The sequence below is a fragment of the Pseudophryne corroboree genome, chromosome 3 (genome assembly GCF_028390025.1).
Source record: "Pseudophryne corroboree isolate aPseCor3 chromosome 3, aPseCor3.hap2, whole genome shotgun sequence".
Classification (NCBI taxonomy): Eukaryota; Metazoa; Chordata; class Amphibia; order Anura; family Myobatrachidae; genus Pseudophryne; species Pseudophryne corroboree.
The window spans coordinates 733029782-733101870 of record NC_086446.1 but is presented as its reverse complement, the minus strand read 5'-3'; the positions used below and the strand labels follow the sequence as shown (position 1 = coordinate 733101870).

Genomic DNA, 72089 nt, shown 5'->3' with positions numbered 1-72089 from the left:
GTACCACAAATAGTGTGGAATAATACCCCTTTCCCTGTTGTAGGAGGGGTACCTTGACTATCACCTGCTGAGAATACAGCTTGTGAATGGCTTCCAATACCGTCGCCCTTTCTGAGGGAGACGTTGGTAAAGCAGACTTTAGGAAACGGCGAGGGGGAGATCTTTCGAATTCCAACATGTAACCCTGAGATACTATCTGCAGGATCCACGGGTCCACCTGTGAGCGAGCCCACTGATTGCTGAAAATCTTTAGTCGACCCCCCACCGCTCCTGAGTCCGCTTGTAAAGCCCCAGCGTCATGCTGATGGCTTTGTAGAACCCGGGGCGGGCTTCTGGTCCTGGGCAGGGGCTGCTTGCTGCCCTCTCTTACCCTTTCCTCTGCCTCGTGGCAGATAAGACTGTCCTTTTGCCCGCTTGTTTTTATAGGAGCGAAAGGACTGCGGCTGAAAAGACGGTGTCTTTTTCTGTTGGGAGGGGGTCTGAGGTAAAAAAGTGGATTTGCCGGCAGTTGCCGTGGCCACCAGATCCGATAGACCAACCCCAAATAATTCCTCTCCTTTATATGGCAATACTTCCATATGCCTTTTGGAATCCGCATCACCTGACCACTGTCGCGTCCATAAACTTCTTCTGGCAGATATGGACATCGCACTTACTCTCGATGCCAGAGTGCAAACATCCCTCTGAGCATCTCGCATATAAAGAAACGCATCCTTTAATTGCTCTAGAGTCAATAAAATACTGTCCCTATCCAGGGTATCAATATTTTCAGTCAGGGAATCCAACCACACTACCCCAGCACTGCACATCCAGGCTGAGGCTATTGCTGGTCGGAGTATAACACCAGTATGCGTGTATATACTCTTCAGGGTAGTTTCCAGCCTCCTATCTGCTGGATCCTTGAGGGCGGCCGTATCTGGAGACGGCAACGCCACTTGTTTTGATAAACGTGTGAGCGCTTTATCCACCCTAGGGGGTGTTTCCCAGCGCGCCCTAACCTCTGGTGGGAAAGGGTATAATGCCAATAACTTCTTAGAAATTAGCAGTTTTCTATCTGGGTTAACCCACGCTTCATCACACACGTCATTCAATTCCTCTGATTCTGGAAAAGCTACAGGTAGTTTTTTTTTACCCCCCACATAATACCCCTTTTTGAGGTACCCGCAGTATCAGAGATCTGCAAAGCCTCCTTCATTGCCGTGATCATATAACGTGTGGCCCTATTGGAAAATACGTTTGTTTCTTCACCGTCGACACTAGATTCATCTGTGTCGGTACCTGTGTCGACTGACTGAGGTAAGGGACGTTTTACAGCCCCTGACGGTGTCTGAGACGCCTGAGCAGGTACTAACTGGTCTTCCGGCCGTCTCATTTCGTCAACTGACTTTTGTAATGTACTAACATTATCACGTAATTCCATAATTAATGCCATCCATTCCGGTGTCGACTCCCTAGGGGGTGACATCACCATTACCGGCAATTGCTCCGCCTCCACACCAACATCGTCCTCATACATGTCGACACACATGTACCGACACACAGCAGACACACAGGGAATGCTCTTATCGAAGACAGGACCCCACTAGCCCTTTGGGGAGACAGAGGGAGAGTTTGCCAGCACACACCAAAAGCGCTATAAAATGTATATAAACAACCCTAAAAGGTGTTGTTTTTGTTATATGCGCTTTAAATATATAAATATCGCCAAAATATGCCCCCCTTCTCTTTGTTACCCTGTTTCTGTAGTGCAGTGCAGGGGAGAGTCCTGGGAGCCTTCCTCACAGCGGAGCTGAGCAGGAAAATGGCGCTGTGTGCTGAGGAGAATAAGCCCCGCCCCCTATCCGGCGGGCTTTTCTCCCGGGTTTTGAGATATCTGGCCTGGGTTAAATACATACATATAGCCTCAATGGCTATATGTGATGTATTCTTTGCCATCAAAGGTATTAAATATTGCTGCCCAGGGCGCCCCCAGCAGCGCCCTGCACCCTCCGTGACCGTTCAGTGTGAAGTGTGTAGCAACAATGGCGCACAGCTGCAGTGCTGTGCGCTACCTTCATGAAGGCTGAAGAGCCTTCTGCCGCCTGTTTCCGGACCCTCGATCTTCAGCATCTGTAAGGGGGATCGGCGGCGCGGCTCCGGGACGAACCCCAGGGTGACCTGTGTTCCGACTCCCTCTGAAGCTATGTCCAGTAGCCTAAGACTCCAATCCATCCTGCACGCAGGTGAGTTGAAAATCTCTCCCCTAAGTCCCTCGATGCAGTGAGCCTGTTGCCAGCAGGACTCACTGAAAATAATAAACCTAAAAACTTTTTCTAAGCAGCTCTTTAGGAGAGCCACCTAGATTGCACCCTGCTCGGACGGGCACAAAAACCTAACTGAGGCTTGGAGGAGGGTCATAGGGGGAGGAGCCAGTACACACCATGTGATCCTAAAAGCTTGCTTTTGTGCCCTGTCTCCTGCGGAGCCGCTATTCCCCATGGTCCTGACGGAGTCCCCAGCATCCACTAGGACGTTAGAGAAATAATATTTGACAGTTGATCACTTGTATTGTGTTTAATACGATTATGGAGCGGTTTACTTGTTTATAGTATGAGGGAATGCTGCAGAGCGCCGTGCACATTACTGGAGAGAACTTCACCTTCTTATAAACCACAATGAAAGGTTTTGGAAACACGAAACATGTATTTTTCCTATGTAAGACAACATCACTCACCGCCTACAGTACGATCATGAAACACACATAGATTACACTTTCTCAAAAGTTCCTTAAATTGCAGAACTTTTTTATTAATGTAAACATGTTATATGCAGTACAGTATAATAATAACACGTGTAGCTCATTGTAGTGTAACTAAATACTAGTGTATTGGTATAATATATCTATAGAACAGAAGTGCTACATTATTGCAGCAGACAAGGAGACATACAGTGCACTGTAACATACCAGCAGCATTCTCTGCAGCAGCCTCTCTGTAGTAATGCCCACACAGGGGAGGGTTAGAGGAGGTCCGACTCCTGCCTCATTACTGCAAACTGTTGCAGCTCCTGGGGACTAATTGGCAATAGCCTGCAAGCTGTGCATAGGGCAATTACTGCAATGCAAGGCTGAGCTGTGCAGCTTATTAGGCGATGGATGTCCTGTTCCAGCTTCCAAGCTACCAGCACCTAGGAGGAGCAGGCAAGAAGCACTTAGGACTAGGAGGAGCAGGCATGAATGTTTTTGGCCAGCACCCACCTATACCCCAGCCAGGCTTTCCCTATGCCCAGGACATGGCTGTATACTGTGATAACCTTGGTATATATCAGCAGAGCCCCCATCAGCCAGCCACTGACACCTATGGATACAGTATAAGTGACCATGCAGCACCCAGCAGTAGACCCACCTGGTGGCCCCATAGTTGCAGCAATAACTCCTCATCTGAGCACCGTTCAAGTGGCTCCCTCTATGTGCATGGCAGATATGGTGCCAGCCAGACACAGGGAATCACCCACACACCTGGTCAGGTCCCAGCTGAGTTCCCCTGGCTTAATTATCTGAATCCGGAGGAGCTGAACCAAACTGTGCGTCCCCCTTACTCCTACTCTGCATTAATAGCTATGGCCCTGCAGGACAGCCCGGAGCGGAGGCTCACCCTCAGCCAGATCTACAAGTACGTGGCGGACCGCTTCCCCTTCTACAAGACGAGCAAGGCCAGGTGGCAGAACTCCATCAGACACAACCTGTCCATCAATGACTGCTTCAGGAAAGTGGCCAGAGATGACACTGACCCAGGTAATGGGTGAGGGGTGGTAAGGTTATAATGTGTGGTGGTTTTGGGGTGTTTGTTTAGGTTTTTTTTTTTTTTATCGTCTTCTACAAATGACTCCAACAATTGGGAGATGTACTAAGCAGCGAAAAGAGTGGAGAAGTTGCCCATGGCAACCAATCAGCTGCTCTGTAATTTTTTAGTATGCAAATTATAAATGTTACTTCAGTGCTGATTGGTTGCCATGGGCAACTTCTCCACTGGCTCACTTCTCTCTCTTTTCACTGCTTAGTACATCCTCCTTATCACACATAATTTTTTGGTTTGCACAATAAACTTTTTATATGGGGTCTCTTCATCAAGCACTGATATCCAGATGGTGTAATTTTGATAAATGGCAGCGTTATTTAACCCTCTATTGCTATGATGCAGTTAAAATGAGAGAAATAATAAAGTGGCATCCATACTACACACAAGGGAATGTTACTTCTTAGTATTTGGATATATACTAAGTTCTAGTTAAACTTCTGTTTTATACAAGGAATAATTAATAACCTTCATATTGTAAGTTGATTATCTGTTGTACAAGTCTAATGTAAATTAATCTCATGCTATGCCAAGTCTGATATAATTAACTCTGCTTCACAATTACCGTTTTAAGGTACGGAGAGTGAAGCACAACTAATAGGAGGCAATTGCGAGACCGCCTGTCAGGATCCTGGTCAATGCCGGGATCCCGACAGGCCACTGGCGTTTCTATAATGGGTGCGGTGCACACGGGCCCAGGGTCCAGAGGGGGCCCACACCGCACACACTGCACCCATTTCTTCTATACTTACCTTTCCAGCGTCCATCGGGGACTGTGTGTGTGCCCCCTCCTCTCCTGTAGCCGTCACCGCCGCTGTTAGCGCTCTCAGCGCTGAGACTCTGGCACAGTGCCAGAGTCTACAGCGCATGCACAGGACTCCGGAAAAATGGTGCAGCGGACATTTTTCAGAGTCCTGTGCATGCGCTGTAGACTTTGGCACTGTGCCAGAGTCTCGGCGCTGAGAGCGCTAACAGCGGCAGTGACGGCTACGGGAGTGGAGGGGGCCCACACACGGAGTCTGCACACGGGTCACCTCCTCTCTAAATACACCACTGCGACAAGCAGTGAAATGCCGCCGCCGGCATGCTGTCTCCACAGGCTCTTCTCCCTCTGTGGGTGTCCACGACCTCCATAGAGGGAGTATAACCTGTTGTGAGGGCAGTGAGCCACCATTACCGCAGCGTAGCAAGGCGCTGTCTAGCACTCTCCCCACTGCCGGCATACAGCTGGCATCCCGGCCCGCCGGTAAATAGTATGTATTCCAAACTAACAATTACGGCAGCCTGTGGCATGGTCTGTACTATGTGGAGTAATCTGCAGCCCTGACAGACTGTTGTAGGTTGCTGTGTCAGATCACACCCCTCCTAACACACTGGCAGATTTCTGCCCAATCTGTCTGGTGAGAACACAAAATCTGGTAATGTATGGGAGCAAATTACTATTGACCATTTTCTCCCAGACACTGGAAAATGGATTAAAACGATTGATTTAACAAATTTTTCCAAACAAACTGATTTACCTATTTGTATGGACAACCATTGTCTGTTTTCCAGTGGTTGGGAGCAAATGGTCGATATGATAGTCATTTGCTCCCATACATTACCAGATTTGTGTTCTCACCAGACAGATTGGACAGATAAATCTGCCAGTGTACACACAACTGACTTTAATGAGAGGTGTACTGTACAACAAAGTAGTACGAGGCAGGCCTGGACAACCACATTGCTGGCAAAGCATGCTGGGACTTGTAGTTCTGCAGCAAGTGGAAAGCCACAGGTTGTCCAAGCCTGGTCTAAAGTGTGACATGTTATAACTGTCAGAATTTTTTTTTTTTTTTTTTTTTTTCAATCCAGGGTATGTGGATTAAAAAATGGTCAATCCCAGGATTGGCTTTTTTTTTAATGTGTGTCCGCCTGTCCTCCACCTCATCTCTCTCCACCCGCACCTCCCCACCCATATAACTCTCCAAACTGGTGAGGCGGGCGGGTTGAAATTTTCCTCCAGGCGCAGTGGCGGGTGACGCCCGGCTTCCCATCGTGCTCGGCAGCTGGTGACTGCGCAGCATGACCTCAGAGGTCATGCTGTACAGGTGGAGGATGGAGCCTGGCAGCGTTTAACGACCTGAGGACGCTCAACGCTGCCCGGCATTAAGCCTGATCCTGCAATCCCTGGTATTGGAGCTTCCAATCCCGGGATTGAATCCTGGACTATTTTTTATTTTATTTTTTTTCCCTAAATCCCAGTATCCCACCGCTCCCGATCCTGGGATTGGCCACCCTAATTGCAACTAAGCTATTGTGGTATTACTGTAACTGCACAGACCACTAGATTAACCCTAGTCCATTTATGACCTTTCTTAAATGATAGTTGGGATCTATTAAGTGCGGTAATGTAACACCATTTGAGCAACAGCACCCTAAATTGCCGTACATTACCCCTACATCATGCATTTTAGTTCACAGCCCCATAGGGATGCGTCTTTATATGCACAAATTAAGCCTACCGTATGTACGGGCTTTGTGTGCACCATACATCACACTGGAACACGTGATTTTGCATTGCTTGTAATTGAATTGACCCCTTTATAATTGAGAATATAGTGTGTATATTGTATTATTTCCATATGCTTCCCATTTACTTGCTGTCAAAGTTCTTTATGCATATTTGTGGTGTTTCCACAGGGAAAGGCAATTACTGGACACTGGATCCAAACTGCGACAAGATGTTTGACAATGGTAACTTCAGACGGGGAAGAAAAAAGAAGCGTGAAAGTATGTCTGACCGTGAAACTGACCTACTGGAGAAGATTGACAAGAGTAGTCTCAAGTCCAGTCTGGTAGGAACTCCAAAGAGTAAGATTAAGCCTTCTCCCAAGATGAAGCTTTCTCCAGAAGAATCCATCCCAACAGTGGACACCAGCCCAGGTTTCTCTAACTTGACATCACCCTTGGGCACTATGATAACTAGTGGGACCTCTGGGGACATTTCTCCTACCAAACCCTGTTTTGCAGGACAAGCCTCTTACCCCATCTCTAATAACTCCTCGTTACAACTTTGTGAACCCATGTCCCATGCCAGCCTCAGACCTCCGTGTTACCCAACCAACCAGAATTGCTCAAGTCCTTCCCTGCTTAAACTACTTCATGCCAGCCTCCTGCATTATAACCAGGATGCAAGTCTTTTACATTGACATTATGTTTTTATAACTGCTTCAAGGTAGTTTTTTTTTTTTTTTTTTTTTTTTTTTTTTTTTTTTCCCACTTTTGTAACATTATTTTTTATTTTATTTTTTATTTGTATTATATTTGAGCAATGGACCTAAGCTATGGAACATGCACTAACAGATGGCATACTGCATCTTACCTCAACTTTTCCAAGTCGCAATTTTAAATGGTCCAAAGTTCCAAACAAATGACTTGTGTAACTGCTGCATTTTGGACAGTGCCATGAAAATGGGCCCACACAAACTATACAACAATTTTTAAAGTTGTTGAGGGTTTTTTTTTTTTTTTTTTTATATATTGGTTATCCAGAAATTGTCAGGGCCCAGCAATGGTATGTCAGTGTGTGTTTGCATCATGTTGTTCCTCAACTTGTGTTGTGTTCTGTTAATGTCCATTACACAGGAGAAAAAGCTGCACAGCAGGACTTTAAAAAGTGGATTGGGAATTCCCCTTTTTAAAGGTGTCCTCTTGAGGTGCATGTGGTCCTGCTGTATGGAAGCTGAACAGAACACTGCACATCTGTAGATACCAGGTGGACCATCTGTGACTAAAACACAATACACATGCAGTAGAAGCAGGGCTGAGTGGAGTATTGAGCTCCTTAAAATGTGGGGAGCTTTTTTTAGACTATGCAATATGTTCTGCAATCCGTATGAGATTCTATGTACTGTAGTTTTCTTTTGTACAAAGTTGATTTAATTTTTAAGCTGAGTTTTGCTCTCCATGTATTTTTGGAGTCATTTTACATTTTTTTTATAAAGTAGCTATTTTCCACTACTGGCTTTTTGCATTGTGTTGGTGCTTTTATTTATTTTCATTTGAGAGAGAGAGGGTCAGCGGGTGGTAAAATATTATTAAATAATTTTATTTGTATAGCGCTCTTTTTCCAACATGACTCAATGCACTTTAAAGACATCAAAAAACAATGCACATATAGGACCTTATTCAGGCTTGTTAGCAAACCAAATAAAGTTACCAATTGGGCAAAACCATGTTGCGCTGAATGTGGGGGAGATGTAACATGTGCAGAGTTAGATTTGGGTGGGGTGTGTTTAAACTGAAAACTGAATTGCAGTGTAAAAAATAAAGCAGCCAGTATTTACCATGCAGAGAAACAATATAACCCACCCAAACCTAAATCTCTCTGCACGTGTTACATCTGCCCCACCTGCAGTGCAACATAGTTTTGCCCAATTGCTAACTTTTGTTGGTTTGCTAGCAGAAGATTTAAATAATACATCAATAGACAAGCCACACAGACAAAAGATAACCTAGAGCACACAGTAAGCATAATGCTGGATTGGTGTAGGCATTTTAGCTAACAGCTTCCAAGGGTTGTGTATTCCACCCTCACAGGGTACCAGGTGCTGCAGCCATCTTGGGTGCACTTTGTAGGATTACCCTGGGTGGAATAGTCTACCCCTAGAAGAGGTGACACAAAATGCAGTGATTGCAACATGCTAACGCTCAGAGTAGGGTTCCAACAAAACCATTGGGTACATGTAGTAGTAGTATTAATAATAATTATTGTTATTAATTTTTTTTTAACCCATCCATAAGTGCTATGTAAGAGATAGGTGTGATTATAACATGTGATTGGGGAAAAAACCATAAGTGTTCTGGTGTGCCGACCTAAAGCAGCCCAGCCACACCAGCACACTTTTCTTTTCTTTTTTTTTTTCCCCCTAATCACTTTTTATATATTTTTGTATTATTTTAATCACACCTATCGCTTACACAGCACTTATGTGCTTCTTAATTAACCCTTACTAATTTTCACCTGTGTGCTGCCCTGGGATGTCCAGCCTGTGCCGACATGATGGGGTCCCGCAACCCGGACCCATACCTAGTATTAGGGACCCCCAGTGATGGAGACGTCTTTCTATTCGGCCTGGGGCTTAGTCCTATATCTGCAGATATATGCAACCAAGATCTCTGTATTTTCTGATTTTATGTAGTGTTATTTTTCACTCAGTGTGCATTAGGGATAGCAATTTTTTTTTTTCTTACTCAGAATTACCCCTCCCTTTTATCACCTGAGTGACATCACAATCTGATTGAGCAGCTTGCCAATAAATGTAATACACATTTATCATTTTCACAGGTATTCCTCTTCCATGGGATTTAGGGTTAAGCCCCTTACAAGTTGCCCTTGCGTTTGAGTTGCACATAATAACATCATTCCAGAGAATGGGACCAAACAAAAACATTTATCTGAACATTTCCACTTTACACGATAGCTCTTTCTGTGTCAATTTCAAGGAACATACTGTAATTAACCAGTAATAGATTATCTGTAGATCCTGGGAAACCTTCCCATGGCAGTGACTCACTTCAGCACCTTTCCCAAAGAGAGTGTCAGTTGTCTGACTTAACCCTAGTGCCTTACACTAAAACCTCCACTCTAGCAAGCCTGGGGCAAGATTTTTGTTAAATGGCACTGCAGGTAGGACACAGCCCTAAATGCAAGTTGCACTAATACTTTAATGGATGGTTTCAAATTCGGAGAACAATTTTAAATCCGTGATCCTCCACTTGTTGCGGAAAGCTCTTTAATGTGATATAAGTAGCACTGGAGAAGTCACGACCTCTCCTTCACTTGACACTTTTCCAAAAGCTGGACTATGTCACACTGATTACTTTGTAGCTGGGTAATAGAAAACTGTAATCACAGAGCAGACTGCTCTCTAGATAGAAGGTGATCATGCCAGCTCAAGGTGGCTTTACTCATAATAGACCAGAAGTACCACATTTTTACCGATTAACACGTTTATATTATTTCTAAGGGCTAAATTAATTCGTAAAGGGATATCTTCACTAAATTATATCTGTAAGCAATGACATTTCTCTCATTTCATCGGAAAAAAACTTCCAGTATATCTGATTACCCATACCGTCATACATGTCCTGTCTTCCGAGAAAAATTGGACATGGTTGTCATGGCATGGCGGAGTTACAAACTCTTGAAATATTCTTTATGCAAATGATCTAAAAAATAATTCTTGATTACTAATACCCCTTTCAGACCGCACAAATTACCCGGTATCGACCCAGTATATTGCCGGGTTGATGTGGGTCACTGTGCAGTCTGAAAGGGTCACTCATTGGCGTTTCTATAATGGGTGCAGTGTGTGCGAGGCACACGGGCCCCCCCCCACCGCACACACTGCACCCATTTGCTTAATACTTACCTCTCTGAAGTCCCCCGTCGAAGCCATCCCTTTTCGGCAGCGCAATAGAGTTTGAACACTAGGGGGAACAAACTCTATTGCGCCTGCTGAAAACTCTGGAAAGATGGCACGGCAAAATCTTTGGGAAAATGGCTGCTGCGCCGTGTTCCGGGAGGTTTGCTCATGCGCAATAGTCTGTTCTCAGACTCTATTGCAGCTGCCGCGGAGAAGGATGGCACCGCCGGGGGACTCCAGAGAGGTAAGTATTAAATCCTGTGCATCAGTCAGAGAGGAGGGGGCCCCTGAAGCAGAGGCTGCACACGGGCCTCCTCCTCTCTTAAAACGCCCCTGGGGTCACTCCTGAATTCCCGGGTCGCCTGACCCAGTAATTCAACCCAGGAATAAAGAAGGGTTAGGTGCAGTGTGAACAGGTTACCCGGGTCGATGTGACCCAGTACCAGTTCACAGGGGTGGTCTTCAGTATGCCGGCGGTCGGGCTCCCGGTGACCAGCATACCGGCGCCGGGAGCCCGACAGCCGGCATACCGACACTTATTCTCCCTTGTGGGGGTCCACTACCCCCCTGGAGAGAGAATAAAATAGTGTGGCGCGCCACCGTGCCCGTAGCGTGGCGAGCGCAGCGAGCCTGCAAGGGACTCCTTTGCGCTCGCCACACTGTTGGTAAGCCGGCGGTCGGGTTCCCGGCGCTGGTATGCTGGTCGCCGGGAGCCTGACCGCCGGCATATCGTAGTGAACTCGTTCACAGCATAGGGAGAGGCAGCACGGAGATGATCTCATCTCTCACCACCGCTCCAGCCCCCGATGCCGCAGCGGTTCCCGCCCCCTGATGGCAACCTGACCCGGCAAATTGCCAGCTCTCATGGTCCATTGTCGGGTCAAATCCGGGAAGGACCCGTTTCCAATTCTCCTGTGCGACCCGGCATTTGCAATCTGAAAGCGGTATCCGAGATCTTAAGCTAGGTCAGTGGTTCTCAAATGCAGTCCTCAAGACAACCTAGCAGTCCAGAGTTTATAGATATCCATGCTAAAGCACAGGTAACTTGAGTAGTACCGCAGTCAGTTTGATTATACTATCTGTACACAAACATGGATATCCTTAAAACCTGCACTGTTAGGGTGCCTGGAGTACCATGTTTGGGAACCACTAAGCTAGGTACACACAGGGCCGGATTAAGCCTTGGGGGTGCCCGGGGTACTTAAAACAGGGGGGGCCCCGGTGGAAGGTGGGGGATGTATATTAGATTGTGCATACCTCCCAACATGTCCCATTTCAGGAGGAACAAAATGCTCTCTACATGGACCTCCCTCTTAATATATGATTGATGTCACCTGTGTTGAGCTATTTAATTAATAAGAAGGGTATTTCAACACAGATGTTTGCAATCGTAAATTAAGAAGGAAGTCCAGGTAGAGAGCATTTTGTCACTCCTGGAATGGGTCACGGTGAGAGATATAGATTGTGTATATTAAATTGAAACCAATAGTGTATATTAGTTTTAAACTAATAGTTTAATAATGCCTGGGTACTGTTTATACAGTAGCTCCACCTAATTGAAAGTCAACTATTTTATAACATTTTTTTGTAGTGGAACAAAGACAACTTAAACAACCTTAAAATACATATATAAAAATAAAATAATTGATCTTGTCACATGCAAGAATAGCAGCAGCCTCTGTACTACTTACATACTGGGACAGGACTCAAGAGGACTCTCTGTGTCTCTCTCTATCTCTAGACCCAATTGGTTTAGTTGCATAACAGTTTACACAGGACTTAGACATCCAGATGGTGAGGAGCAGAAGCTGGGATCCCTGTGTCACTTACAGATCTCTCCACCCTCCTATCTCTCCTCTGGTCAAAAAGCTCCATCTGTAGCTCATATTGTCCTGCTCACATTCTGGCTCTCTCGTTAAGAGGGAAAGTTAGTGATATCAGTGTGCTTTGGCCGGGGGGCCCCTGACACAGGGGGGCCCGGGGTACAGTATGCCCTGCATCCCCCCCTTAATCTGGCTATGGGTACACACCTGAAAGGGTAACGAGCCACAAATTCTTTTCATGATAGCTGAAATGATCCAAGATAACGTGAATTTCTGCATACACAGTAAACAATTATTGTTCTTATATGAACGATAAACTTCCCTAAAGATGGTTGAAGTGACATTCTTGCATGCCAGACCGATTGTGTACACACTGTATTTGCTGCACAACATCCCCTCGCCACTGTCAGGACCATGTTCCGCCAAAATGAGGGCATGTCATTCCTGTTTTCTGTGAGTGGTGAGGTTGGTGCCTGTGTCTTCCAAGGCAGCGCAGATTACATATGCCGCAACACTGTGACTCATGATGATCAGATTCTGCATCCTCAGATGCAGCACCTGAATCCTCTTTTGCCCCTCAGATGCCTCCTGCGTCTCTAGCATATTTTATCATCACTGCTGAGTCCGAAGACGCAGAAGCTGAATTAGCGTCCATCTCTGAATCCCCCTATTGTGCACTTAGTATTACTAAGCGTGAGAGTGTGAAATAAGAGTGTGAGCAGGGACTAAATGTAAAAGCCTGCCAGTTGCTAGAGGTGTAGGACTTTGTGCGAGTCTGCCTGTATTTTTAAAGCGCCATTCATTTACAAAGCAAAAGCAGATTGGTTTTGCCTTGTAAATGATTGCAGCTTTAAGAATACGGGCAGACTCGCACAAAGGCCCGAAACCCAGGTGACTGGAGTAGAGCTGAGGTGTGTAGGACCCGTGGGCCATAGTTATAGTGGGTGCAAGGGGTGCCATTGCTATGGGGCTAAGAGGCTTAGGGAGGGCATGGATCCAGGTTATAAAGTTGCATACTGATGTCCTAGATTTGCCTGCTAAGCAATTGGGTCTGATACATTGTCCAGCCTGAATTGTGTGACATTACATTATCAGTGAGAGGAGGGTGCAGTGGATGTTATCATGGTCTGGGGGCAGGGCCGTACTGGCCATCTGGCACTTCTGGCAAATGCCAGAAGGGCCGATGGCCACGTGGGCCGGTCCAGCGCTTCCGAGCTGACTTGTATCACTGAGACACGCTGCCGCTCAGTCCGGCGGCAGCGTGTCTCAGCTGTCAGGAGAGGAAAGCGTGCCGCCAGCGCAGCTATGTCTGGCGGCGTGTAGCGGACTTCAAACCAGCCGCCAGTTCGTGAGCCAATCGGAGCTCGCGGACCGGCAGCCAATTAGGAGCCGCCGCTGCCTGTCCGCGAGCTCTGATTGGCTCACGAACCGGCAGCTGGTTTGAAGTACGCTACACGCCGCCAGACATAGCCGCGCTGGCGCGCTCTGAGCTCCTGACACCCTCACATCACAGCCGGAGGAGCAGCAGCAGTGGTAAGCAGCTGCAGCACTGCTGTGGGGGCAATTGGCTGGCGCTGTGGGGACAATTGGCTGGCACTGTGGGGGCATTTGTATACCTGGCATTGTGTGGGCATTTGTATACCTGTCAGGTATACAATTGCCCCCACAGTACCAGATCCACAATTGGCTCCACAGTGTCAGGTATTACCTGACACTGTGGGGGCATTTGTGGATCTGGCACTGTGGGGGCATTTGTGGATCTGGCACTGTGGGGGCATTTGTATACCTGGCACTGTGGGGGCATTTGTATACCTGGCACTGTGGGGGCATTTGTGGACCTGGCACTGTGGGGCATTTGTGGACCTGGCACTATGGGGGCATTTGTGGACCTGGCACTGTGGGGCATTTGTGGATCTGGCACTGTGGGGGCATTTGTGGACCTGGCACTGTGGGGCATTTGTGGATCTGGCACTGTGGGGGCATTTGTGGACCTGGCACTGTGGGGCATTTGTGGATCTGGCACTGTGGGGGCATTTGTATACCTGGCACTGTGGGGGCAATTGTGGACCTGGCACTGCACTATTGGGGGCATATGTCTGTGTATCACGTCCCATTTTAATTGGCCACACCCATATTCGTGGCGCGCGCACACAGTACCTCTATGGGACACACTCTCTCTGATTGGTCGCCGATTAGCCCCGCCGGGAGTGCACACAGACGCTCTCATTCTAGTGAATGGGGCGCGTGCGTGTCCATGCCCCTTTTCTGGAGCGCACGCGCTTAGTTACAACCTTTATTTTTCCATACCCCCACTTCAATATTTCCACTTCAACCAATGGTTGTGTGTATTTTAATACAGAATGATGTACACTTGTATGTTGTTATAATATTAATTTATATTTGTAAGAGCATAGACTAAAGTAGGAGGAGTCAGGAATAGTAAGGGGAGGAGTCAGATGCTGACACCGAGGTGGGCCTGTGTGCTTCAAAAATGCCAGGGCCTATTTTTGGTCCCAGTCCGGCCCTGTCTGGGGGCACTGTAATGTGGCACAATATACACTGGAGGGCACTGTAATTTGTCACAATCTGATCTGCTCAATGCAATATTTAGGCCACTATAATTTTACAAGATAAGAACTGGAGCACTGTAATGTGGCAGTATATGCAATGGGCGCACTAGTGTGGCATAAACTAAAAGGCACCGTAATGTGGCACAGTATGAACAGGGGACACTGTACTGTGACATAATATAAACTGGGGACACAGTATGTCATAAAGTGAATTGGGGATACTGTGTGGCATAATGTGTACTGGTAGCCCTACAACTAGAGAACTATGATAGTTCCTAAAATAAACTAAGGCACTACTATGGTGCATAATATTAACTATTGCACTACTATGGTTCAGAAAAGGAACAAGGACACTACTATGGGACATAAAATGAATAACTGCTGTAAAGAGGTGTCTCTCATGAATCATTGGGATAGAGGCCCCTTCAATATGCTGTTATGGGGCCCACAAAGGTCTGGTTACGCCCCTGGTAGGACATGAGGACCATGAGAAAATGGTGGCGATAAGAGGTGAAGGAAGATTCAACAGATGTGTTTAAAAAAAAAAATCTTACCATTTGCTTCATTCTTGGACAGTAAAATATAAACCTTAATATTTGTGGTAGTTTGTTCAGAGCGATGAGAGCTAGCCTGTGCATCTGATGTGCGCTGTTCCTTGTATTGTATGTAAAATAAATCAAAGTACATTATGTTTAGGGGCCAATTCAATAAGGTTAGCGGATGCTGCTAATCAGCAGAATTTGCTAACCATTAGCACGCATGCTGGGGGCCGCCTAGCATGCTGACCAACGCCTCCCCCCTTGCTTCAAGCAGAAATTGCAAACAGCACGCAATTTCTGCTTGTTAGCAGAAATTAAGGATGACTCCTGCGGCGCAGCTTAGCTGCGGCCACAGGAGTCCCGGCGCCATTTTTGTTGCTGCAGCGGCTGCGTGTGACGTCACACGGCCGCACCTCCGACACGCCCCCGTTCGCGCGTTCCAGCCCACCATTTGAGCTGGCAGCCCCCACGACGCTCCGTTGCCACCCAGAAGACGGAGCGTTGCCGCCCCCTCCCACCCCGCGATCGCCTCTGCCTGATTGACAGGCAGAGGCGATCATAATTTCTGCGACCCCCCCGCAGAAATTGCGGGCACATGCGCAGTAGGGCCTGCCTCGCACGACCCCGCGGCCCCTCAGCAAAAATTCCGTACGAATCGCTACTTGCGATTCATACTGAATTTGCCCCAGGGCCGTCTTTTCGTATGGGCTCAATGGGCTCTTGCCCAAGGGCCCCAGGAGTATAAGGGCCCAAGGCTGATAGCTGAGGGTCCCCTCTTTCCAGGGGTACCAGATTTTTGAAAATCGGCCTTGGGGAACCGGAGATATCCAACGTGAAAGCAGTGGTCCCCATCCAAGCCTGTTAATTGCTCTTCCCAGCCAGATATCTCAGGTTCTGTCTGTTTTTCTGAAGGTATACTCCAAAAGCTGGGACTCTCCCCTTTTGCTGGACGCTGGCAGCTTGTCTCTACTATGCCCAGAACCAGAGATATCAGCCTTCCAGTAGCTGGTCCCTGCTCCAGCTCCACGCGCATGGTATACAGTTTTATATATTCATTGGAGGATTGCTCTGGCTCCTGAACTCTGATCCCCAAGTCCCTAGAACCTTCTGAAAGGTGGGACTCTAGTTTTTTTTTTTATCCTATTCAAAACTTAGAAATATATTTTCAGGAACTTGAGATATCTGCAGACAAGCAAGCTGCCCTCCCACCAGAAAATGATGAATATTAAGCCCACTCCACTATCCACCCCTCCCCTGCGTATTAAACACCCCCTACCACCCCGGAAGTCATGTACCGGGGCCCCTTCATTCAGCCCAATACCCTCTTCTACAGTTTAGTGTTCTCCCACCATCTGTGCAGTAAAGGAGCAATTAGCAGAAATTACTGCTCCAGGTCCTACATGCTGAGCGGAAGATAGAACACCCCCTACCACCCACGGGACATCAAAGCTGCCGCTGATAGCACCCCCCACCCCTACCGCTGGAGGATGGGTAGGGGGCCCAATGCATTGCTGTGCCCAGGGGCCTACACTGCTGTTAAGACGGCCCTGATTTGCCCCTTAGTGCACTGTTACAGAGAAATGAAGCAGGCAGGGCAACCATCGGGGGGGGCTGTGGGGACTGTTGTCCCGGGCCCTTACAGAGAGGGGGACCCACCCCTGGCTCCTAGCACCAATACCTGGAGAGCTGCACCAGGCTGTGAAACAGCAGCGGGCTGATGCACAGGGAGGACTTCTTAAAACAAGCCTTCAACTGCACATTAGATCTCTGTGAACCGTTCCTATAGGTCCGCAATACGCCACCTATATGTAACGTCGCAATGTATGACATCACATAGGGGTGGAGTGTTACGGCAGAATCTTTTTTTGGGGGGGTGGGGGTGGAGGGGCCCCGTTTCTTTTGGTAGTCCCGAGCCCCACAATTTTTGATGGCAGCCCTGGAAGCAGGTTTCATCCTTTCCTGTCATCTTTTACAATGAGATGGAAGGTAATGTAGTCTGCGATTCTGCGCAAGCTCTTGGGACAACTCAGCGCCAGAATGCTGGGGTCATGTAAGATGATGACTTGCTGTAATAATATAGAGTAATGGAAAGAACTTTATTACACCATAAAAGTGAAGTACATATGTGATATCTATGTCTAATGCTGCGTTACAGGCGTACACTGACTCAGTTACAGAATTATGTGGAAACTATGCATGAAATTGTTCATCTTTGGGAAGCACAGTGGGGTCCCTAGAAGACTCCGGCCACCCTCTGCGAGGGAGCCTCTGTGACAGTCTGATGAAGCCTAGAACCCCCTCTGTTCTCCAGGGCAATGTGCTGCACTCATACGCAATCCTGTAGGTAGGCTTCATCAGGATACGCACTGGATATTTATTATGGAATTGATTGTATGTAGTTACAGGTTGAGTATCCCATATCCAAATATTCCTAAACGCAGAATACGGAATTTTTGAGTGAGACTGAGATAGTGAAACCTTTGTTTTCTGATGTACAATGGTGGTCATTCCGAGTTGTTCGCTAGCTGCATTCGTTCGCTGTGCAGCGATGATGCAAAAAAATTGCACTTCTGCGCATGCTTATGCGGCGCAATGCGCACGCGCGACGTACTATTACAACTAACGGTGTAGTTTCACACAGGGTCTAGCAAAGCATTTCAGGGAGTCTTCGAAAAAATGCAGGCGTGCCAGGAAAAACGAAGGCGTGAGTGGGCGTACGCAGGGCGTGTTTGTGATGTCAAAACAGGAACTGCACAGTCTGAAGTGATCGCAAGCGCTGAGTAGGTTTTGAGCTACTCTGAAACTGCACAAAAAAAACTTTGTAGCCTCTCTGCGATCCTTTTGTTCGCACTTCTGCTAAGCTAAAATACACTCCCAGTGGGCAGCAGCATAACGTTTGCATGGCTGCTAAAAACTGCTGGCGAGCGATCAACTCGGAATGACCACCTATGTACACAAACTTTGTTTAAAACACAAAGTTATTAAACATATTGGGCCAAATGTAATAGAGTGAGAGTTTCAAAAAGTGAGAGATTTGGTAAGGTCTTGCAGGTTTTTTTAAAGTGGCAATCATTTACACAGCAAGATTTGCAGTGTAAATGATTGCCACTTTAAAAAAAGCTGCAAAACCTTACCAAATCTTTCACTTTCTGAAACTCTCACTCTATTACGTTTGGCCCATTGTATTAAATGACTTTAAGGCTGTGTGCATAAGGTGTATATGAAACATAAATTAATTATGTATTTGTACACAAACTTTGTTTAATGCACACAGTTATTACAAATACTGGCTAAAATTCCCTTCAGGCTGTGTGTATAAGGTGTATGTGAAATATAAATGCATTCTGTGCTTAGACTTGGGTCCCATCACCATGATATCTCATTATGGTATGCAATTATTCCAAAATACGGAAAAATCCCATATCCAAAATACTTCTGGTCCCAAGCATTTTGGATATGGGATACTCAACCTATATAGTCTGAGGATAGATTTAATTTCAGTTATAATCAAATAGGTGTATACTGTACAATATGTTGTATACAATGTAATAACATTACAGGGAGAAGATAGTTTTTATAGTTGCTCATATAACCATAGAGACAATCTTACATCAGTTCAAATAGATAATCAGGAGTAAACAGTTAATGAAACTCTCTAGTACAGTACATGCAACACTGACCTCTCTTAGAGGTTCCATCTATGGTTACCGGGAATACAGTATGCAGCCTTCTACTTACACCCGGCCTACGGGTGTAATATGTGTTGCCGGTGGCCGGGCTCCCGGCGACCAGCATACCGGTTCCAGAATCCCGACCGCCGCCATACAGACAGCTGGGCAAGCGCAAATGAGCCCCTTGTGGGCTCGCTGCGCTCGCCACGCTGCGGGCACGGTGGCGCGCGCTATCTATTCTCCCTCCAGGGGGGTCGTGGACCCCCAAGAGGGAGAAAAGTTGTCGGTATGCCGGCGATCAGGATTCCGGCGCCGGTATGGTGGTCGTCGGGAGCCCGGCCACCGGCAACCTGAAGACCACCCCGGCCTACACATCTACGTCACTGATTTCTGTGCAGGTATGATTCCAACTCTTTAAATCCAAACTTTGACTGTTGTGCTTTACCCCTGTGCAAACTACTGATGTTGTGGTGGTGCCAGGAGAGGGGGAGCGGGTACAAATGACCTGGGTCCATGCCCCTGTGGGATCCAGGGGTGCAGGGGAAGCATAAAGACACATTCCCCACTATATCGTGACCACTGCGCACCAGAACAGTAACTAGGGTGACCATACAGTAATATCCCTTTAATCTGGGACACACATGATTTACACAGGTTCTGTGGCTGGCTAAAACCAGGTGAAATTCAGGCTAGAGTTTAGCCAGCCACAGAACCTGTGTAAATCATAGGTGTCCCAGATTAAAGGGATATTATGGTCACCCTACAGTAACCACAACAAGCAGCAGTGTAGACGGAACTTTGTTCATTTTCTGAACCATAGTAGTGCCCTAGTTTACATGATGTCACATTGTAGGGCTGCCAGTACACATTATGCCACACAGTACCCCCAATTCACATACAGGCCCAGATTAATCAAGCCTTGGAGAGTGATAAATGGCACGGTGATAAAGTACCAGCCAATCAGCTCCTAACTGTCATTTTTCAAACACAGCCTGTGACATGTCAGTTAGCTGGTTGGTTGGTACTTTATCACCTTGCTATTTATCACTCTCCAAGGTTTGATAAATAGGGGCCTAAGTGTCACCAGTTTATATTATGCAACATTACAGTGTCCCCAGTTCATATTATTTATTTATTAACTGTTTCTTATATATTGCAGCAAATTCCAGTGAACTTTACAATTGGAAACACCAGTGATAAAACAACACTGGGTAATAACGAACAGCCTTGCTCGCACGCTTACAATCTAGAGAAAAATAGACATTGATACACAAGGATAGGTGCTATCTATTGCATAACGGTCCAGCCAGATCACAAAGGTTATTGGTGGGATGTATGATATAGTCACACAGCAATGTTGGTGGGATACGGTCGTTAGGTCGACAGTCATTAGATCGACCACTAAAAGTCGACGTGGGCATTAGGTCGACATGTACTAGGTCGATATGTGCATTAGGCCGACATGTACTAGGTGGACAGGTCAAAAGGTTGACATGAGTTTTTCACATTTTTTTCACTTTTTGGACTTTTTCATACTTTACGATCCACGTGGACTACAATTGGGAACGGTAACCTGTGACGAGCGCACCCGAAGCATGGCGAACGAAGCGCCACGGTGCACTAATTGGGGTTCCCCGTTACTTTACGAAGAAAACGACACAAAAAAGTCCAAAAACTCATGTCGACCTTTTCACATGTTGACCTTTCACACATGTCGACCTAGTACACGTCGACCTAATGCCTATGTCGACCTAGTGCATGTCGACCTAATGCGCATGTCGGCCTTCAGTGGTCGACCTAATGACTGTCGACCTAAGTTGAGTTGACCCAACGACCCGTACCCATGTTGGTCAGGGGTCACATTCAGTGCCCCAGTTTATATTGTGCAGCACTTTTGTGCCTCCACTTCATAGTGTGCCACATTACAGTACCCCCAGTTCGTATTATGCCACACTACAGAGTCTCCATTTCCTACTATGTCACATTACAGTGCCCCAGATGTTCATATTATGTAACATTCTAATGGCCTTCAGGTCATTTTATACCACATTACAATGAGCAGATTCAGGGTTATACCTATACGCCATTGATAATAGGGTGTAACCGCTTGCAGATGGGGGATCTGATCAACCAGCAGAGTGACGATAGGGAATCTCGGCGGTCATTTCAAGTTGATCGCACGCTGCCAATTTTCGCTGCGATCAGGTGTCTACTGCGCATGCGTATGCACTGCAATGCGCACGCGCGTCGTACGGGTACAATGCGGATCGTATCTGAGCATTGGATTTAATGAAGAATCCATTTGCACAGCCGATCGCAAAGAGATTGACAGGAAGAGGGCGTTCCTGGGTGTCAACTGACCGTTTTCTGGGAGTGGTAGGGGAAACGCAGGCGGGTCCGGGCGTTTGGAGGGTGGGTGTCTGACGTCAATTCCGGCACCAAAAAGACTGAAGTGATCGCAAGGGCTGAGTAAGTTCAGACCTACTCTGAAACGGTATCCGTTTGGATGGTCGACCATGTTATGGTCGACAGTCATTAGGTCGACCACTTTTGGTCGACATTGGCATGGTCGACATGGCCACATGGTCGATACATGAAAATGGTCGACGCGTGAAAGGTCGACACATGAAAAGGTCGACATGAGTTTTTCACATTTTTTTTTTCTTTTGGGGAACTTTTCCATACTTTACGATCTATGTGGACTACGATTGGGAACGGTAATCTGTGCCGAGCGCAGCGGAGCGAGGCACCTTGCACGAAGCACGGCGAGCGAACGCGGTGCACTAATTGGGTTTCCCCTTCACTTTACGCAGAAAACGACACCAAAAAAAGTTTAAAAAACTCATGTCGACCTTTTCATGCATCGACCTTTCATGTGTCGACCATGTCCACGTGTCGACCATTTGTCCATGTCGACCATGCCAATGTCGACCAATAGTGGTCGACCTAATGACTGTCGACCATAACATGGTCGACCATTCATACCGGAACCCTCTGAAACTGCACAAAATGTTTTTGTAGAGCTCGGCTGCACAGGCGTTCGCACACTTGCAAAGCAAAAATACACTCCCCCGTGGGCGGCGACTATGCATTTGCACGACTGCTAAAAACAGCTAGCGAGCGATCAACTCGGAATGAGGGCCCTCAGCTGTTAATGAATAAATCCTATAGTCACTAATTTACAGTTATTATTTTGTGAATTTGACACACTTCAGACATATGAATTTGTGCAGTAATTAATCTTAACTTCATTGGGTATAGCTAACCTGTCAGTGCAATAATAATTATGGAACGCTACTACTGCATAATGCACTAGTTCCCATGATAATTATATATCTGAAGTATGTATTGAGGATGAGTTCCAGTGAGCTGGAATATCCGGCTACATCTGTTCTAGAACACATTACCTTGATAATATTTCCAGAGTCAAGTGTCAGAGACAGCTTAGCGCACCTCTCGCTGTGTGTGAGGGTCTCAGTGTAACACTGGTAGGTCAGAGGTTAGGATATACAGTCTCTCTCTGACATCTGGCTTTAAGGACCACTCAATGTAACATACAAGCTGTCTGCAAACTTAACTGCTCATTTGATTAATAGAACGTCTTCTTTATTACCAATTGCAGCAGAGGAGAAGTAGATCACGTTCATATCATTTCCCAACATGGATATGCTCAGAATGTGTAGATGTTTGACAAAGAGTTAACCCTGTTGCTGCCGGGGCAAATGCTAAAATTGTACCTCAGGAGGCTCGACTTAGGTATGATATGCCGACATCCATAATGATGACAATCATATTGACATGGTCATGATGTCGACATTGATCATGTTGATATTCATCATGTAAACAGTGCTGAAATGTTTACATGATAGAATGTTGACATATCATCCCTGGTGGCCCAGCGGTGACTTACCTGCTCCTGATGGCCGCAGCGGTTTCAGCAGTGTCTTCTGTGTTTCAATGGTCATGTGACTGCCAGTACAGATGGAGTCATCTATCAGAGCAGCATTTCACTGAGTATAGCTGCCCTCTCCCTAATCCCTACCCCTAACCGTCCTTCTAGTGCCTAACCCTCCCACTGTATCCTATCCATAACCTCCCCCTGCTGTCGCCTAACCCTAACCTCCTCAACCACTGTAGCCTAACTCTAACTTCCAACCCTACTGTAGCCTGACTCTAACCTCCCCCCACTGTAGCCTATCCCTAACCCCCTCCCCGCTGTAGCCTAACCCTAACCTACCCCACGCTGCAGCCTAAGCCTAACCTCCTCCTGCAGACTAACCCTAATGCCCCAAACCCCCCACTGTAGCCTATCCCTAACCCCCTCCCCGCTGTAGCCTAACCCTAACCTACCCCACGCTGCAGCCTAAGCCTAACCTCCTCCTGCAGACTAACCCTAATGCCCCAAACCCCCCACTGTAGCCTAACTCTAACCGTCAACCCTGCTGTAGCCTATCCCTAACCCCCCCCCCCTCCCCCGGCTGTAGCCTAACCCTAACCTACCCCACACAGCAGCCTAACCCTAACCTCCTGCAGCCTAACCCTAATGCTCCTTGCTGTAGCCTACCTCTAACCTCCATCTGCAGCCTAATCCTAACCCCCCTGCTGTAGCCTAACCCTAATCTCCTCCTGTAGCCTAACCATACCCCCCCTTTCCGATGCAGCCTAACTCTTACCTCCTCCTGTAGCCTAACCCTAACCCCCCTTAGTGCCTAACCCTAATGTTGGAAATCTGACAATGTCCACATGTTGCCTGTTGACATTTTAACAATTTAGAGATTATAACAATTATAAATGTCAACTTTGTTAGTGTTGACCTAATGACTACATCCCAGGAGACACAAGCATTTGTTATGCACTGTGTGTTGTTTTATCAGAGGATAGCTTTTTCTATTATTATTATTTTTTTTTTTTATTATTATTATTATTATTTTTTTTGGGGGGGGGTGTCGGACACATACTGTAGGCCTTTCAGTAGCTGCCATAATCAAATGAAAAACTTTATAATTTATAGCAGTTATATAGAAAAGGAAAAGCTGGATTATGTTATAATATGATGAGCTCAGGGATCCGAGCGAGACGGCTGGGCTGGCACAGAACTTCCCATGCTGTGGTGTCATCAAGGGTGGTTGGCAACACTATGAACCTAATGGCGACTGAACATGTTATGTTGTGAAAATATGTTTACATATGTATTATTTGTTTCTATAGCAGGGGCAGATAATATATCTCCTAATAGGCACATATGCTGTTTATTGCTGGGCTGCATGACCCATGATTGCGCTAAAACATCCTTACTGTTCCTCCAATGCCCGTTTCACCTCTCCGATTGTGAGGTGAGAAACATTCAAAATATGTCAATATCTGCATACTGACATGTATTTGCCTTTGCTCTCTGAGCATGTGCAGTGTCAATGATTGAAAGAGGAGCATGTTACTGCACAGACTTCCTATGGTTGCTGCAGGGAGGTTTCATGCCCTGTACCAAGATGGCCACCAACCTAAGCACTGCACATACGCGGTGCCATCTTGTCACTGTGTTATATCACCACAGTGAGAGCCACTAGTCTTTCACTTACCTCTGGTGAGACCTGCAAATACCTGCTGTTTTAGACAATGTTCCAATATCCTGCTTTGCTACCCGCAAGCTGCATACACTCACCAGCTGGCGAGCTGCATGATATCTCGCACGGCTCCATCCATCTAATCAGTGTGAATAACAGTGAGTATAGCAGTAGCCATTATTCCATCAATAAAACCAGTTCACTGGTTAGGAATCTGGGCTATTAGTTGTCTTAGGGCATCCGCTGGTGTGTACAAAACTCTGCCACATTATCAAGCCTGTACACACGTATTTCCAACATGAATCATGCAAATTACTCTTTGTAACCTGGTGCAGTACTATGAACCCCTGTTTGAACGGATTCAGTATGATATCCCAGCTGTTGGGAGACCGATGCTGGGATCCCGACAGCCAGAATACCGGCAGCGAGCGCAGCGTGTCCCCAAGCGGGCTTGCTGCGCTCATCACGCTTAGTCACCCTATTCCCCCTTAGGTGGTGGCGTGGACCACCACCAGAGTGGGAATTCCAAGTGGGAATTCCGGGCAGCAGTCGGGATTCCGACCACCGGTATTTCACCAGGTGTCGGGATGCCGGCGCGGAATTCTGACCGCTGGGATCTTGGCAGCCAGCAACTTGAATGCCTCCCGTGTGCGCATTAGGGCAATTTATTGACGCATTGGTGTATGATTGGGGTGGTCTTCAGTATGCCGACTGACGGGATACCGGCACACAGTATACCAGCGCCGGAATCCCAACAGCCGGCATACCGACACTTATTCTCCCTCGTGGGGGTCCACGACCCCCCTGGAGGGAGAATAAAATAGCGTGGCGCGCCACCGTGCCTGTAGCGTGGCGAGCGCAGCGAGCCCGCTAGGGGCTCATTTGCGCTCGCCACACTGTCGGTAAGCCGGCGGTCGGGCTCCCGGCGCTGGTATGCTGGTCGCCGGGGAGCCCGACCGCCGGCATACCATACTGAACCCACATGATTGGGATATCATTTAAACCGTGTCTGTTTTACTTAAAATATTTTATTTTTATTATTTTTTATCACTTTAATTTTGTTATCATCTCGGATCATCTCCGACATCATCGGCCTGCTGCGTGACCTATAGAGTCACGCAAGCCGGCCACTGCAGCTGCTACCTAGAGGTAGGTGCCACTGCCTGCCAATCTCAAACATTTACAATATAAAAGTAAGTGGGAAACTCTGTAATCTGATTAGAGACACACTCAACCTTTCAAGCCGGCAAGTGCACAAGGGGGGTAATTCAGAGTTGATCGCAGCAGCAAATTTGTTAGCAGTTGGGCAAAACCATGTGCACTGCAGGTGGGGCAGATATAACATGTGCAGAGAGAGTTAGATTTGGGTGGGTTATTTTGTTTCTGTGCAGAGTAAATACTGGCTGCTTTATTTTTACACTGCAATTTAGATTTCAGTTTGATCACACCCCACCCTAATCTAACTCTCTCTGCACATGTTATATCTGCCCCCCCCCCTGCAGTGCACATAGGGGGGTCATTCCGAGTTGATCGCACGTAGCAACTTATTGCTGCTCGTGCGATCAACTAGACGCCGCCTATGGGGAAATGTATTTTAGCATAGCAGGGCTGCTGTGCTAAAAAAGTTTTGTGTAAAACAAGACCAGCCTTGCAGTTACTTACCCTGTGTGATGGATCCAGAGATGAAGGTCCCGGAATTGATGTTATACATCCGCCCTCCAAATGCCTGGACATGCCTGCGTTCGGATCTCCACGCTCGGAAAACGGTAAGTTGACGCCCTGGAAGCCTTCCTCCTGTCAATCTTGTTGCGGTCGCGGCTGCGCTACCCAGCGACGACCGTCGCTGGGCAACGACGCGCATGCACACTTCCGACCCGTTCGCACCGCAGCGTACGAATGGGTTGGAATGACCCCCATGGTTCTGGTTTTGCCCAACTGCTAACAGATTTGCTGCTGCGATCAACTCTGAATTACCCCCTCTGATTCCTGAGCCTGGGTACGAACAAGAAAATGACTCTTCTTTTACCCAGGGGTAGACCATGGGCGGAGTAGCTGGAGCAGGTGCTATTGGCACGGACACACATCGACTTCACTCTCCAATCCTCAGATTCCAACCACAGGCCTTGTCTTCAGGATGGGATAATTACTGACCCAGCAAAATAGATGAACTTACCTGTCTGTGCATGGCTAAAGAACTGTCTCAGAGCTGAGAACCTCTAATCTATTTCATATTTGGACCTGACATTTTATAATGTTTATATAATTTTAATAATCTTTTATTATACTATGAAATATACACACGTATATTATATATGAGATGGGGAGACATATAATTTAAGAAGATAATAATAATAATAATAATAATAATTATTATTATTATTATTATTATTATTATTATTATTATGTAGTCTTGGTAACAGTAAAACCATCATTCTCCTAAACACAGGGATTTAAATGGCTAATTAGATGTGGATATCCCTGTTAAGCATAGACGATGTATCCTACAAGGAATGTACACTCATGAGTGAGCAGCCTACAGCACAGCTTCCAAGAACTATTATCTGCTTCATCATTATACAGAATTCCTTTGGAAAAGTGTAAAAGTTCTGAGTGGTCACCTGAGAGTCTGTCCCACCCTTTCATTTCCCCCAACACTCAGACTCCTTCCTGGCAATATGTTCTCTAATCATCCTCTCACCACTGGCCCGTGACAAAACCGCCCCAGGACAAACCAGAAAAGCCATCTACAGTTCCCCTCATGTTTCCCACAGACCTTTCACTAGCTTTTTTTTTTTTGTCCAGGTTGGAGTGTTTCTTCTTAGTCCTTGCAGATCAGAAATCCATTTTTTTTTTTTTATCATTTAGGGGTCTGTTTATTAATGACTGTAATACAGGTTGAGTCTTCAGTATCCAAGACTCTTCAGTATCCCCCCCCCCTCCCCCCCCCCAATAATTACCACTAGCAAAGTGATGAATCTGCATGCGCTGCAAAAGGGGGCGTGGCCTTGCTGAAATGGGTGTGGCTTTGCATAAAGGGGTGTGGCATTGCAGGAAAAGACTACCTTATACCCCAGTTTTGCAACCTGCACACCCAGGCGTTGGCCACCACAGGAAAAAAATAATCCTGATTCATGCCCCTTACATTATTTGTCATTTTTCCTCCTTATAGTAATGCCCAGTATACATTATGCCACATACTGCAATGGCCCTTAGACATTATGCCACACACAATAATGCCCATAACACAATATGCCACACACCGTAATGCCCCTGACACATTATGCCACACACTGTAATACCTGTGACACATTATGCCATGCATCGCAATGCCCGTTATACATTATGCTACACACTGCAATGCCCCTGAGACATTATAGCACATACAATGCCTGTGATACAGTACACCACACACCGTTATGCCTGTGACACGTTATGACACACACTGCAATGCCCGTTATACATTATGCCACACACGCAATACCCCTGAGACAATATACCACATACCACAATGCCTGTGATATAGTATATCACACACCGTAATGCCTGTGACACATACCGCAATGCCTGTTATACCTTATGCCACACACCGCAATGCCCATTATACATTATGCCACACACTGCAATGCCCCAGAGACATTATACCACATACCACAATGCCCGTAATATAGTATACCAAACACCGTAATGCCTGTGACACATTATGACACACACCGCAATGCCCATTACGCATTAAGCCCTACAGTAAGGCTTCTAATTACTTTTAAATTACCTGCTGGTTGCCAGGGGTTTCATGCTCTTGGTTCCATGCACAGTGCCAGGGGTTTTCACGCTCAGGGTGTCATGCTCGTTGCCAGGGGTTTCATGTGCTAGGTGTTATGCTTATCGTTAGGGGTATCATGTGCTGGGCGTCAAGCTTGTTGCCAGGGGGTAATATTCGTTGCCAGGGGTTTCATGCACTGGGTGTCATGCTCATTGCTAGGGGGTAATGCTTGTTGCCAGGGATTTCATGAGCTGGGTATTGTGCTTGTTACCAGGGGGTAATGCTTATTGCTAGGGCTGTGCTACCAGTGCCACATATGCCCCCAGTGCCAGATATTTCCCCACAGTGCCAGATAAAAATATGCCCCCATAGTGCCAGAAGCACATATGCCCCAGTGCCCCATATACCACCCCCCCCAGTGCTAGCTACACATATGCCCCAGTGCCAGGTACACACCCTCCCCCCGCTGCTGTGAGTCCGGGAAGAAGCCTGAGGGCACAGTGCGCACCTCTCCTGGCTGTGTCCGTCCTGTGTCTCCAGCGGTGTGTCTGTCAAATGAAGTGCTGGTTCATGAGCCAATCAGAGCTCGTGAACCGGTAGCTGCGGCTCCTGATTGGCTGCCAGTCCGCGAGCTCTGATTGGCTCATGAACCGGCACTTCATGTAACAGACACACCACCGCCGGAGACCCAGGAGGGACACACAGGAGAGGCGCGCTTTGTGCCCTCCGGCTCCTTCCCGAACACAGATAGCAATCAGTGGTGGTGCCCCCGCAGCCCTGCACCTCCAAGTCTCCGCAGTGGCTGCGGGGGTGGGAGTTACGCCACTGCTTTGCTTTCTGATCAATGTGCACAAACTCTCTTTAATGCACAATATTATTTACAATATTGACTAAAATTACCTTCAGGCAATGGGCCGAAATCATGTTTGAAAGTAAAGCAAATGATCAAGCAACTGGTCAAAACCATGTTGCACTGCAGGTTGGGCAGATGTAATATGTAATATTACTTCCTCCCACTCTTACCGTCAAGATTTCTCAAGTGCTGCTCCCTTTCTCTGGAATTCCCTACCTCTCCCTCTCAGGCTCTCCACCTCTCTACAAAACTTCAAGACCTACTTTTTCACCAGACCCAGCCTAATCTCATCCTAAGCCCTCTGTTCCACACTCACTATCTACCCCATTTGTGCCACCCCTGTCTGTATGCCCCTCACCTTTAGAATGTAAGCTCTCACGAGCAGGTCCCTCAACCCCCATGTGTTTATCCTTCACTTTCTCAATCATCCTCAACGGCACCTAATCCCGCTTTTTTCTGCCACTCTGATACTTATGTCAGTGTTATTTACCCTGTACATGTCCTATATTGTCTTCAACTGTAAGTCACTATTGTCCCAGTTTGATTTTTCATTTATGTACTCTGTAATTAGGTGCTGCGGATCCCTTGTGGCGCGATATAAATAAAAGATAAAAACAATACAGTACTAATAATATGTGTAGTGAGATTTAGATATACAATTTTCTTTGACATTCTCCAAATACCATAACCACATAAAGGTTTTAGTTTTCAACCTGGGGTGCAGATTTAGCTTCAAGAAATCTCTTTTAGCCCCATATATGGGAATCGGCTATCTTGTGAGAGTATCGAAGCACACCAATATATTTCCCAACATCAGAGATTTACTGTATAAAAATCTCTACATTTCTTGACGGCAGAAGTATTCATCAAAGAATAAGGCCCATGTGCTGTAACCTGTTCATTACATAGGAAGAGGTGGCATTTGGAGATCATTTCATCTCCAAGTGACACCTTGGCACGCGTCAGTGGTGACATCACAATGGAGGAAAGGGTTCTTCACAGTAAGAGCAGTAAGGATTTGGAATTCTCTACCAGAGAAGGTATTAATGGTGGACTCAGTCAATAAGTTTAAAAATGGATTAGATAAATTACTAACTTAAAGAAATATCCAAGGTTATAGCTTTTAAATTATATAAAAAATTTATAAATCAGGTTGAGCTCGATGGACATTTTGTCTTTTTTCAACCTCATCAACTATGTAACTATGTAACTATAAAACTATGTAACTATCACCAACTCGGCAATAAGCCAAGTCGGACCACCAGTCTGAAAGGGGTCTCAGCCGGGAAGTGTGTGTAGTCCAGTGTACAAAGTGTACATAGTTTATAATCGCTGAATAAAGAAGCACTACATTTCTTACCCATGATTCAGTGTTCTTATGAAGAGCTAAACAAGCAAAACAGTGTCGACATTCCTAATGTCGAAATGAGACTGTCACCGGGGTCATAAAGTCAAAAGAGAACATGTCGACATGTCCAACATATCATAGAGATGTGCAGGTTAGTTCCCCAGAAAACCGAATCCACATACATTTTGTGGATCCGAACCGAACCAAAATCTGGTCCGGATCTCCCAAGGAGATCCAATCTGAATCGAGTTCCAGTACGGATCTTCCCTCAGTTCGGAATTCGGATTTTAAATTTGAATTTCGAGTTTTGGATTGCAAAAATTACTTGATGTTAGCAATTTTTATTCATTTTTATCAACGACTATTGATTTTTTAATTCAATTTTTTTTTGGTTAACCGAACCAAAAACAGAATCTGAGCCATATACCCTTGAGAGTGGTTTTGGCAAAATGAAAACCAACACACGATGGTGAATTAGAACCAAAACCAAAATGCGGGAGTCCGCGCACATCTTTATCATATCATCATTCTCAATGTCATTATTTAGAATGTTAACACTGATTAAATGTTAAGACCACATTATCGACGGTCCAGATTTCAGATATGCCTTACCCGGCCTAACCCTAACCCCCAAACCTAACTCTAATGTCAAAATTTTCATTATGCCCGCATGCCACGTCAACATTATGACCATGTCAACATTTCGGTAAATGTCAGCATTAAACTGCATACTGATCAATTGGGAGTTGGGGCTGTTTCACCAGTCATCGCCATCCCGACACTGGGATTCCGGCTACAGAATGCCGATGGGGGGGGGGGGGCACGAGCGCAACAAAGCCCATTGTAGACTCGGTGCTCGCCACAGGTTCTATTCCCACTCTATGGGTGTTGTGGACACCCGCGAGTGGGAAGGGTCCCTGTTAGTCAGCTTGCTGACTGGTGGGATGTTTAGGGGGCAGTAGATGTCGGTCACATAACTACATCCCTCAATTGGTTAACATTAGAAAATCAGGGACATTTATTATGGAATGTTGGAAATCTTAGGCTGGATTGGAACTACGTATATACTGTACTATTGCTATTACCAATATGAGACCACACATTACCAAAGATACAAACTTTTTGTGTTACACTACCCATTCAGTAATAGGTACATGGGGGTATATTTACTAAGGTCCCAATTTTGACCGAGATGACGTTTTTTCTTCAAAGTGTCATCTCGGTCATTTACTAAACTCAAATCACGGCAGTGATGAGGCCATTCGTATTTTTTTGCAAGTCCAAGAAAAAAAATACGAATGAATACACCATCGGTCAAAACGCGGCTGTTTAGATATGAATCTCGGTCATTTACTAACAATTCGTATTTGTAATGTCTACCGTGAAAATGCATTTGCGGCCGTGAAAAAATACAAATCGTAAAAAAGTCCTAAAAAAAAACAGACCTGCTTTTGAGAAGCGTGTTTACATGTGTAGTCAATTATCCATTACTCACACCTGAATGTTTGGCCCTATAAAAGGGTCCCAGGCACAATTGGAAATTCTCTCACTCTGAAATGGCGGCTGTGGTGTGTGCTACAGATTTACTGGTTGCTGGGGGATACCTGAGACTGGTCCATGAGTCTGGAAGAAATCAGGGCTAGGTAAGTGAACATGGTCAGCAGGTTGTACAGGTGCCGCGGAGGCTGCGCCAGCCATGTTTTATTAGGGGTCGTTTAAACTTAAACGCATTGTAGGGTCATACAGATGTTTCGCCTAAATAGAAACAACATTTTCCGACTGTATGACCTTGTCAAACTGGGACTAGACCCTGAGACAGCACGCTCTCGCTCTGTCTCAGGCCTGCACAAACTCCTGGCTGTGTTACACTTTATGGCTACTGGGAGCTTCCAGGCTGTGACAGGCGACGTTATTGGTATCTCCCAGCCCACCTTTTCTAAATATTTGAATCAGGTGAGTTGAAAAATACATACACGTCTATGTCTAAGTGTTGCTTCTGTAAGGTCTTATAACACAGTATTGTATTGAATACAGATCATGACACTCACCTTAGATTTATTAATGTCCACTCAGGTTTTGGATGTCTTGGAACCACATATAAATGCCTCTATCTGCTTCCCTACCCAGGAGTCGCAGTGGCATGCTGTCAGGGTAGCTTTCTATGAGCTTGCTCACATGCCCATGTGCTGGGGGCCATAGATTGCACACACGTTGAGCTGAGACCACCTAGGGGCCGACAATATATATATACTAATCGGCATTCTAGCCAATCAACTAATGTCCAGGTGGTTTGTGATGCAAATCTCAAAATTATGAGTGTGGTTGCAGGTTACCCTGGCGGCTGCCATGACTCCTTCATCCTCAGTCAGTCATCTCTCTTTGATAAATTTGAGGACGGACAAATGCCTGATGGCTGGCTGCTGGGTATGTTCAAAGTGTGTTGTGTGTATGTGTGTTAACTACAAACACCATTTTTGTTTGGGGTAATTATTCATCAGACACATGTACTAATGTTGCCTATATCTGTATTTCAGGTGATGGGGGTTATGGCTGCTACTCTTGGCTACTGACTCCATTGTCCCAACCTGATTCTCCTGCTGAACACAGTTACAATCATGCACATAAGGCTACGCGGAATGTGATAGAAAGATGTTTTGGGGTGCTGAAATCTAGGTTTTGGTGTCTGGATAAATCTGCAGGCCTTTTGTTGTATAGTCCCTCCAAAGTGACTAGGATTGTGTTCTGCTGCTGTTTTCTACATAATCTGTGTTTGAATCAACATCTGGCACATGATGATGAAGAAAACAGTCAGCAAGCAGAGGAGTTAGAAACATCTGGTGACAGTGTGAGTACAGATGTAGGGAGGCAGGTAAGGCAAAAAGTGATTCAGCGGTATTTTACCGGTAAGTTTTTTTGGGATGTAATTAACCTTGACTAAACACTTTGCAATACATTTTTGTAAGTGTGAATGTGTGTTTTCTTACTTAGTGTTTGTTCTTTATAGTGGTATGTACATTTTAGTTAGTGATTGTTCAAAATACATTGTCATTCATTACCCCAGTAAATAATACACACATAGCGTGTTCTACAATGTTTGACACGGACACCGGAAGTTGTGTGATTTCAATAATCAAAGTTTTATTGTGTTACTAAAATTATATTTTAAAGTTATTTTTTTTTCTTGTGTGTGCTGGGTGCCATGCTTTGTGCTGGCTCGCTGGCACGTGCTCGGGAGGATCAACGAACAGGGGAGGTTACTGGGGTTTGGCTAGGGGTCGTGGTTCCTGAGCTGGAGCTCACTTGTTGTGCTGCCATCAAAGTGATGCTTTGGCTTAAATTGTGGATGCTGGCATTCAGTTGGTTGTTACTTGCAGTGTGGCTGGCCACAATCCTCGACAATGACTCATTCACCACCTGATTGTGTTGGACCAGTTGGATGAGTGCTTGCTGCTGGCGCTGTTGCTCATCAATGATGCGCGTCAAATTTGCCAGCATTTGAGTGTTGTCGGTCCGGATTTGCTCCATAGAAGTGGCAATTCTGCCTACCTGGACAATCAGTCTGCCCGAGTTCCTACTAATGCGCGGCAGATGATGGGGCAGACTGGCAAGGTGTTGGGTGTGGGCGTTCAGGCAGGCAGTGTTTTGACTCTGTTGGGTTGCCAAACTGGACCAAAAGTCAGCGGACATTTGTTGCTGGGGTGGAGCTTGGAGCAGTTGTGGACTAATGGAGGGTTGGGGGATATCCTGCGGCTGGGTTGCCTGGGTCGGAACAACGGGTGTTAGGTGCAGTGTATAGGTGGCCTGTTGGTCTGGTTCCTGCTGGTCAACGTCGGGCATGAAGGTTGGTTCTGTATGGGGTGGCCAACATGCACTGTTTAGTTTACATTTAATATATTTGGTAGTCCTAAACATTTCAAACTTAATAATACTCCGGACATTTTTATATTTGAGTTGTGTATTTCTAAACGAGTAATCTTTTGTTTTGAAAAACATATGTCCCATCACAGGCGTGCACATAGACTGACTGGCGGGTTCCACACCTAACTACCTCCCCTCCACAGCATTATAGTGTTCTCTCACCTCCCCTGTCCAGGATATAGACTGCTCACCTGGATGGTCCAGAGGAGCGGATCAAGTAAGCAGTCTACATCCAGGACAGGGGAGGTGTGTGAACACTATAATGGTGTGGAGGGGGTGGTGGTGGATTTAGTTCGGTGAGTAAGTTGCTCTTCTTTTTCTGTGCACGTGTGTGGACTAAATTTAGTAAGATGGGTGGTCATTTTTAAATGTGATGTTGGCCATAGCAAACAATAAGACTTTGTTAATTTTTGCATTTGCACCTTCAAGAAGTTAATACGTGAAATCAGATTGGTTGTTATGGCAAACATGTCATCTCAACTACAACTCACATCATAGTAAATGTACTGTGTCAAAATTTTTGAATGTGTTTATTGTATGTTTTTACTCACCAGATAACTGAGGTGATCGGGGCTCATCACTTTGGGGACTAGCCAATAGTGCCTGTGGTGGCTGGGACAAGACTGCGGAGATGCGCCGCCTGGGTGGGGAAGATGGATCCGCTGATTCCAAATCCACACGGCGCGTCTTACTTGGCCTCCTGGGTAAGTTTACAGAGCCCTGTGATGGGCGCCTTAGAGGGCGGCTTGCAGAAGAAGAACCTATGTGAATAGATAAACATTAATATTTTGTACTTCTATGTGTTTGCAGAATATGTGACTACAGTGAATTCTTACCTGCAATCCCAGCACCCACATCAGTTGGCAGTGGCCTGTCTGGAGCGCTGGTCTGGCGTACTGTTGAAAAAGTGGAAAAAACATTATGACCATACTTGGAAAACACATTGTTAACTGCAAAACCTTAGTGTACTGTAACCATTTTGTACGTAATGTAAAGTAAACTAATTTCTGTTTAAGCTAATCTGGATTACTTAATTTGGTGTGTATTTAAAAATGAACATGGTGTTGCACTAAATAATCCAGAAACATTGATGAATTGTGTGCAATATATTGCAGAGATTGATTAATTGCTAATTGACCCAAACATCATAAAAAAATTTAGATATGCCAAAGAATTCAAAACACACGAACAAATCCAAAAAAACTGCAATTAGATACAACAGCTATGGACAAGCAATATCTCAGATTAAGTATTGGAACTACACATACCAGCATGCACTGCACCTTATTTAACATTCACTAATCTAAAAACTCAGCCAAGGCATGATGGGAAATGTAGTTTAAAAACACAATTACAGCTTAAGGGTGCACAGGCCTGCACGACATGACCAACACAATGTATGCATACTTAAAAAAACATTTAAATTTTGCAGCATGATCAGTTTTGAATGTTTAAAATTAAAATATAAATAAAAAAACTCACCATCCTGCCTTGGACGGTCCGAATCCCGGACATGAGTTGCAGACACCACTTCTGCAGGAATCAGTGCCCGCACAGGCTCCTCCCAATCACGATACGTGGCCCGGAAAGGGGGGCCACCCCCGGTTTGGCGGGCTGATTTTGCCTCCTTGGCCATCTTGGCCTTGACACGGCGCTTGATGTCGTAAAACCTTTTGCGACACGTGTCCTCAGTCCGCCTCACCACACCCTCACTATTAACTGCCTGGATAACTTTCCCCCACAGGACAGACTTCCTGCGGGAGGACACCTTGGCAGCATCCTGCCCAAACAATTGGCGATGATGCCTCATCAGCTCCCGCACCAACGCCATGTTTTCAGCATAGCTGAACTTTACATTGCGCCCAGTCTTGGTAGTGGTGCGTGGCTGCGGAGCCACAGCACCATCGCTATCACTGGAGGACGCAGCAACAGGCACCCCCTCCTCCTCCTCACTAACCTCCTCCCTCTCACTAACCCCCTCCACCTCACTCACCTCCTCCACCTCACTCACCTCCTCCCTCTCACTAACCTCCTCCACCACACTGACCTCCTCCACCTCACTCACCTCCTCCCTCTCACTAACCTCCTCCACCACACTGACCTCTGAGTCAGACATAACCAGGACAAACTACACAAAACACAGAAAAATAAAAACAGAAAACACACTCCTCCACTACACACCACACAGCCAACACACACACACACACACACACACACTCACTCACTCACTCACAAACAATGACAATAGACTTGAAAAAAAAAACAAGGACAAAAAAATTAACAAACTTTGAAAAAACACCACAACAAGTATGACAAGACTACTTACACACACAGTACAGCACTCAACAATCGCTAAACTCCTCACAAAAACCACCAAAAACTCCACCAAACTCACCAACTCCAAATACACCTTCCTCTCTCCTCTCCACTAGCTAAACCCACGAGGTGCGGTGTGTTTGGGGCGTTTTTATAGTAATGTGCACAGACACTCCTCCATCACGAATACAACCAATCACGGACGAGTGACAAAAACGAAACTTAGGAAAAAAACGCGGCCGTGCACGGACAAACACTGCCGTAACAAACATGTGACGCAGTCGTAAAAAAAACACGAAAACACGGCCACAAAACTACTAAATCGGCCGCATTACACACCAGAAAATCACGAATGACATCGACATCGGAAAACACGAAAATGCAGAATACGACAGCTTAGTAAATTAGTAGTAATAAATTCAAAAAGTTGCAGTTTTACACTTTCGATGTCATTCGTGATTATTCTCCCACCAAATCGGGAAAATTACGAATGTTAGTAAATATACCCCATGGTCGGGTCACATTATTATCACCACCTCCTCCATTTGATGTTGGCAGCGCGTAGCTTGGTGGGTATATAAGGTTTGTGATAGGCCGTCTGCACACATATCACTCGCTGCTGTCATAGGTAAAAGGGGCGATTTATTTGAGTTGCAAAAAGGGATGATTATCGGCTTTCAGGCCAAGGGTGGCGGTATTTCTGTTACAGCGCAGTTTGTGAACCTTTCATGTGCTGCTGTGGTGAAGGTGTACCATGACTGGACAAATGGTACCACCACGTGCCATTGATGTGAGAGGTGAATGTCCGCTGTGAAGGTGCGTGAGGGCCGACCGACATACTACAGTGGAGAAGCTCACTGTCAAAATGAACCTGGGGACTACCAGATATGTATCTGCAATTACAGTTCGGCCCCTGTAGCTGCTGTCCGTGCTGCACACGGCGGTTACTCTGGCTATTAGCTGGGAGAAGCGGTTAAAATACCCATTAGCTGGTGGTCATAATAATGGGACTCGACTGTGTACAGTATAACCATCAGATATTTAGGCTGGTCCTTACCCCAGCAATGTCTGACAACTATTGCCCAATAGGTGCTGTAAAAATAACTATTGTTTAATCTCTGCCTCCATATCGGACAGCGTAATAATTTCATTAAATCCTTGGAGCAGATGCTGAACCTATCCATGTAAGTCTTGTCAGAGAGGTGAAAAGTATGTAGAGGTCAGAAGAGCTAGCAATCCTTGGATGGATGCTTTTAGGACCATTGGTAGAAAATGCCGTCAGTAAACCCTCTGTAAGTAAACCCTTTTGTATCCAATGTCCCCGTTAGAACAAAGTGAAACATAACGGTCTGTTACATATGAACATTAGCACCATGACTGCAGGCAGCTGAGCCTGTTACACTTTTGAACTATAAGAAAATAAATGCGCAATTTAATAAATCCAAGTGGAGAGTGATCTATGTGAGCAAAGTAATTACAGAAAATGAACAAGTGTCTGGATTAAGATATCTTCTTCTTAAGGCTTCAGGACCACACAAGACTTCCCTGAGGCACGTATTCCGGTCTGAAGATGGTACCTGCGTGTGACGGGATGCTTTCATCTGAAATACACTAGTTAACCAATTAAAGGATCATATTTACTCTGCCATCTGCCCTGTTAGTCAGGAGTAAAGCAAAGACACTTTCATTTAATTCTTCGTCCACACAAACAAGTTTGTTGTAGCTACAAAATGACAGCAATAAACCTGAAGGAACAGACACGGCGTCTCCTGCCGACTCATTCGCCTGGGATATCATTTGTTTGGGGTTTTAAGTGGGATGCTGCACATAAGAAAATAAGGGGTACATTTACTAAGCAGTGATAAGAGCGGAGAAGTGAGCCAGTAGAGAAATTTCCCCATCAACCAATCAGCAGCTCTGTATCAATTTATAGCATGCAAATTATAGATGTTACTTCAGTGCTGATTGGTAGCCATGGGCAACTTCTCCACTGGCTCACTTCTCCGCCCTTATCACTGCTTAGTAAATGTATCCCTAAGTAGTGTAATACTTGCCAATCGCAAACTGGTTTAGGTCACCTCTTGTGTCCATACAGCAAGGCATATGGTGGACATTGGGGGGTGATGGATAAAGCAGTGAAAAGAGTGGAGAAGTAGACCAGCGGAGAAGTTGCCCGTAGCAACCAAGCAGATTTAAAGAAACATTTATTAAGTACATTCTATAAAATGATAGGTACAGTGCATACGGAAAGCATTCATAGCGCTTCACTTTTTCTACATTTTGTTATGTTACAGCATTATTCCAAATTATTCATTTTTTTCCCTCAAAATTGTACACACAATAACCCATAATGACAACGTTAAAAAAGTTTTTTGAGATTTTTGCTAAATTTATTAAAAATAGAAAACTAAGAAATCACATGTACATAAGTATTCACAGCCTTTACTCAATACTTTGTTGATGCACCTTTGGCAGCAATTACAGCCTCAAGTCTTTGTGAATATGATGACACAAGCTTGGCACACCTATCTTTGGGTAGTTTCGCCCATTCCTCTTTGCAGCATGTCTCAAGCTCCATCAGGTTGGGTGGGAATCGTCGGTGCACAGCCATTTTCAGATCTCTCCAGAGATGTTCAATCGGATTCAAGTCTGGACTCTGGCTGGGCTACTCAAGGACATTCACAGAGTTGTCCTGAAGCCACTCCTTTGATATCTTGGCTGCTTAGGGTCGTTGTCCTGCTGAAAGATGTACCGTCACGCCAGTCTGAGGTCAAGAGCGCTCTGGAGCAGGTTTTCATCCAGGATGTCTCTGTACATTTCTGCATTCATCTTGCCCTCTATCCTGACTAGTCTCCCAGTTCCTGCCGCTGAAAAACATCCCCACAGCATAATGCTGCCACCACCATGCTTCACTGTGGGGATGGTTTTGGCCTGGTGATGAGTGGTGCCTGGTTTCCTCCAAACATGATGCCTGGCAAGGCATTCACGCCAAAGAGTTCAATCTTTGTCTCATCAGACCAGAGAATTTTGTTTCTCGTAGTCTGAGAGTCCTTCAGGTGCATTTTGGCAAACTCCAGGCGGGCTGCCATGTGCTTTTTACTAGGGAGTGGCTTCTGTCTGGCCAGTCTACCATACAGACCTGATTGGTGGATTGCTGCAGATATGGTTGTCCTTCTGGAAGGTTCTTTTCTCTCCACGGGAAAAAAAATTCTGATTCATGCCCCCTAACATTATTTGTAATTTTTCCTCTTTCTAGTAATGCCCATTACACATTATGTCACACACAGTAATGCCCCTTACACATTATGCCACACACCGCAATGCCCCTTACACATAATGTCACACACCGCAAAGCCCATTACACATTATGCCACACACTGCAATGCCCCTTACACATTATGCCAAACACCGTAATGCCCATTACACAATATGCCACACACCGTAATGCCTGTAACACATTAAGCCACACACTGTAATGCAACTTACACATTATGCCACACACCGTAATGCCCCTTACACATTATGCCACACACCATAATGCCTGTGATACATAAGGCCACACACCACAATGCCCCTGACACATTATGCCACACACCACAATGCCCCTGACACATTATGGCACACACGTCAATGTCCCTGATACATTATGCCACACAACAATGCCTCTGATACATTATGCCACACACCGCAATGACTGTGACACATTATGCCAACCACCGCAATGCCCCTGACACATTATGCCACACATCGCAATGGCCGTGATACAGTATGCCACACACCATAATGCCTGTAACACATTATGCCACACACCGCAATGCCCGTGATACAGTATGCCCCACAGTAAGGCTTCTAATTACTTTTAAATAACCTGTTTGTTGCCAGGGTTTTCATGCTCTGGGTTCCATGCGCGTTGCCAGGGGTTTCATGCTCAGGGTGTTATGCTTGTTGCCAGGGGTTTCATGTTTTGGGTGTTATGCTCGTTATCAGGAATGTAATGCTCATTGCCAGGGGTTTCATATACTCTGGGTGTCATGCTCATTGCCAGGGGTTTAATATACTCTGGATGTCATGCTCATTGCCAGGGGTTTCATATACTCTGGGTGTCATGCTCATTGCCAGGTGTTTCATATGCTCTGGGTGTCATGCTCATTGCCAGGGGTTTAATATACTCTGGATGTCATGCTCATTGCCAGGGGTTTCATATACTCTGGGTGTCATGCTCATTGCCAGGTGTTTCATATGCTCTGGGTGTCATGCTCATTGCCAGGGGTTTCATATACTCTGGATGTCATGCTCATTGCCAGGGGTTTCATATGCTCTGGGTGTCATGTTCATTGCCAGGGGTGACTGCTCATTGCAAGGGGTGTCATACTCGTTGCCAGGGCTTTCATATACTCGGGGTGTCATGCTCATTGCCAGGGGTGTCATACTCGTTGTCAGGGGTTTCATATGCTCAGGGTGTCTTGCTCGTTGCCAGGGATGAATGCTCTTTGCCAGGGGTTTCATATGCTCTGGGTGTTTTGCTCGTTGCCAGGGGTGAATGCTCTTTGCCAGGGGTTTCATGCACTGGATGTCATGCTTGTTGCCAGGGGTTCCATGCTCATTGCCAGGGGTTTCATATGCTCAGGGTGTCATGATCATTGTCAGGGGGGAATGTTCATTGCCAGGGGTGTCATGCTCATTGGCAGGGGATCCATATGCTCTGGGTGCCATGCTCATTGCCAGGGGTTGGCGCCACCACCAGAGCTGAGTATGACCTCTTGTATCTGTCTCCTCCAAGGCGGCAGCCATTTCTGGAGGGGCATTAGCAGAATTACATGCGGACAGCTAAAATAATCAAAGGCTGAAATAAAAATGTTTTGCTTGCAAAAATGGTGTTTAGCCAGTGATAAGACTTGTTTCTATACCCTGGCAGAACTACAAGTGGTGTGGCTCCCTCTATTTCCTGTGGCGTTACCTGGGCCTAACCAAATTTTACAATGCAGCACATTGATACACTGTTCCACCTATGTTTTTAATTAATTGGATCACAGCTGGAGTTACACCTGATACCTCCAGTGATAACCCCACCGGTGATGAGTCTGCTTACTTTTATGAGGGGGGAGCAAAATTATCAAGTACTATGGCGAGTCTTGTGCCACCATGATGCTTGTTTTAGAAATACCTTCTAGTGACACCTTTACCAGACAGGACCAGTACAGAGATGCTTTATCTTATAATCAAACTATTTTATACATTCTGTTTAAAGTTTTCAGCATGTCACGTGATTGTCAGTTTGTGAGGGGTGTATAAGGGTCTGCTGTAGTGTAGCTGTAGTCGGACACTTAGTTCACGCAACCCGCTCTTACCTTCAGGCCGTCAATGAAGCTCCAGTTCACAGTCCTGTAACACAGGTCGGACGCAGATGGATACTCACTCTTGGACCCTGAGCAGGGCCCCACTGGCCATCTGGCACTTCTAGCTAATGCCAGAATGGCCGATGGCCTGTTGGGCCGGTCCAGCCACACAGAAAGCTGGCCAAACTGGCCATCTGCATCACAGCCTTCCGGCTCTCTGTTTTCCCTAACCCCGACACGCCCGTGAGTGGTACCCAGATAGATGGGGGCATGCCGTGAGCCCAGCACACCCTGACTCATGGCATGCCCCCATGAGCCATGGCCACACACCCCTTGACGTGTGCGCCTGTGACACGCACACATACCCACATGTCAGGGCTGTACATCAGCCCCAGTCTGTCCCTGACCCTGCATTCTATATTCCAACCATTGGCGTTTATCTAATGGATGCAGTGTGTGCAGGGGGGGCCCACACCACACACACTGCACCCATTTCTCCTATACTTACCCTTCCGGAGTCCATCGCTGACCGTGTTTGGGCCCCCTCCTCTCCCGTAGCCGTCTCGCCGCTGCTAGCGCACTGACCACTAGAGACTCTGGCACAGTGCCAGAGTCTACAGCGCATACGCAGGACTCCAAAAAAATGGCGCGGCAGACATTTTTCGGAGTCCTGTGCATGCGCTGTAGACTCTGGCACTGTGCCAGAGTCTACAGCGCTCAGAGCGCTAGCAGCGACGCAACAGCTACGGGAGAGGAGGGGGCCCGCACACGTAGTCTGCACACGGGTCCCCTCCTCTCTAGAGACGCCCCTGATTTCAACCAATGGATTCTCCTCTTATTGTAAATGTGAGAAATAAAAACGCCATAGTGTTTTATTATAATGGCCATATTGTGTGTTCACAAGATGATGATGGATTCACTGTATTCCCCTAGGTCAGCCACTTCTGCTTCCCTAGCAACAAAGTTTGCTTACAAAATAAATGTAAATGCTGATAATTGTGTTACTTACTGCTGCTATAGAGCAGCAGCACTGATACAATGACAAGCGCAACACAACTACCGCCCATTACCTGAAGGCAGACTTTTCATCACCAGTCAGTTGATCATTATGTCTAGGTGACATCGCCTTTGGCTAGAGTTAGTCCCAGAGATCAGAAAAGTCTCGTTATAACACTGAATACCAAATAATAGCTGATAGTACAGATGTGTCCTCATCAGTGGCGGCAGCTGCCCTTGGCGTGCGTGCAGCGCAGACCACACATTGCACGGGGTGGAAGCGGTTAACACACATATATAAACATATCTGTAATGTATATAATAAATGTGCTGGCTGCCTGACCCCGGGGATCAGCGATGTCTGTGTGTTTCATAGCTGCCGCTGCGGCACTCAGGATGCAGCAGTCAGCTTGTCCTTCCCCTATACCAGGCCTAGCCAACCTGTGGCGTTCCAGCTGTTGTGAAACTACATGTCCCAGCATGCCCTGCCACAGTTTTGCCATTAGGGAATGCTAAAAGTGTGGTAGAGCATGTTGGGATGTGCAGTTTTACAGCAGCTGGAGAGCTACAGGTTGGCCAGGGCTGCTCTATACAGTAAGCCCGACCCCCGTGGCTGGTTTCACAGGAGTCTGGGGGTGGGCTTATAGAGGAAGGTATGTTTATAAGGGGCAGATGTACTAAGCCTTGGAGAGAGATAAAGTGGAGAGAGATAAAGTACCTACCAACCTATCAACTGCTGACTGTCATTTTTTATACACAGCAGGTAACGTGCCAGTTAAGAGCTGAATGATTGGTTGGTGCTTTATCTCTCTCCACTTTATCACTCTCCATGGCTTAGTACATCTCCCCCTAAGTGTTAACCCGCACCCCCTCCCCCTCATGTAGCCCGTACTGGTCCTTATACACCAAGCCTCGATACACTATGCAGCACCAGGCACCTTGCGTGAGTGAGCTTACCCCGAGAGGTGTAGTGTTTGCGTCTTATTCGCACCACAGTGAAACACCACTTCCAGAGGTGCCAGGCTGCAACAATAACCGCACAGGAACTCATTTTAAACATGTACAAAGTTGCAGATGAAGTACTAAGGAACTTGGCATGAAAAAATTGGAAGGACATACCAGTTTCTCATCATAACTCTCATAAAGATTGAGAAATATCTCACCTCTATGTCTGTGCTCACTCTGCCCCAGCAATACATAGCTATTAAGCCCACCACAACTCAATTCTCAGAGCCCTCTAACTGCATCTGGTGGCGTGCTTTTACACCCTGCCACACCTCGATGCTCTCATTCCCCGCCAGACTCCACACTCCTTGCTTGTCTTATTACCAGCAGCTCCCCCTATGGGGCTGCAGGTCTCTTAAAGCTGAATTCACAGACCGTTGGCAGCCAAAAAATAATAATTTGCCATGGCACACCTACTGTATTACAAATGATACTAGGGGGTCAATTCATCAAGCAGTGAAAAGAGTGGAGAAGTGAGCCTGTGGAGAAGTTGCCCATGGCAACCAATCAAGTGCACCGTACAATTGTACAGTATGCAAATTATAAATATTACTTCAATGCTGATTGGTTGCCATGGGCAACTTCTCCACTGACTCATTTGTCCACACTTTTCACTGCTTCATGAATAGATCCCATATGTTGCTGACAAAGCTGTCTTTTCATTCAGACGATAACCATTAGAGGGCAATCATTTGATAAAAGGAACTCCTCTCTATCAAATGTGGATGTTTCGACATGTACACAGGTGCCATTATGGGGTGATAGGGCTTGCAGTGACCGCTACCCATATATGTAAATGTATGTTTTCTGTAGTGAAGTGTAGATTGAAGGTGATCACCCGATAATGGGAGGAATACATCAAGCCTTCTAAAGAGTAGAGAAGTGGAAAAGTGGTGAAGTTGCCCCTAGCAACCAGTCAGTTTGTAACTAGTATTTTGCAGAGTGTAAATTCTAGCTAGAAGATGATTAGTTGCTATGGACAATTTCTCTACTCGTCTGCTTACATGGTATCCGGTCTCTAGGTTGGCCACACTTAGGTCGACATGCATTAGGTAGACCACTATTGGTCGACATGCATTAGGGCGACATGGTTTCTAGGTCGACATGGTTACTAGGTTGACATGTTATTAGGTCGACATGACAAAAGGTCGACATGAGTTTTTCACAAATGTTTTTTTTTTTTTAAACTTTTTCATACTTTACGATCTACATGGACTACAATTGGGAATGGGAATGGTAACCTGTGCCAAGCGCAGCGGTAGCGGAGCGAGGCACCTTGCCCGAAGCATGGCGAGCGAAGTGAACCATGCAAACAAATTGGGGTTCCCGGTCACTCTACGAAGAAAACAACACCAATTTTTTTAAAAAAATCTCATGTCAACATTTTGTCATGTCGACCTAATGGTTGTGTTGGCCTGTTTTAGGTGTCGACTTAGTTACTGTCGACCAACAGTGGTCGACCAAAGTGTGGTCAACCCTATGAACCACCCCTGTTATACATTCCTCCCACCACCCAGTGTCTACTAGCGGACCTCATCATTTGAAACAGGGGGGGTCCTCTTTCCAATGTGAATGCCTCCTGAATTAATGAAAGCCAGTTTGTGGAAAGTCTTCCCCCATCCGTGGACTATGTTTCTGTAAAGCAGGGACTACAGTAATGTCTCCTGATCACCAGGCTTTAGTTTAGTGCTTGAAAGAAAGACAGGGCTCCCGTGCGCGATGATGTCACTTCTTGGCAACCTCCCTGCTCTGTGGTGTTACTGGGGTTCAGTAAGGGAGATATCCTCAGGGAATATAAACATTAGGGGAAAAAATAATGAAGGACAATTTCCACCCAAATGCAGAATGAGGCAGATATTCCATGAATGGTGCATTTCTCCAACTGCTCCCTACCTCTCCTAGATTCATATCCTGCCTCCTGTGGTGACAAATATGTCCTATCACGGTGTATGGGGAATCACTGGTGTAACTAAAGACCACTTGTGTATTGTAAATCACAAGCCTACGAGTGGGAAATGTGCCATACTAGAACAATTTGATACGCTGTGAACAGATACCACATCAAACTTGGGAGCGCTCAGTGATTGTAGACAAGTGTTTAAAAGCCTTTTCCATGCTTCACGAACGTTACTTTTTAAAGACTTGTAGGATTACAGCGCAATAAAGCTTTCACAGAAGTCAGTAACTGTTTTATTTATGTACTAACATATGTGGAGAGCCGTCACACATCTCATTTCCATGTGTTTGTCAAGTACATTAACTTTTCCTCAACGGATTTAATTAACCGCCATTCAAATTGTGTTCAGCCGTCAGAACATCAAAAGTATAGCAGAGAAGGGCTCTTACACTTTACTGAATTAAAATAAACTTTCTCTTAGAATAATTTGGCTTGCAGTATTGACATTTAGCATTTGTTATTGTTGTAGTTAGTGTTTTATTTGCATTTGAGTATATTATAGTACAGAAGTGCCTTCACTCCGTCATGTCACCAGTACAGGATCCGCCGCAGGGAGCCAAAGCAGTAGCTGCAGATTGGTTTGCAACAATAGGTAAATGAATAAAGAAAGATTGGCTATTGCATTCATGCACGTTGCGTTGTGTTAAAGGATCTCTTTGTTACTATTTGTTACATAAAGAAGTAGCCTTTTTTGCTTGGTATATACGCAGCCCCGCCCATCTGCAGCATTATCGGCAAAGCATCATGGGAAGCGGGCTCCATATTGACGTGATTCGTAGCAAACTGTATCATCAGTCACCTTGCCTCAACCACTTTGCTTGGAAAGCAACCGAGCTGTGGTGGGAGACCTATCTACTTGTCTAGGGACTGGTAGACTGTCCTCCCAATTTCTGGGGGAATGGGCAATTGTAAAACATACACAGTGTGGTGCTGGTTCAAGCAAGTAACTGGGCACCTGGACAAACCATGTTGCAACACATGGGGCGCAAATACAGTTTTTGGTTTTGTTTTGTTTTTGCATGCAGGGTAAATACTGTCTGTTTTTGCATGTAGCCCACAAATGGTGAACAGCTTTGTTTTTACACTGCAATTTCAATTGGATTTTGAACACGGCTCTCCCGATCTAAATCTCTCTGCACATTTTACATCTGCGCTCCCCTTCCCCCCACACCCTGCAGTGCAACATGGTTTTACCAAGGGACAAATCAACTAGCTATTTTTTCCCCCCCCGTAGAATCAGCCCCTTAGTAAAGAGACTCGCATATTCTGTTGCAGATGGCTCCATTACTCTGTGAAGGCTTTCATGGTAACGTTATAGTGCAATTCTTGGCTTCTGGCTTGCAGTCTCCTCTTCACGGTCACTTTCTCACAAACAGCATGCCCCCACTCCCCAGTGAATAGAGACAGTGGACCATGTGCATTTACACAGTATAACAATGTACTACCATCTTCCAAGCTCTTAAATGCCTTTATGACATTAAAAGTGCCTCTTGGGTTCTTGCAAATCTTTTATCCGTGACAGCAATTGCTTTGGAGAAGAGGAAGGAATTATTGGTTTCTAAAGATTTTTGGATTGTGTTTACACTATAAACAGGGACAGGGCCCAGCCAGTGTTATGTAAATCCCTGCTTCCTCCCACGGTTTATACTGGGCTACAAGTATTGAGAAGTAAATAGACAAATTACTTGTGGTTAGAGACGTTACAAGAGCTCAACACAGGAATTATGTTCTCCACAGAAAATAATATAGGTGGGTATGGTGAATAGAGATAATCTCCATAGAAACCCCATTAATAGCTTTAGTCCATCACCATTAACGCAATATATAGTTTTATGTATAATGGTGTAATATCCTGTGAGTTGCAGGAATGGGGGGTGTGATCGCAGTGAGTTAGCCATAGATTTAAAGCGGTAATATTCTATGAGGTAAAACCAGGTTGGTTTTGAATTTTAAATTATTGCTGCTTTAAATCTACATGTTTACTCTCAGGAATCCCATGGTGCCTGCAAAACGCAGAATATTACGTAAGGTCTGAAATCTTAGTGTACCAATAAGCAAATCCGTACCAATTTCTGCAGCTGCATTTAAATTGAATGCTACGGTACCATTGACATCCATGTATGGTTTTTTTTCCAGTTTTTCATTGAGTTTAAAGAGGACAAATCCCCATAGCACTAATATTTATGCTACATGAGCTCTATTAGATACTAGGGGTTCTATTTACCAAAGTGCATTTTTTTGTTTTGTTTTTTAAGTGGATTGTAGCAACCAATCAGATTCTAGCTATTATCATCTAGAAGGTGCTGGATAAATATTTAGAATCTCCACTTCTAAAAACCGGCACTTTAGTAAATATGCCCCAAGCATTTGGCCCTGGATTATTATTATTATTTTTGGGGGGGGGGTTCTGTCTTCCCATTTATCCTTTAATTTGCACAGATGGATGCTGCTAAGTTATTTATGTGATCTCTAAAAACAACTGATTGCACCAAGTTTTACTTTATAGCGCCTTAGAAAGATGGAGAATAGTTGTATCAGCAGTATTTATTTGTGTTTGTAATAAATAAAACACTTTGCAGTAAATTTTTCTATTTGACAATGCAGAATATGAGGTAAGAATTCCATAGCTTACGGTACCCAAGAAAATCGTGGTCTTGTCTCTGATAGTGCGCTGTCCACTGACAACAAGCAGACAATGGGAGCAGACACTGAAACCGCTGGAGCCCTGCTGTACTGTACCCAAGCTTTTGGGATGAAGGGTTACCCAGGGCAATTTGCCGAACTCTGAATTTTCAGCTCTGGGTAGCAGCGACGTCCTGTGGGGTGAATCTGTTTTGAATTTTTGTAGGTTTGGAGGCAGTTTTAGCATTGTTGCATTCCGCCCCAAATACTTATATGATGCATGTGTTACACAGAGTGCATTATGCTGTTGCGATCAAGATGCGCTGTTAGAGTAATGTCTTTGTGGGGATTAGGTGAAAACCGGACCGGACCAAACTCCGGAATGCCGGACCGGATCAGCTCCCCGCAGCGACCTCTGCCGCTGGGGAGCTGTGAAAGCGCGTCCCCGTCCGGGGGGCGGGTCCGCGGACGGCCTGTCAGTGGGGAGGGAGAAATCCCTGCCGGCTCCCGCACGAAGCTGCTGCACTGCTAGGAGGCTGTCAGCCCTGCACAGTGGCGCTGTCTGTGCGCTGCTGTCACACAGGGGAACCGCTGTGCAGGGCTGACAGCCTCCCACCTACCCCGCTGGTACTACACTCGGGCAGAGGGATGGAGGGGGGAGAACGGACATAGCTGCTGGTGCTGCAGCTCATCTATTTCACACACTGGCTGCATAGGGAGGTTTTTTCTTTTCTTTTTTAGAGCAGTATAAATATATAAATAAATAATAATAAATGACCACTTGCCCATTGTTTTTGTTGGGAGGGTAGGGGGTGTAACCACGCCGCCTTTATAAAAAAATATAATTAAAACTAATATTTATGAGCAGCGCCACATGCAGTGGTGCCAAGAGGCGGGTAATCAGGTATTAATTACCCTGTCCCAGGCTGCTGGAGGGGCCCGACAGGGGATTCTAAAACTAATATTTATGAGCAGCGCCACATGCAGTGGTGCCAAGAGGCGGGTAATCAGGTATTAATTACCCTGTCCCAGGCTGCTGGAGGGGCCCGACAGGGGAGTCCACATCCCCCTTCCCAAATATACTTACGCTTGGCGGTACTGGGCAGCGTCCTGTAGTGCACATGCGTCATGTTCCCAGATGTCACTGGGCAGATGGCGCCGTCGGCCGAAGAGGAGGGACCTGCTTCCGATTAAGCAACCTGGCCCCTTTGCATAAATTGCACACAATTAATACTTTAATCAATCATATCTTTCAGAGGTGTAGATACGCACCCAATTTAGGCCACACCGCATTACATTACTGGGGCCCAGCATGGCTTTCCACGCCCCTGTGGGGTGGGGCGCCGTTATATCCATTCCGGTTGGTAGAATTGGGTGCAGAACACCCAGACAAACTTATATGCTATTGGTGCCGAAATAGGACATCCTTAGATATCAGTACCAGGTCCCGGAATGGGGGGCAGACCATCTTAGATACCTGTTCCGGGTTCCGGAACAGGATGCATACCACCTTAAATAGCTGTTTCATGTGCCGGAATTGTGTGCAGGACACCCAGACAATCTTAGATAGCCTTTCAGGGAGCCAGAATAGGGCGCAGACCACCTTAGATACCTGTTCCGGGTGCCGGAACAGGGCTCAAACCATCTTAGACAACCGGTCCGGATGCCGGAACAGGAGGCAGACCACCTTAGATAGCTGTTTCAGGTACCGGAATGGTGTGCGAGACACCCAGACAAACTTATATAGCTGTTCAGGGTGCCGGAATAGGGCGCAGAACACCTTAGATACCTGTTCCGGGTGCCGGAACAGGGCTCAAACCATCTTAGAACACCGGTCCGGGTGCCGGAACAGGATGCAGACCATCTTAGATAGCGGTTTCATGTGCCGGAATGGTGTACAGAACACCCAGACAACCTTAGATACCTGTTCCGGGTGCCGGAAAAGGGCGCAGACCACCTTAGATACCTGTTCCGGGTGCCGAAACAGGGCTCAAACCATCTTAGACAACCGGTCCGGGTGCCGGAACAGTATGCAGACCATCTTAGATAGCGGTTTCAGGTGCCGGAATGGTGTACAGAACACCCAGACAACCTTAGACAGCTGTTCAGGGTGCCTTGAAAGGCCGCAGACCACCTTAGATACCTGTTCCGGGTGCCGGAACAGGGCTCAAACCATCTTAGACAACCGGTCCGGGTGCCGGAACAGGATGCAGACCATCTTATATAGCGGTTTCAGGTGCCGGAATGGTGTACAGGACACCCAGACAACCTTAGATAGCTGTTCCGGGTGCCGGAAAAGGGCGCAGACCACCTTAGATACCTGTTCTGGGTGCCGGAACAGGGCTCAAACCATCTTAGACAACCGGTCCGGGTGCCGGAACAGTAGGCGGACCATTTTAGATAGCTGTTTCATGTGCCGGAATGGTGTGCAGTACACCAAGTCAACCTTAGATAGCTGTTCAGGGTGCCGGAATAGGGTGCAGAACGCCTTAGATACCTGTTCCGGGTGCCGGAACAGGGCTCAAACCATCTTAGACAACCGGTCCGGGTGCCGGAACAATAGGCGGACCATTTTAGATAGCTGTTTCATGTGCCGGAATGGTGTGCAGGACACCAAGACAACCTTAGAGAGCTGTTCCGGTTGCCGGAATAGGGCGCAGACCACCTTAGATACCTGTTCTGGGTGCCGGAACAGGGCTCAAACCATCTTAGACAACCGGTCCGGGTGCCGGAACAGGATGCAGACCATATTAGATAGCGGTTTCATGTGCCGGAATGGTGTACAGAACACCCAGACAACCTTAGATAGCTGTTCAGGGTGCCGGAATAGGGTGCAGAACACCTTAGATACCTGTTCTGGGTGCCGGAACAGGGCTCAAACCATCTTAGACAACCGGTCCGGGTGCCGGAACAGGATGCAGACCATCTTAGATAGCGGTTTCAGGTGCCGGAATGGTGTGCAGGACACCCAGACAACCTTAGATAGCTGTTCCGGGTGCCGGAAAAGGGCGCAGACCACCTTAGATACCTGTTCTGGGTGCCGGAACAGGGCTCAAACCATCTTAGACAACCGGTCCGGGTGCCGGAACAGGATGCAGACCATCTTAGATAGCGGTTTCATGTGCCGGAATGGTGTACAGAACACCCAGACAACCTTAGATACCTGTTCAGGGTGCCGGAATAGGGCGCAGACCACCTTAGATACCTGTTCCGGGTGCCGGAACAGGGCTCAAACCATCTTAGACAACCGGTCCGGGTGCCGGAACAGGATGCAGACCATCTTAGATAGCGGTTTCATGTGCCGGAATGGTGTACAGAACACCCAGACAACCTTAGATAGCTGTTCAGGGTGCCGGAATAGGGTGCAGAACACCTTAGATACCTGTTCTGGGTGCCGGAACAGGGCTCAAACCATCTTAGACAACCGGTCCGGGTGCCGGAACAGGATGCAGACCATCTTAGATAGCGGTTTCAGGTGCCGGAATGGTGTGCAGGACACCCAGACAACCTTAGATAGCTGTTCCGGGTGCCGGAAAAGGGCGCAGACCACCTTAGATACCTGTTCTGGGTGCCGGAACAGGGCTCAAACCATCTTAGACAACCGGTCCGGGTGCCGGAACAGGATGCAGACCATCTTAGATAGCGGTTTCATGTGCCGGAATGGTGTACAGAACACCCAGACAACCTTAGATACCTGTTCAGGGTGCCGGAATAGGGCGCAGACCACCTTAGATACCTGTTCCGGGTGCCAAAACAGGGCTCAAACCATCTTAGACAACCGGTCCGGGTGCCGGAACAGGATGCAGACCATCTTAGATAGCAGTTTCATGTGCCGGAATGGTGTACAGAACACCCAGACAACCTTAGATAGCTGTTCAGGGTGCCGGAATAGGGCGCAGAACACCTTAGATACCTGTTCCGGGTGCCGGAACAGGGCTCAAACCATCTTAGACAACCGGTCCGGGTGCCGGAACAGGATGCAGACCATCTTAGATAGCGGTTTCATGTGCCGGAATGGTGTACAGAACACCCAGACAACCTTAGATACCTGTTCCGGGTGCCGGAAAATGGCGCAGACCACCTTAGATACCTGTTCCGGGTGCCGAAACAGGGCTCAAACCATCTTAGACAACCGGTCCGGGTGCCGGAACAGTATGCAGACCATCTTAGATAGCGGTTTCATGTGCCGGAATGGTGTACAGAACACCCAGACAACCTTAGACAGCTGTTCAGGGTGCCTTGAAAGGCCGCAGACCACCTTAGATACCTGTTCCGGGTGCCGGAACAGGGCTCAAACCATCTTAGACAACCGGTCCGGGTGCCGGAACAGGATGCAGACCATCTTATATAGCGGTTTCAGGTGCCGGAATGGTGTACAGGACACCCAGACAACCTTAGATAGCTGTTCCGGGTGCCGGAAAAGGGCGCAGACCACCTTAGATACCTGTTCTGGGTGCCGGAACAGGGCTCAAACCATCTTAGACAACCGGTCCGGGTGCCGGAACAGGATGCAGACCATCTTAGATAGCGGTTTCAGGTGCCGGAATGGTGTACAGAACACCCAGACAACCTTAGACAGCTGTTCCGGGTGCCTTGAAAGGCCGCAGACCACCTTAGATACCTGTTCCGGGTGCCAAAACAGGGCTCAAACCATCTTAGACAACCGGTCCGGGTGCCGGAACAGGATGCAGACCATCTTAGATAGCGGTTTCATGTGCCGGAATGGTGTACAGAACACCCAGACAACCTTAGATAGCTGTTCAGGGTGCCGGAATAGGGCGCAGAACACCTTAGATACCTGTTCCGGGTGCCGGAACAGGGCTCAAACCATCTTAGACAACCGGTCCGGGTGCCGGAACAGGATGCAGACCATCTTAGATAGCGGTTTCATGTGCCGGAATGGTGTACAGAACACCCAGACAACCTTAGATACCTGTTCCGGGTGCCGGAAAAGGGCGCAGACCACCTTAGATACCTGTTCCGGGTGCCGAAACAGGGCTCAAACCATCTTAGACAACCGGTCCGGGTGCCGGAACAGTATGCAGACCATCTTAGATAGCGGTTTCAGGTGCCGGAATGGTGTACAGAACACCCAGACAACCTTAGACAGCTGTTCAGGGTGCCTTGAAAGGCCGCAGACCACCTTAGATACCTGTTCCGGGTGCCAAAACAGGGCTCAAACCATCTTAGACAACCGGTCCGGGTGCCGGAACAGGATGCAGACCATCTTAGATAGCAGTTTCATGTGCCGGAATGGTGTACAGAACACCCAGACAACCTTAGATAGCTGTTCAGGGTGCCGGAATAGGGCGCAGACCACCTTAGATACCTGTTCTGGGTGCCGGAACAGGGCTCAAACCATCTTAGACAACCGGTCCGGGTGCCGGAACAGGATGCAGACCATCTTAGATAGCGGTTTCATGTGCCGGAATGGTGTACAGAACACCCAGACAACCTTAGATACCTGTTCCGGGTGCCGGAAAAGGGCGCAGACCACCTTAGATACCTGTTCCGGGTGCCGGAACAGGGCTCAAACCATCTTAGACAACCGGTCCGGGTGCCGGAACAAGATGCAGACCATCTTATATAGCGGTTTCAGGTGCCGGAATGGTGTACAGGACACCCAGACAACCTTAGATAGCTGTTCCGGGTGCCGGAAAAGGGCGCAGACCACCTTAGATACCTGTTCTGGGTGCCGAAACAGGGCTCAAACCATCTTAGACAACCGGTCCGGGTGCCGGAACAGGATGCAGACCATCTTATATAGCGGTTTCAGGTGCCGGAATGGTGTGCAGGACACCCAGACAACCTTAGATAGCTGTTCCGGGTGCCGGAAAAGGGCGCAGACCACCTTAGATACCTGTTCCGGGTGCCAAAACAGGGCTCAAACCATCTTAGACAACCGGTCCGGGTGCCGGAACAGGATGCAGACCATCTTAGATAGCGGTTTCATGTGCCGGAATGGTGTACAGAACACCCAGACAACCTTAGATACCTGTTCCGGGTGCCGGAAAAGGGCGCAGACCACCTTAGATACCTGTTCCGGGTGCCAAAACAGGGCTCAAACCATCTTAGACAACCGGTCCGGGTGCCGGAACAGGATGCAGACCATCTTAGATAGCGGTTTCATGTGCCGGAATGGTGTACAGAACACCCAGACAACCTTAGATAGCTGTTCAGGGTGCCGGAATAGGGCGCAGAACACCTTAGATACCTGTTCCGGGTACCGGAACAGGGCTCAAACCATCTTAGACAACCGGTCCGGGTGCCGGAACAGTATGCAGACCATCTTAGATAGCGGTTTCATGTGCCGGAATGGTGTACAGAACACCCAGACAACCTTAGATACCTGTTCCGGGTGCCGGAAAAGGGCGCAGACCACCTTAGATACCTGTTCCGGGTGCCAAAACAGGGCTCAAACCATCTTAGACAACCGGTCCGGGTGCCGGAACAGTATGCAGACCATCTTAGATAGCGGTTTCAGGTGCCGGAATGGTGTACAGAACACCCAGACAACCTTAGACAGCTGTTCAGGGTGCCTTGAAAGGCCGCAGACCACCTTAGATACCTGTTCCGGGTACCAAAACAGGGCTCAAACCATCTTAGACAACCGGTCCGGGTGCCGGAACAGTAGGCGGACCATTTTAGATAGCTGTTTCATGTGCCGGAATGGTGTGCAGTACACCAAGTCAACCTTAGATAGCTGTTCAGGGTGCCGGAATAGGGTGCAGAACGCCTTAGATACCTGTTCCGGGTGCCGGAACAGGGCTCAAACCATCTTAGACAACCGGTCCGGGTGCCGGAACAATAGGCGGACCATTTTAGATAGCTGTTTCATGTGCCGGAATGGTGTGCAGGACACCAAGACAACCTTAGAGAGCTGTTCCGGTTGCCGGAATAGGGCGCAGACCACCTTAGATACCTGTTCTGGGTGCCGGAACAGGGCTCAAACCATCTTAGACAACCGGTCCGGGTGCCGGAACAGGATGCAGACCATCTTAGATAGCGGTTTCATGTGCCGGAATGGTGTACAGAACACCCAGACAACCTTAGATAGCTGTTCAGGGTGCCGGAATAGGGTGCAGAACACCTTAGATACCTGTTCTGGGTGCCGGAACAGGGCTCAAACCATCTTAGACAACCGGTCCGGGTGCCGGAACAGGATGCAGACCATCTTAGATAGCGGTTTCATGTGCCGGAATGGTGTACAGAACACCCAGACAACCTTAGATAGCTGTTCAGGGTGCCGGAATAGGGTGCAGAACACCTTAGATACCTGTTCCGGGTGCCGGAACAGGGCTCAAACCATCTTAGACAACCGGTCCGGGTGCCGGAACAGGATGCAGACCACATTAGATTGCTGTTTCATGTGCCGGAATGGTGTGCAGGGCACCCAGACAACCTTAGATAGCTGTTTAGGGTGCCAGAATAGGGGGCAGACCACCATAGATACCTGTTCCGGGTGCCAGAACAGGGCTCAAACCATCATAGACAAGTGTGTCGGGTGTCGGGTGCCAGAACAGGATGCAGACCACATTAGATTGCTGTTTCATGTGCCGAAATGGTGTGCAGAACACCCAGACACCCTTAGATAGCCATTCCGGGTACCGGAATAGGGTGCAGGCCACCTTAGATAGCTGTTCCGGGTGCCGGAATAGGATGTAGACCACCTTAGATACCCATTCTGGGTTCCGAAACGGGCAGCAGACCACCTTGGATACCCATTCTGGGTACCGTGCTAGTGTGCAGAACACAGAGACATCTTTAGATAGCCTTGTTGGGTGCCAGAATTGGACGCAGACCACCTTAGATAATCGTTCTGGGTGTTGAAACGGGGTGCAAAAACACCCATACATCCTTAGATAGTCAGCACCCCCACAGCTGTGCTTCCGTCGCTGCCCCGCCAGTGCTGTACTATACCGGCTCCTGCTCACACAGTGACAGGCAGCCTGCATTGGCACGCTGCAGTGACTGCAGCATCCTGTACCACCTACGCTCCGCCCCTCCCTATTCCCAATGTCCGCAGTAGGAGAAGAACATAGCGCGGTTGACAAATTGGCAGCCAGGTGGAAGCAGCTGCTCTGGAGGCTGAAGTAAGTATAACACACACAGACACACACACACACACACACACACACACACACACACACACACACACAAACCAGGGCTGTCTTAACAGCAGTGTAGGCCCCTGGGCACAGCAATGCACTGGGGCCCCTACCCATCCTCTAATGGAAGGGGTGCTATCAGCGGCAGCTTTGGTGTCCCGTGGGTGGTAGGGGGTGTTTCAGGACGGATCGCAATACGCAATCCAAACGCAAAAATGACTAAAAGGATGCGGTGCATGCACAGGGCCTGTCCTGCGCCCGCATTTTCTGTGTGCGCCCGCAGAAAATGCAAATGAAGTGGTCGTGGGGCAGGGTGCGGCAACGCTCCTTTTCCAAGGCAGAGACTTAGCTTTGCGGGGGCGTGGCTTGGAATTGGGGGGCATGCCAGCATGAATGGGGTGGACATGACAGGGGCATGATCGGGGCGGCTGCGTGACATCACACCCAGCCACCGCAATCAAAAAGATGGAGGCAGGCCCCCTGCGGTGTGATCGCAATTTCTGCTTGGAAAAGGGGGGTGGTGGAACCTGAACCAGGCCCTATATTCCACTCTGCATGTAGGACCTGGAGCAGTAATTTCTGCTGGGAGGGCAGCTTGCTTGACTGCAGATATCTCAAGTTCCTGTAAATAGATTTTTTTTTAGCTTTGAATGAGATTTTAAAAAGTAGCTATCCCCCCCCTCCCCCTTCCTCCTTCAGGAGGTGCTGGGGACATGGGGATCAGAGTTCAGGAGCCAGAGCAATCCACCAACGAAAATATACAAATATATTATAATATATATTAGGCATGTGGAGCTGGAGCCTGCCGCTGGAAGGCTGATATCTCTGGATCTGGGTATGGTAGAGACAAGCTGCCAGAGTCAACCAAAAGGGGAGAATCCCATCTTTTGGGGTACACTGTCAGAAAAACTCAAAGTCAAACAGAACCTGAGATATCTGGCTAGGAGAATCAATTAATAAGCTTGGATGGAGACCACTGCTTTGAAGTCAGATATCTCAGTTTCCCCAGGGCCAATTTTAAAAATCTGTTACCCCCTGGAAAGAGGGGGCCATCAGCTATCAGCCTAGCTCCCTTATACACCTGGTGCAATGTGCAAAAGGAAAGGGGGCTCTATCTGGTGCAATGTGTAAAAGGGGGCTCTACCTGGTGCAATGTGTAACAGTAATGGGGGCTCTTCCTGGCGCAGTGTGTAAAAGGGAGCTGTACTTGGTGCAGTGTGTAAGAGGGGCTCTACCTGGCAATGTATAAAGGGACTGTAACATAGTAACATAGTTAATGAGGTTGAAAAGATGCCCATCGGCTTCAACCTGTATTCTGTATTAAGCCGAGTTCATTATAATGTCCCTGCTGAAGTAATGTTTTATGTCTAGTTAACAACTATAAATCATGTTAATCCCAGATTATCAAAGTTGATATTTTAAATTCTATAACATTGGATATCTTTTTCAGTCAGAAATTTACTGCATTTACAGATTCCGCCATTACCACCTCCCTGGCAGGGAATTCCAAATCCTTATTGCCGTAACAGTGAAGAACCCTTTCCTCCGCTGCGTACGGAATTTTCTCTCCTCTATCCTCAGCGAGTGACCTCGTGTCCTATACAAAGTTTTTTTTTAATAAGCAATTCCTCTGATAACTCTTTGTAATTTCCCTTTACATATTTGAAGATATTAATAATGTCTCCTCTTAGATGCCTCTTTTCCAGTGTATACATATTCAACCTAGTAAGCCTTTCCTCGTAATCCAGTCCCTCTAGCCTTTTAATCAATTTAGTAGCACGCCTTTAAACCCTTTCGAGTTCACAGATATCTTTTTTATAATGTGGTGCCCAAAACTGAACACAATATTCCAGGTGCGGACGTACCAATGATTTGTACAGCGGCAGGATTACATCCTCGTCCCTTGTCTCAATGCCCCGTTTTATGCACGCTAGCACCTTACTTGCCTTCTTTGCTGCACTTTGACATTGTATACGGTTATTAAGCCTATTTCTCTTACGTCCTAGAGCAGGCCTGGCCAACCTGTGGCTCTCCAGATGTTGTGAAACTAAACATCCCAGCATAACCTGCCACAGTTTTAGCATTCCCTAATAGCAAAACTTTGGCAAGGCATGATGGGACTTGTAGTTTTACAACAGCTGGAGAGCCACAGGTTGGCCAGGCCTGTCCTAGAGGATGCTGGGGTTCCATTTAGTACCATGGGGTATAGACGGGTCCTTTGGGAGCCACTGGCACTTTAAGAGTTTAATAGTGTGGGCTGGCCCCTCCCTCTATGCCCCTCCTACCAGACTCCGTATAGAAACTGTGCCCGAGGAGACGGACAACTTCGAGAGAAGGAATTACACAGATAGTGGCGAGATTCACAGCAGCTCACACATACAAGGCAAACCAAGCTAACCAACTTGAAAACTCAAAAAAAAAAAAAAACAATAGGAAGCGCTGTCACCAAAAGTATCAAATTTAATAAAAGTTGTTTTTACATTATTCACAATAACACACACAATATTATAAAACCAACTCTCCTGGGAGTTTTAAACCATTCTGCTGACTCAGTGCTACAGATACAATGTTACTTTAGATTTTATACAGTAACTTTTTAGTGTCTACGCTAGGAGGCTCTCTTTGATACACTGTATCAATATCACCCTAGCAAAGTCTCTTAAATTCCGGGCCACACAGTCAGGCGAGCTGTGACAAGAGTAGCATGCTTTAATTCATTGTATAACTGAACAGAACACTGTGGCATAATTGATCACAAATCATCTAAAATGTGCATCCTACAATTGTTATAAAAATCAAGGGCATTAGTGAGCTCATTCATTTAATTAGCCCACGCGTGGAGCCTGCATATTTTAGAGACTTCTCTGAGGATCTTACTAAAGATCAATTCAATATTGATACAGTGTATCAAAGAGAGCCTCCTAGCGTGGACACTAAAAAGTTACTGTATAAAATCTAAAGTAACATTGTATCTGTAGCATTGAGTCAGTAGAATGGTTTAAAACTACCAGGAGAGTTGGTTTTATAATATTGTGTGAGTTATTATGAATAATGTAAAAACAACTTTTATTAAATTTGATACTTTTGGTGACAGCGCTTCCTATTGTTTTTTTGTTTGTATATCCATTTTTATTTGAGGTTCAGCACCCCAAATTGTGAAGCTGCAGTCACTATTAAAGTGTTTTTATAGGTGTCTAACAGTCAGTATACTAGCGCCCACTGTCTATATTGGAGCTTGAAAACTCAGCAACATCTGAACAACATTACTTAACCAAGTAACAACATAGTACTTAACCAAGAACAAAACAGTACTGAAACAAATAGCTACTGCAGGATAACGAAGCACTGGGCGGGCGCCCAGCATCCTCTACGGACTACGAGAAAAGGATTTACCAGTAGGCGATTAAAATCCTATTTTCTTTTACGTCCTAGAGGATGCTGGGGTCCACATTAGTACCATGGGGATGTACCAAAGCTCACAGAACGGGAGGGAGAGCGCGGAGGCTCCTGCAGAACAGATTGACCAAACTGTAGGTCCTCAGATGCCAAAGTATCGAACTTGTAGAACTTAGCAAACGTGTTCGACCCTGACCAAGTAGCCACTTGGCAAAGTTGAAAAGCCGAGACACCCCAGGCAGCCACCCAGGGAGAACCCACCTTACGAGTAGAGTGTGCCTGAAAGGATTTTGGATACTGCAATCCTGCCGAAGAATATGCATGCTGGATAGTGAACCTGATCCAGCGAGAGATCGTCTGCTTAGAAACAGGACACACAATTTTCTTGGGATCATACAGGACAAACAGAGAGTCCGACTTTCTGTGACGAGCAGTCCTCTTCACATAGATCTTCAGAGCCCTTACAACATCTAATGACTTTGATGGATTTGAGGAGCCAGTAGCAACTGGCACCACAATAGGTTGGTTGATATGAAAATCTGACACAACTTTTGGAAGGAACTGCTGATGTGTCATGAGTTCAGCTCTATATTCATGGAAGATTAAGTAGGGTCTTTTACAAGACAAAGCCCCCAATTCCGACACACGCCTAACTGAAATTAAGGCCAACAGGGTGACAACCTTCCATGTGAGAAACTTGACCTCATCCTCCTTTAAAGGTTTGAACCAATCTAGGAACTGCAACACCACGTTAAGATCCCAGGATGCCGTAGGAGGCACAAAGGGAGGCTGGATGTGCAGAACCCCTTTCAAGAATGTCTGAATCTCAGGTAGGGAAGCCAGTTGTTTCTGGAAGAAAACGGATAAGGCCGAAATCTGGACTTTTATGGATCCCAAACGCAGACCCATATCCACACCTGCTTGCAGGAAGAGGAGAAACTGTCCAAGTTAGTAGATAAAGACAACCTTTCTGTCAAACTTGACAGGTGGTAACACCCCTTTCTCCTAGGCTCCACCCCCTTTAATATTAAATGATAGTGTTTTATATCGCTTTAATATAAAATTTTATATAAATTTATAGTGTTCGATATTAAACCGTATTAAAAATTGTCGCGTAACACCAGTCACAGAGTGTCACGCAACACCAGTCGCAGAATGTCACGCAACGCAGCGCGTCAAATCAGGCGGATGAAAGATGCATATTACACAGTGTTAAAACCAGGTAGTTTTAGCGGCATTGATAAATATTATGGGTCGGTTACAAATAAATTTAAAAGATCCGACGTAAGAAAGTGGTTACAAGAACAAGACGCATACACGCTGCACAAGCCAGCAAGAAAAAACTATAAAAGGAACATGATTTGTGTATCGGGTATAAACCAACAGTGGCAATGCGATTTGGTCTCGCTGATAGATTTGTCAAAATACAACGATGGCGTTAAATACATATTAACAATCATCGATATATTCAGTAAGCGGGTGTGGGGTGAAAGTCTGACCGCTAAGAATGCAGCAACGGTCGCTAATGCTTTTGAAAAAATATTCCAGCGCGGTGATGTGCCGATGAAGCTACAAACCGATAATGGTAAAGAGTTTCTAAACAGAAACCTAAAAAAGGTGTTAGAAAAATACGGTATAAATCATTTCACGACCAATAACGATGTGAAAGCGGCTGTTATAGAGCGCTTCAATAGGACTTTAAAAACACGCATGTGGCGCTATTTCACGGCAAAGAATACCTACAGATATATAGACGTTTTACAAGACTTCATACGCAGCTATAATAACACATACCATAGAACGATTAAGTGCGCTCCAAACGATGTGAATGACTCTAACGCATTGAGTGTCTTCAAAACGACCTACGGTGATTACTTTAGAAGTAAGAAAGCCCCAGTTTGTTTAGGAATCGGTGACCACGTCCGTATTTCTAAATATAAGGACATATTTCAGAAAGGTTACGAACAGAGCTTTTCTGAGGAGATTTTTGTTGTACATAGTGTGAACACTAAAGGGATTAAACCGCTTTATAAGTTGGCAGATCTGTATGGTGAAGTTATAACAGGTAGTTTTTACCCCGAAGAGCTTCAAAGCATACCAAAAAACTATAACAGAGTTTACAAAGTGGAAAAGATTTTAAAAAATAAGACGGTCAGAGGCCGTAAATACGCGTTAGTCAAATGGCGCGGGTACCCCGCAAAATTTAACAGTTGGGTCGCAGCATCGGTGATAAAAGACATATAAAGATCATCAGTATCTAAACAAGGCGAGCGATGGATGACAAGTCGTTCTACATAACCTTACCCAGCAACGCGTCGGCTGTTACCTTCCCGCAAAATAAGATTTCTAACTATACGACAAAGTTGGCTAAACCGATAGACTTAAATGGCGAATGGGAAGTGGCACTTACTGAGATACAATACCCGCATACGTGGAATACATTGGATTTACAAGATTGTAGACTGCAATTATCATGGGATGGAACGGCGGACCAGCCGGTGGCGAGAGTCGCGAGTTTGTGCATTAAACCCGGTTTTTATGAAACAATCGAGGCGTTACTGAACGTAATCAACGCTGAAATTGTACAACTGAAACTGGACGTTGGATTAAGACTAACGTATGATCCATTTGCACGCGTTGTAACATGTGACAGTAAACTGTTGTATCAAATCCACGCCGGTTCTAAGCTGACATGGATACTGGGTTTACAGCCTAAAACTAATATTTCTAAACCATGCGCCGACATCAAAGGAGGCCAATATACGATGTACGTGTACACAGACATTATCGAACACCAACGGGTCGGGGATAGTTATGTACCGCTACTTCGCACTGTTGAAATGAAGGGTTATAACAATGAGGTTGTCCCAATACGATACGAGAAACCCGATTACGTACCATTGTGCAAAACACATTTTGGTCGTTCTTTATCTCTATGGCTATCGTGTCAAAATGTGTTTTGCACAATGGTACGTAATCGGGTTTCTCGTATCGTATTGTGACAACCTCATTGTTATAACCCTTCATTTCAACAGTGCGAAGTAGCGGTACATAACTATCCCCGACCCGTTGGTGTTCGATAATGTCTGTGTACACGTACATCGTATATTGGCCTCCTTTGATGTCGGCGCATGGTTTAGAAATATTAGTTTTAGGCTGTAAACCCAGTATCCATGTCAGCTTAGAACCGGCGTGGATTTGATACAATAGTTTACTGTCACATGTTACAACGCGTGCAAATGGATCATACGTTAGTCTTAATCCAACGTCCAGTTTCAGTTGTACAATTTCAGCGTTGATTACGTTCAGTAACGCCTCGATTGTTTCATAAAAACCGGGTTTAATGCACAAACTCGCGACTCTCGCCACCGGCTGGTCCGCCGTTCCATCCCATGATAATTGCAGTATACAATCTTGTAAATCCAATGTATTCCACGTATGCGGGTATTGTATCTCAGTAAGTGCCACTTCCCATTCGCCATTTAAGTCTATCGGTTTAGCCAACTTTGTCGTATAGTTAGAAATCTTATTTTGCGGGAAGGTAACAGCCGACGCGTTGCTGGGTAAGGTTATGTAGAACGACTTGTCATCCATCGCTCGCCTTGTTTAGATACTGATGATCTTTATATGTCTTTTATCACCGATGCTGCGACCCAACTGTTAAATTTTGCGGGGTACCCGCGCCATTTGACTAACGCGTATTTACGGCCTCTGACCATCTTATTTTTTAAAATCTTTTCCACTTTGTAAACTCTGTTATAGTTTTTTGGTATGCTTTGAAGCTCTTCGGGGTAAAAACTACCTGTTATAACTTCACCATACAGATCTGCCAACTTATAAAGCGGTTTAATCCCTTTAGTGTTCACACTATGTACAACAAAAATCTCCTCAGAAAAGCTCTGTTCGTAACCTTTCTGAAATATGTCCTTATATTTAGAAATACGGACGTGGTCACCGATTCCTAAACAAACTGGGGCTTTCTTACTTCTAAAGTAATCACCGTAGGTCGTTTTGAAGACACTCAATGCGTTAGAGTCATTCACATCGTTTGGAGCGCACTTAATCGTTCTATGGTATGTGTTATTATAGCTGCTTATGAAGTCTTGTAAAACGTCTATATATCTGTAGGTATTCTTTGCCGTGAAATAGCGCCACATGCGTGTTTTTAAAGTCCTATTGAAGCGCTCTATAACAGCCGCTTTCACATCGTTATTGGTCGTTAAATGATTTATACCGTATTTTTCTAACACCTTTTTTAGGTTTCTGTTTAGAAACTCTTTACCATTATCGGTTTGTAGCTTCATCGGCACATCACCGCGCTGGAATATTTTTTCAAAAGCATTAGCGACCGTTGCTGCATTCTTAGCGGTCAGACTTTCACCCCACACCCTCTTACTGAATATATCGATGATTGTTAATATGTATTTAACGCCATCGTTGTATTTTGCAAATCTATCAGCGAGACCAAATCGCATTGCCACTGTTGGTTTATACCCGATACACAAATCATGTTCCTTTTATAGTTTTTTCTTGCTGGCTTGTGCAGCGTGTATGCGTCTTGTTCTTGTAACCACTTTCTTACGTCGGATCTTTTAAATTTATTTTTAACCGACCCGTAATATTTATCAATGCCGCTAAAACTACCTGGTTATAACACTGTGTAATATGCATCTTTCATCCGCCTGATTTGACGCGCTGCGTTGCGTGACATTCTGCGATTGGTGTTGCGTGACACTCTGTGACTGGTGTTACGCGACAATTTTTAATACGGTTTAATATCGAACACTATAAATTTATATAAAATTTTATATAAAATTTTATATTAAAGCGATATAAAACACTATCATTTCATATTAAAGGGGGTGGAGCCTAGGAGAAAGGGGTGTTACCACCTGTCAAGTTTGACAGAAAGGTTGTCTTTATCTACTCAAGTTGAAACTCCACCATAGGAAACTTATTGAATTCACACCAAGACACGTACTTTTTCCAAAGTCGATGGTAATGTTTAGACGTTACTCCATTCCTAGCCTGTATCAGGGTAGGAATAACATTGTTCGGAACACCCCTCCATGCCATCAAACATAGTCGTTGTAAGTGTTGATAAGCGAACGTCCCCTGTTGAAGAAGGTCCTCGTGAAGAGGAAGACGTCTCGGATCTTCCAGTAGTAATTCCAGAAGATCCGCGTACCAAGCCCTTCTTAGCCAGTCCGGAGCAATGAGGATCACCTGAACTCTTGTTCTTTTTATTAGTTTGAGAATCCTTGGGATGAGTGGAAGTGGAGGGAACACATACACCGACTGGAACACCCACAGAGTTACCAGAACATCCACCGCCACTGCTTGTGGGTCGCGTGACCTGTAACAGTACCTCCAAAGCTTCTTGTTGAGGCGAGAGGCCATCATGTATACTTGAGGTATGCCCCATTGGCTTGTTACCTCTGCGAACACCTCTGGGTGGATTCCCTATTCTCCTGAATGGAGATCGCGTTTGCTGGGGGAGTCTGCCTCCCAGTTGTCCACTCCTGGAATAAAGATCGCCGACAACGCCACCGCGTGTCTTTCTGCCCAGATGAGGATTTTTGTTATCTCTAACATTGCAGCTCTGCTCTTCGATCCGCCCTGCCTGTTTATGTAGGACACCGCTGTGACATTGTCCGACTGAACCTGAATGGCTTGAGCTTGCAGAAGATATGCCACTTGTAGAAGGCCATTGTAAATGGCCCTTAGTTCCAGAACATTTATTGGAAGGAGAGATTCCTGACTGGACCACTTTCCTTGGAAGTTTTCCACCTGAGTGACTGCTCCCCAACCTCTGCGACTTGCATCCGTGGTTAGAAGGATCCAGTTCTGAATCCCGAATCTGCGGCCCTCGAGCAGGTGAGAAGTTTGGAGCCACCAGAGGAGTGAAATTCTGGCTTTCGGCTATAGGCGTATCCGCTGGTGCATGTGAAGATGCGATCCCAACCACTTGTCCAGGAGATCCAGCTGGAAGGACTGTGCATTGAATCTGCCATACTGCAGAGCCTCGTAGGAGGCTACCACCTTTCACAGAAGGTGAATGCACTGATTAACCGACACCCAGGCTGGCTTCAAGACATCCCAGACCATTGATTGGATCACCAACGCTTTCTCTACTGGTAGAAACACCCTCTGCACCTCCGTGTCAAGGATCATCCCCAGGAAGGGTAGTCTCCTTGTTGGTTCTAAATGTGACTTTGGAAGATTTAGGATCCACCCATGATCCAGGAGTAGTTGAATTGAGAGAACAATACTCTGCAACAGCCTTTCCCTGGAAGATGCCTTTATCAGTAGATCGTCCAGGTATGGAATAATGTTTACTCCCTGCTTGCGGAGGAGGAGGAGCATCATCTCTGCAATGACCTTTGTGAACACCCTCGGTGCTGTGGAGAGGACGAATGGCAGGGCCTGGAACTGGTAGTGACAGTCCTGTATCGCAAACCTTAGATAGTCCTGGTGAGGCGGCCAGATCGGAATGTGAAGGTTCGCATCCTTGATATCCAGGGATACCAGGAATTCCCCCTCCTCCAGACCTGAGACCACCACTCTCAGAGACTCCATCTTGAACTTGATCACTTGTAAGTATGGGTTCAATGACTTTAGGTTCAACATTGGCCTTACCAAACCATCCGGCAGTGCCGTAACTAGGCATTTTAGCGGTGTGTGCAAGAAACAACAGTGGCGCCCCCCCCCCCATGTAAGATAGGGGCAGTGCGCGTTGTATGCGCGCAAAAAAATTATAGGGGCATAGCTTCATGGGGAAGGGGCGTGGCCACAAAATAATAGCAATTCATACTACGGTGCACAGTAGTCTACATTATTCAAATTACGCTGCACAGTAGCGCCACTACACCTGGTAGAGCCCCTTTTATACATTACAGCAGACAGCATCCCCCTTTTTACACATTACAGCATACAGTCTCCCTTTTAACACATTGCGGCAGCCAGTCCCCCTTTTTACACATTGCGGCAGACAGCGTCCCCTTTTTTACACATTACAGCACACAGCGTCCCCTTTTTTAACATTACGGTAGACAGCGTCCCCTTTTTACACATTACAGCAGACAGCGTCCCCGTTTTTACACATTACGGCAGACGGTGTCCCCCTTTATACACATTGCGGCAGCCAGTCCCCCTTTTTACACATTGCGGCAGCCAGTCCCCTTTTTACACATTATGGCAGACGGTGTCCTCCTAAAAGAGAGAGAGAGAGATACTTACCATCTCCCCGCTGACAGGCTCCTCGTGCAGCTTCCTCGGTGCAGGCAGGTGAGAAGGAGGAGGAGGGAGGGGGAGCAGGGAGCCGCAGCAGCGCTATTTCATTGGTAGTAAGCGCCGCTGCAGCATCCCCCTCTCCTTCCGTATTGGCTGCCCGGCGCTGCTGTGGATGCTGGGATGGAGGAACCGCATCCCAGCATCCACAGCAACGCCGGGCAGCCAATACGGAAGGAGAGTGGGGTGCTGCAGCGGCGCTTACTACCAATGAAATAGCGCTGCTGCGGCTCCCTGCTCCCCCTCCCTCCTCCTCCTCCTTCTCTGCTGCCCGGTGCTGTAGCTGTCCTCCACAGCGCGGCCACGGCGCAGACTTCAGAGGCATGTAATGAGTCAATTTGACTCATTACATGCCGCTGGCCATGCGCCCTCAGGGCAACTGCGCTGTGTGCCAAGCCCACTTGGCACACAAAACAGAACAGTTAGTTAATAGAACAGTTAGTACTGTTATCACACTCCACCCTGGTACCGTGAGGCATTGGAGTTATGTGGAGGGCAGCGCTCCCTGTCAGCGTTCTGTGTAATCTGCAGGGAGAAAATGGCGCTGTTGAATGCTGGATCCACTCTGAGGGGAAGCCCCGCGCCCTGACCTGGTGCGTGGCTTCCCGCACTTATTATTTAAACTGGCTTCAGGATTTTATATGTTAACAGTGGGATTAGCCCCTGTAAATGCTATGACCAGTGTAGGGTTAACCTGCTGACTGGGGACTCCCCTCCAGCATCTACATGCAGAGATGTTGCTGAGCCATACCGGAGCACAGCCCCTCAGAGCTGTGCTCCAACCCTTGTGCCACTATACCCGCCGGCGACCCACTAACCGTGATGCTGGCACCATACTCACCACTCTTCTATCTTCTGGCTTTGTTAGGGGGTGGCGGCCGTGCTGTGGGAGTGAGCAGTTGCCTCATGGGCTTGTGATCATCACCTTCAGGAGCTCAGTGTCCTGTCAGCGCAGATAGAGAACCATTAACTCTCTATTAAGTTGGTTCCTACTCCCCCCTTAAGTCCCACGAAGCAGAAACTAAGTCCCACAAACTAAGAAATCTCCTAGGAGCTACCCTAGCTGTGACCGGCTCCTCCAGGCACATTTTCTAAACTGCGTCTGGTATGAGGGGCATAGAGGGAGGGGCCAGCCCACACTATTAAACTCTTAAAGTGCCAGTGGCTCCTAGTGGACCCATCTATACCCCATGGAACTAAATTGGACCCCAGCATCTTCTAGGACGTAAGAGAAATCGGGATGCCAGCATGGGTATTCTGAATGCTGGCATATCATACTGGATCCCAGAATCACAACTATACATTTTGGTGCCAGAAATAAAATTGGTGCCCCCCACAAAGGTGCGCTGTAAAAATATAGGGGCATGGCTTCAGGGGGAAGTGGCATGGTCTCAAAATAATACAAATTCACATAATGCCGCACAGTAGTCTCCATTATTCAAATTACGCCACACAGTCATCCCACTTATACACATTGTACCAGGGAGAGCCTTCATATACTCTACACCAGGTAGAGCCCCTTTTACACATTATGCCAGGTACAGTTCCCTTATACAATGACAGGTAGAGCCCTCTTACACACTGTACCAAGTTGAGCTCCCTTTTACACACTGCAACAGGAAGAGCCCCCATTCCTTTTACACATTGCACCAGTTAGAGCCCCCTTTTACACATTGCACCAGATAGAGCCCACTTTCCTTTTACACATTGCACCAGGTGTATAAGGGCCCTAGTCTGATAGCTGATGGTCCCCTCTTTCCAGGGGTACCAGATTTTTTAGAATCTGCCCTGGGGAAACAGAGAGATCTGACTTCAAAGCTGTGGTCCCCATCCAAGCTTATTCATTGCTTTTCCCAGCCAGATATCTCGGGTTCTGTCTGACTTTGAGTTTTTCTGACGGTGTACCCGAAAAGCTGTGGCTTTCCCCCCATGTGGTGGACACTGGCAGCTTGTCTCTACTATGCCCAGACCAAGAGATATCAGCCTTCTAACAGCTGGCTCCAGCTCCACACGCCTAATATATATTATAATATATTTGTATATATTCATTGGTGGATTGCTCTGGCTCCTGAACTCTGATGCCCAGGTACCCAGCACCTCCTGAAGGGGGAGAATCTCTAGTTTTTTTTATCCCATTCAAAGCTAAGAATTCTATTTCCAGGAACTTGAGATATCTGCAGTTAAGCAAGCTCCCCTCCCACCAGAAAATGATGAATATTATGCCCACTCCACTATCCACCCATCCGCTACATATTAAACACACCCTACCACCCTGGAAGTCATGTACCAGGGCCCCTTCATTCAGCACAATGTCCCCGCCCCTTCTGTGCAGTAAAAGAGTAATTAGCAGAAATCATTGCTCTAGGTCCTGCATGCTGAGCAGAACATAGGGCCTGGTTCAGGTTCCACCCCCCACCCCTTTATCAAGCAAAAATTGCGATCGCACCACAATTTCTGCTTGATCGCTAAAATTAAGAAAGACTCCTGCCGGTGCAGCCTGGCTGCGCCTGCAGCGGTCCAGCCTCCGTCTCTTTGATCATGGCGGCTGCGTGTGACGTAAGGCACAGAGCCGGCCCTAGGTATAGGCAAACTAGACAAATGCATAGGGCATTTGGTATGCCTAGGGGCACAAGCAGCTTCTGCTGATTAAAATGATATGCATCATGCCTATATTCTGTGTGTGACTGCAGCTGTATCTGCATACAATATGCTACATTACAGTGTATTCCTGGAAATCAGTGTAACGTAGTTTCATATGCAGATACAGCCACAGTCGCACACAGACTATAGGCATGCAGCATATCATTTTAATCAGCAGAAGCTGCTTGTGCATCCTAGCCACATAGTAATGCAAATAATATGCATTTTCATCAAAACAAGGCATCCGACGTTAGCAGAGCTGGCCCTGAGTTGGCAGCTGACTCACACCAGGCATCTCCTGCTGCATCGCGTACTGAGGCAAGATATAGGAGGACACACCTGTATCCAAGCAGAGGCAGAGGTCACAGTGCTAGCAACCTTGTGAGTGCTGTGTGCAGGTGGGTCGGTTGTGCAGTAGTGTTCAGCATATGTGTAAGGGACATTATGTGTGTCATGTGTATAAATGCATTAAAAATGTGCGGTATAAGTGTAAGGAATGTTATGTGTTTAATTATATGTGTATAAAGGCATTAATAACGTGTGGCATATGTGTAAGGGACATTATGTTTGTCATTATGTGTATAAGGGTACTAATAATGTGTGACATAAGTGTAAGGGACATTATGGGGGAATTCAAATGTTTGAAAAGTCAGTTGGTTGTCTGTTTTTTCCTGTCTATTAGATAGGAAAAAACAGACACCCAAATGACTTTTCAAACAATTGAATAGCCCCCAATGTGTGTACTTATGTGTATAAGGGCATTAATAATGTGAGGCAAATGTTTAAGGGACATTATGTGTATAAGGGCATTAATAAAGTTTGGCATAATATGTTAGGCACATTATGTGTAAGGGGTATTACTGTGTTATATAATGTGTATAAAGGCATTACTAATGTGTGGCAATATGTGTATAAGGTGCTCTATTGTGTGGCATAACATGTAGAAAGCGGCATATGGTCTAATATGAATAAAGAGCAATATGGTGTGGTATAATGAAAATAAGGAGCAATTCAGTGTGGTGTAATGTGGATAAGGGGCACTACTGTAAGGAGTAACGTATATAAAGTGACACTACTGTGTGGTCTAATGTGAATAAAGAGCAATATGGTGTGGTGTAATGTGAATAAGGGGCACTACTGTGAGGAGTAATGTAAGTGGTACTACTGTGTGATGTATCGTGAATTAGAGACAATGGGCCTAATTCAGATCTCTTCGCTGTCTAGCAATTTTCGCTGCGCTGCGAACAGGTAACTACTGTGCATGCGTATGCACAGCAATGCACAGGTGCGCCGTACGGGTACAAACAGCATCGATGTTTTGCACAGGTTCTAGTGTCGATTCCATTTGCACGGGCGTTCGCAAGGAGACTGACAGGAAGGAGGCGTTTCTGGGTGTCAACTGACCGTTTTCTGGGAGTGTTTGGAAAAACGCAGGTGTGTCAAAGCGTTTGCAGGGTGGGTGTCTGACATCCATTCCGGGCTTGAATAGGCTGAAGTGATCGCAGCGGCTGAGTAAGGTCAGAGCTACTCAGAAACTGCACAAGCTGTTTTGGTACAGGGCGTCTGCACACGCGTTTGCACACTTGCAAAGCTAAAATACACAGAGTCTATCTGTTCGCAGCACTGCAAAAAATAGCCTGCGAGCGAACATATCTAAATTAGGCCCTCTATCGCATGATATAATGTGAATGAAGTTGCAGTACTGTGTGACATAATTTGAATTGGGAGGACTATTGTGTGGTCATGCCCCTTCCCAGAAAGAACACACCCCTCTTTGGGCTGTGCGCCGAATGTGCAAACTGTTCCTATTTAAAATATAGTGGGTAGGAGCACCAAAATGAGGACTGCTATGGGTAAGGGGTGATGGTGCTGGGAAAGGGTTGCAGGATCAGAGGCGGAACTAGCGGTGGTGCTAGGGTGCACCAGCCAAAATCTTGCCTAGGGCATCATATTGGTTAGGGCAGGCTCTTGTAACGCAGCAGCCCCGATCACGCCCCACCGGTTCACGCTGGCACGCTCCCATTTCTAAGCCACACCCCCGCAATGCTCCATCCCTGCTTTGGAAAAGGAGCGTTACCCCCCCCCCCCCCCTGCCCTGCAAACACCTCTGCCTGATTGACAGGCAGAGGCGGTCTCA

General features: G+C 46.6%; 2 protein-coding genes across 2 annotated transcripts; one reads left to right on the top strand and one right to left on the bottom strand.

The window, feature by feature from the left end:
* Positions 1-3141: 3141 nt before the first annotated feature.
* On the top strand, positions 3142-7066 carry FOXI2 (forkhead box I2). Its single transcript, XM_063963765.1, has 2 exons — positions 3142-3772; positions 6516-7066. Exons 1-2 carry the CDS (start codon positions 3211-3213, stop codon positions 7022-7024), a joined length of 1071 nt encoding a protein of 356 aa, XP_063819835.1. The 5' UTR covers positions 3142-3210; the 3' UTR covers positions 7025-7066.
* Positions 7067-33352: 26286 nt separating this feature from the next.
* Positions 33353-36196, bottom strand: LOC135057416 (uncharacterized). The gene is made up of 5 exons (XM_063963307.1): positions 35769-36196; positions 35123-35182; positions 34838-35047; positions 33669-34216; positions 33353-33364 (listed from the first exon to the last, which is right to left on the bottom strand). Exons 1-5 carry the CDS (start codon positions 36115-36117, stop codon positions 33353-33355), a joined length of 1179 nt encoding a protein of 392 aa, XP_063819377.1. The 5' UTR covers positions 36118-36196.
* Between the last annotated feature and the right edge of the window lie 35893 nt (positions 36197-72089).

What these genes read in the sequence shown, in the direction of transcription:
- LOC135057416 (XM_063963307.1), bottom strand. Translation starts at nt 36,117, where the DNA reads ATGGCGTTGGTGCGGGAGCTGATGAGGCATCATCGCCAATTGTTTGGG. An exon ending in GGACCGTCCAAGGCAGGATG is followed by an intron (nt 35,183 to 35,768) that starts GTGAGTTTTTTT and finishes CTTTTTCAACAG; the next exon opens with TACGCCAGACCAGCGCTCCA. An exon ending in TGTGGGTGCTGGGATTGCAG is followed by an intron (nt 35,048 to 35,122) that starts GTAAGAATTCAC and finishes CTATTCACATAG; the next exon opens with GTTCTTCTTCTGCAAGCCGC.
- FOXI2 (XM_063963765.1), top strand. Translation starts at nt 3,211, where the DNA reads ATGAATGTTTTTGGCCAGCACCCACCTATACCCCAGCCAGGCTTTCCC. An exon ending in CAGAGATGACACTGACCCAG is followed by an intron (nt 3,773 to 6,515) that starts GTAATGGGTGAG and finishes GTGTTTCCACAG; the next exon opens with GGAAAGGCAATTACTGGACA.